Genomic DNA, 60,948 nt, shown 5'->3' on the forward strand with positions numbered 1-60,948 from the left:
AACTTACAGTTATGTAAGATTTGTACATGTACTTTAGTCAGAATGAATGGACCGTCATCAGAACTTACAGGTATGGAAGATTTGTACATGTACTTTAGTCAGAATGAATGGACCGTCATCAGAACTGACAGTTATGGAAGATTTGTACATGTACTTCAGTCAGAATGAATGGACCGTCATCAGAACTGACAGGTATGGAAGATTTGTACATGTACTTCAGTCAGAATGAATGGACCGTCATCAGAACTGACAGTTATGGAAGATTTGTACATGTACTTTAGTCAGAATGAATGGACCGTCATCAGAACTTACAGTTATGGAAGATCGTTTACTTGAGTCAGAATAAATGGACCGTCATCAGAACTTACAGTTATGGAAGATCGTTTACTTCAGTCAGAATGAATGGACCGTCATCAGAACTTACAGGTATGGAAGATCGTTTACTTTAGTCAGAATGAATGGACCGTCATCAGAACTTACAGTTATGGAAGATTTGTACTTTAGTCAGAGTGAATGGACCGTCATCAGAACTTACAGTTATGGAAGATTTGTACTTCAGTCAGAGTGAATGGACCGTCATCAGAACTTACAGGTATGGAAGATCGTTTACTTGAGTCAGAATGAATGGACCGTCATCAGAACTTACAGTTATGGAAGATTTGTACATGTACTTTAGTCAGAATGAATGGACCGTCATCAGAACTTACAGTTATGTAAGATTTGTACATGTACTTTAGTCAGAATGAATGGACCGTCATCAGAACTTACAGGTATGGAAGATTTGTACATGTACTTTAGTCAGAATGAATGGACCGTCATCAGAACTGACAGTTATGGAAGATCGTTTACTTCAGTCAGAATGAATGGACCGTCATCAGAACTTACAGGTATGGAAGATTTGTACATGTACTTCAGTCAGAATGAATGGACCGTCATCAGAACTGACAGTTATGGAAGATTTGTACATGTACTTTAGTCAGAATGAATGGACCGTCATCAGAACTTACAGGTATGGAAGATCGTTTACTTCAGTCAGAATGAATGGACCGTCATCAGAAGTTACAGTTATGGAAGATTTGTATTTTAGTAAGAATGAATGGACCTTCATCAGAACTTTCAGTTATGGAAGATTTTGTACTTTAGTCAGAATAATTGCTACAATAACTTTTCTGTTACTTTTTTGGCAATTTTCAGGTACATCATTTAAGAGTTCCTAGTTTAAAAATAAGTTAATAATGTGGTAAACCATCACATTCCTCGGAAGCATTCATCATAATTGAAGTCATATAACTGTTTTATTTAATGCTTACTTCCAATGTCCTTAAAAGTTTTGTTGGAAATCCATAACCAGACCTAAAAGCCGTCAAAATTAATGTTAAAATGTTGTTCAAAATAACTAACAATACGAGTATTAAATTTTATGGCTGTCTAAACAAATGATGAAATTGGTAAGATACTGACAAAGTGGTAGTTTCGTTTCTCCAGTGTATTTTTCTTTTTATGCAGCAATGGTGCCACCCAAACAAATTTTCAAACTTTTGGGGAAATTGAGGTTGAAATTATTTATTTAACAACTGAGTAATTGTGGGTTCAGCTAGCTTTATAAGTGTAGAAGATAAACTGTGGTTTTCTAAATGTTTAAATTATTAATTGATTTACAAACATAACATTCTGTAACTGGCTCAAAAAAGGTAATTTTGTTTGACATGTTTTATTTTCTAAAAATAGCAACAATACTAAGATGATCTTTATTAGGAACAATGGAATCATTACCGATGTCACTAGCCGCATCTACAAATAAAAATCATTAAAAGGCCGACATCACAGACTTCTTGTTGGTCATTGTCGCATACGAGAGGTTTACCATGTTTCCCTCGGATCGTCTCGGGATTTTTGACGATCCTCTACGGATGACAATGCTTGTTGATCAACACTTTTTCTAACAAAATTGTAGCTTTATACATAGTACATCTTAGAAAAAGTTTAACTGTTAGTGAACCAGACAGTGAGAATTTCTAGTATTGACTTATGGTAATCTTTCGTATGAAAAAGCTGATGGCCAGTTATCATGGGTAGAAAAAGATCCTAAAATAAGTATAATCTTGAATATCATTGTGCTAATATAATTATCTGTTTAAATATGACAGACTTTTAATGGTTAGGTTCTGTTTCAGCCACCATATCTGTGCGACTGGGAGATTCTAAAAAATAAGAAAGTGTAAAAGTTATACTGGCAGTGTGTATTTCGTTTCTATATCATAATACACTAGACACAGAGGATCTTGTGGTTCTTATAAACAGGAGGGATTGAGAAGCAAACAGCGAAGAACAGAACACGGCTTTATAGAGTTTGGTAGAGGGTCACCCAATTAACACATTTGTGAAATTATTTTGAAACTATAAGCCCCGGGTTTTATTTTTTTCCATTTGGTTGCCATGACAACCAGAATTCTGCATCGATGACCTAGTAGATCTAGATCTAAGCCGTGAATATGAAAGCGGATCAACATTCATGTGAAGTTTCGTTGAAATTGGGCTGCAGTAGATGTCCTTCAAATTTTTTTGGACGATGCACGGACGGAGTAAAGGCTCACCTGAACATTGCGTGCTTAGGTGAGCGTAAAAGTACGATGCTATCATCGGCGTATAAGCTTAAAAGATCTCAGATTGCTACACAGGCACGTGTCCAGGTGGGGGGCCAGGGGGCCCCCCCCCCCCCCCCCCCCCCCGCAGCTGGCTGCCTAGTTACGATTTTTATTACTATGGGCCCCTCAATTAACAAATTTATACACCAGCGCAACTGGCTTAATTTGACAGCTATGTCATAAAACCGTGTCCGGTAGTGGAAATTAGCCCCAGGCATGTCACAGGTAAAAGTTTATCTGTGCATGCTTCATTGATTGCTTGATCGGTACATGTACTTGATTGGGTAGTGGAGAAACTATTATGTTTTTTACTCTTTGGAAGTGTTATAAAATGATCAGAACATTGTTGGTTTTGTTAAGTAAATCTTAAAATGAATCTGAAAATTGAAACATTATGATGGTTGAATTTTGTTTCTACATTAAGGCACATTCCCCAAATTTATTAAATTGATAGATATTTATCCCATCTTTTTATTTTACAACAATTATGAATTTGAAACTACTGTATCAATTTTACTCTTTTGGGTCTAATAACCTTACTTAAAAACTCTCATAGTTTTAAAAGTAGTTTCTCAGTAAATCTCACAAAACGCATCTAAAACTCGTTACTTATGAGGGGTTTTATACATAAAAATATCATTTAATATGTGCTGTGATGTTATAGTTTGTACAGTCAAAGAAGTATAAAATACACATCTATTTATTTTTATAGATCTTTGGTACAGTTAAGAGTTCATTGTCATTTGAAATCTATGATGTAAATAGTAATTGTCATAATACTTCATTTGTTTTGTTGGAAATCTAAAAACATTTGGCCATTTTGCAAATAGGATACCCTTAATAATTAGACTAGCCACTAGTTTCTATGATTTTTTTCTCTTTTTTTATGTTCATAGAGACAAAAGCCAGTCTATTCTAGAGATTTTCTAAGAGGACTGATGTTAAAATTGTGATATTGGACATAGTATATAGACTGGCTCAGTTCACTACATGAAATCATAAAAATGTGGAAAAAATTTTATCATAGTCTAGGAGCTAGTCTTCTTAATAATCATCTTAAAACTTCAACATTTTTTTCAACTGGGTATCATACAGAAAAATAAGTCCATACACTGTGACTGTACAATCATACATATATTGAAAAAGGCTTGATGAAATGATTAAAAAGTAGACTTTTCCTTAAATATATGATACATTCATGCATCCTTAAAGGTGTTTCAGGTAGCAGGAAAATGCATCTATTCATGTGCCATATTAAAAAATTTTCGCAATCGGGAGGGGATACCCCTCCCAAACCCACCCCCCCCCCCCCCCCCCCCCCCCCCCCCCCCCCCCCCCAGCAAACAAATCCTGCACACGGGCCTGCTACATGTCAGATGTAGCCACACATATTTTATCAACGGAACTGCAAGTTCCGTCTAGGATTAATGTCTCTGTATATATATTACAGTATCTAAGGTATACGAAGTCCGCATGTAGGAAATAGACTATAGTCTGTTTCGAGAACGAGGCTGAAATGTCAAGTCAGCAGCCATATTGAAACGAAAACAATTAGGAAGCAGGGCGGTGTTGTAAAGTTTCCTTTGTCTGCAGTTATCCCAGCTACTAACAAAGCAAGGTAAACGGAAGGTAGACGGTTGTTTATCACAGTTCGTTTCTAACGAAAGTGCTTACAGTTCTGTTGGAAAGGCGGCGAAGTAGCTTGATTTTTTAACTTGTCATCTTTCAGTTTTTATTTGACATCAAAATTGAAGCCGTCTTATATAAACATTGCCAGTGATGCTTCAATTTGTGTACTGAAACTTGTTTGATTAATTTTGTACTGTCCAGTGGCATAATAGCTCATTTTGAAATTCAGTCATAAAGCAGTATCGCCATTTAGGCAGGTGAAAGTGTGCCAGTGCTCGGACAAAACAGATTTACAGATATCCTGTGCTCTGGTTCAAAATTTGAGTGCCAAACAATTGCAATAAGACAGATGACTTAATGATTGTAAGTGATGATTTATTAAATGAAATAATGAAGAATTGAATGAATGACAGCTGATCTTAATCAGTTCGAAGACTTCAACTGGATTGAGAGACATTCTCTTGATCTAAACATTGTTTCTCAGTCTCAATCGAAAGACGAAATGTCTTTAGATCAAAAGACTCAAATTAGCTTAAGCAATGAAAATCAATGAAAGAATAATTAAAACTCTTATTTTAGAATGCGCAAATTTATTTAATAGATAGTAAATTTTCTTTCTTTTATCAAATTTTCAAAAATTATTTGGAAACTTTGTTACGCATTATATATATAGCAAACTTCTATGAGAACGTGTTTCTTGCAAAGTTTACTTGAAACATCAAGTTGTTTAAATGAATAAATAACGCAGCTGTAATGAAATGGTTGTTTTAATAACGATTTCAGGTTTTTTCAACACTTAAGCTTCAATCGAAAGACATTTTGTCTTTCGAATGAGAGACAGCAGGGTTTCCGCTGCAATTCGCCAGATACGCCACTGGCGAAAAAAATAAAAAAGTGGCGAAAAAATATTTTGCCGTAAATGTATTTTTTATTAAATGTGTATTTCTTTGTCTAAAGTACTCTCTATCTAGCCTAAAAATTAATATTACCCGCGACAGTTTCCGTTCATAATACACAGCGTGTCACCAACCGAGGGATTAGCGATTCCACATCCATTACATAACGCTCTCGATCTCTGACTTTAATTTAAACATGCGATAAACCAATGACATTTATATTATTTAGCTCCGCCTCTACATGTCATCGTTGATTGAAGTAATTACTGATATCGTCAAAGAAATGAAAATCATGTTTCACAGACTGACGTAAAAGGCAATGACAGGTTTAAATTTCGCGGCAATGTTTTAATGAGCGGAATCGCAAAAGTAGTATCAAAGTAGCCATTTCAAAGTTATATTTTGTAGCTAAACTTCGGAATGAACGACTGACGGACATCAGCGATAATTTCCAATAATTTTTAAATCATGACTGTAGATTGATTTTGGCATATTCCAATGAAAAACTGCGATAAACAAGCAGAAATCAATGGTAAAAATTAACTCTGGTCATTGAAAATTTTCATTTTATAAATAATGCTGGTCTTGATTGCCTTTTTTCGTTTGTCACACATTTTTGCGACCCCTATTTCCGATTAATTTTGGTCATTCAGAGAAGACCTACCATAGATGCAGATGTATTTTAATTTTCGCTGAGAAGTACCCTACTATTTTGGCAAAGGAATAATAATAATATTTTCTCAAAATTTAGACCAAGAAACACACCAGAGGCCATCATTCCATACCTGTATTTTATAATTTTTCCAGGGGGACCCCCAACTCATAAAGAAGGTACTAACTCCTCCTTTACCTCAAAATTTTGGACCTTAAACTGCACCAGAGGCCACCATTTCATGCCTGTATTTCAAAATTTTCCAGGGGGAAGGCCCCCTGACCCCCCTCCACACTCTCAAAGGTTACTAACCTCTCCATTATTTCAAAAGTTTTGACTTAAAAATGCACCAGAGGCCACCATTTCATGCATGTATTTCAAAAATTTCCAAGGGGAGAGCCATACCCCCCCCCCCACCCACCCACAGTAATAGTTTTACAATCAAATAATGAAAATAAACTGTAAAAATGACAAATTGTTGCAACATGCACAGTGTGTTGGAAAATACACCCAATGGACGCCCCCTCCCCCTATGTGTCGTTGACTTCGATATTTTGTGGCAGAAAAATAATTAGGGCCAGTGGAAACCCTGAGACAGTGTTTAGATCAAGAGAATGTCTCTCAATCCAGGGGAAGACTCCGAACTGTTAATCATAATGGAGCCAAAGAAGTTAGTTCATCAATGATTTGGAGTACACTGAACATATTATTGTCATAAAATGTTTCCAGTCCACATTCTAATGTACTTGGTGTAGAAAATGGGTATGCTTGCAATAGGTCCTACTGTTACAGTGTTGTGGTAGTGTGTCTGCCTTACGTGTGAGAGGTCTTGGGTCTGTTACAGTTTATACATGTGCAGGGTATCAGACTGTTCCTTTGTTCTATATTTTTAGCAGTAAATTGGATCATTGTTTAGTAGTAATCAGCAATTTTTTTCCGTATTAAGCAGTGGTTGGGAAAAGAGGGTGCGATGTGCGATTTCGCACATTCAGTTTAAAAAAAGACCCGTTGAAATTCCTATAAAATGTGCGAAAATTCAGACAGAAAAAAGCTTATGATGTCGCGAAAATTAGTAAAAAATATAGCATTGAATTGAGACCGAGTCAATGACGCACCGTAGTGGTACTTTCCGGGGATACCTTTGCTAAATAAATCGCTTTCCGCGGAGTTTCCATTTACGATAGGATGCAGTAATCCAATCAAAATGTTCGTTAGAAAAATCTTTTTACGTCACAGGTCGGCCAGATTTTCTGCATTCCGTAGTTGCTGAGAAATTATAAAAATAAGAAATGAATTGACGATTTCAACCAGTAAAAATGTGAATTTTATTTTCGGCCGGGTATCGTTAGAAAGGTATATATCTATTAGTATTACAGAGCTCCAGATAAGCTGCGTATTTATGCAATTAAAATTGCAGAAAACCCAATTGAATTCATATAGTGTGCGTACTAAAAAGCAATTAAAATTCCTAATACGCAATTCAATAAAAATCGCTTGCGTATCGCATTTTCCTTATAACTAGAACGGGTACGAGACTTTAACGCTAGACAACTGACTGGTTATACGTTACCGCAAAACAGGTTGCAATTTATCGGAAAAATCGCAGGACCATTGAATCAGCTGATCGGTGTTATTTGTACGCTTTGTAAAAATTTTCTTTACGCTGATAAAATGTAAAAGAGGGCAGAAAAACATCGTTGCAGTACAAACAAACAAATTAGTCGGATATCTTTGCTGTTCAACACTGACAGTTATCTCTTTGTGACGATGTAGTGTCACCGATACTGGATGACATCTTATGGGAGAATGCATATTGCAGTGAACGAATTAATCTCCAACTACATTAAAAGTGAAAAAGAAAACAACAGTATGGAACAAAAGTATCTCAGAATACATTAAATGATTGGAGAAAAAAATGTCTTTGGTACTATGAATTAAAACACACATGTTTACATTGATCACAGGCATGTAAAAACAATTTAAAAAAGACAATACTGTAACAAGTGTTTAATTAATCACTTTTCATTACAATTTTAAATACATTCTTGTATTAAAAATTAAAGGGTGCTATTAAAGTACTTTTATGCAGTTAGTCAATCCAGGCTAATGATATATGTACCATGTATACTTTAATGCTTGTGCGAGATTGGTGAAATACCCAGTTGGTTTTAGCAAATACCCAATTACTTCTAAAAAGGCTGGGTAATGATATTATTTTTACCCAATTCAGATCTCCAATACCCAATTCAGACAAAAAGTGATGGGTAAATACCCAATTGCACCAAAAGCTTATCTGGAGCTCTGATATATATATAAAGCAAAATAAGCTAGTGAATTATGATTTAATTGATTGGCGATTTTTTTAGCTCACCTGTCACAAAGTGACAAGGTGAGCTTTTGTGATCGCGCGGCGTCCATCGTCCGTGCGTCCGTAAACTTTTGCTTGTGACCACTCTAGAGGTCACATTTTTCATGGGATCTTTATGAAAGTTGGTCAGAATGTTCATCTTGATGATATCTAGGTCAAGTTCGAAACTGGGTCACGTGCCGTCAAAAACTAGGTCAGTAGGTCTAAAAATAGAAAAACCTTGTGACCTCTCTAGAGGCCATATATTTCAAAAGATCTTCATGAAAATTGGTCAGAATGTTCACCTTGATGATATCTAGGTCAAGTTTGAAACTGGGTCACGTGCCTTCAAAAACTAGGTCAGTAGGTCTAAAAATAGAAAAACCTTTTGACCTCTCTAGAGGCCATATATTTCACAAGATCTTCATGAAAGTTGATCTGAATGTTCATCTTGATGATATCTAGGTCAAGTTCGAAACTGGGTCACGTGCCGTCAAAAACTAGGTCAGTAGGTCTAAAAATAGAAAAACCTTGTGACCTCTCTAGAGGCCATATATTTCACAAGATCTTCATGTTGGTCAGAACGTTCACCTTGATGATATCTAGGTCAAGTTCGAAACTGGGTCACGTGCCGTCAAAAACTAGGTCAGTAGGTCAAATAATAGAAAAACCTTTTGACCTCTCTAAAGGCCATATTTTTCATGGGATCTGTATGAAAGTTGGTCTGAATGTTCATCTTGATGATATCTAGGTCAAGTTCGAAACTGGGTCACGTGCGGTCAAAAACTAGGTCAGTAGGTCTAAAAATAGAAAAACTTTGTGACCTCTCTAGAGGCCATATATCTCATGAGATCTTCATGAAAATTGGTCAGAATGTTCATCTTGATGATATCTAGGTCATGTTCGAAAGTGGGTCACGTGCCGTCAAAAACTAGGTCAGTAGGTCAAATAATAGAAAAACCTTGTGACCTCTCTAGAGGCCATACTTTTCATGGGATCTGTATGAAAGTTGGTCTGAATGTTCATCTTGATGATATCTAGGTCAAGTTCGAAAGTGGGTCATGTGCCGTAAAAAACTAGGTCAGTAGGTCAAATAATAGAAAAACCTTGTGTCCTCTCTAAAGGCCATATTTTTCATTGAATCTGTATGAAAATTGGTCTGAACGTTCATCTTGATGATATCTAGGTCTAGTTCGAAACAAGGTCATGTGCGGTCAAAAACTAGGTCAGTAGGTCTAAAAATCGAAAAACCTTGTGACCTCTCTAGAGGCCATACTTGTGAATGGATCTCCATAAAAATTGGTCAGAATGTTCACCTTGATGATATCTAGTTCAAGTTTGAAACTGGGTCATGTGCTTTATAAAAAACTAGGTCAGTAGGTCAAATAATAAAAAACCTTGTGACCTCTCTAGAGGCCATACTTTTCATGGGATCTGTATGAAAGTTGGTCTGAATGTTCAGCTTGATGATAATGTTTCAGCTTGAAACTGGGTCAACTGCGGTAAAAAACTAGGTCAGTAGGTCTAAAATTGTTAAAATCTTTTGACCTCCGTAGAGGCCATATTTTTCAATGGATCTTCATGAAAATTGATCTGAATGTTCACCTTGATGATATCTAGATCAGTTTCGAAACTGGGTCACGTGTGGTCAAAAACTAGGCCAGTAGGTATAAAAATAGAAAAACTTTGTGACCTCTCTAGAGGCCATATTTTTCATGAGATCTTCATGAAAATTAGTAAGAATGTTCACCTTGATGATATCTAGGTAAAGTTCAAAACAGGGTCACGTACTTTTGAAAACTAGGTCAATAGGTCAAATAATAGAAAAAACGACGTCATACTCAAAACTGGTTCATGTGGGAAGAGGTGAGCGATTCAGGACCATCATGGTCCTCTTGTTTATTTTTGGAGGGGAATTTTACGCATCGGGAAGGGGAAAAAACATACTATTTTGAGGGGGAATGGGGCCGAATTTCGCCGAATAGTTTGGTGAAAAAAAACAGTTCTTACATGTATGGTGTTAAGCAACCTGTGATGACAACGACAGAGTACAAAAGTGGTCAGCGCTATAACAAAAGCGGAAATGATCCACACACACCCACACATTTATACCAAAATTTCAAATGCTCATAAGCAATTTTTGTTTAAAATATTATATATTAAGGAGGTAGGTTACCTTGTTACAAGGGTAAATTCAAATTAGTTGAACCGCAGCATGTTTTTGTATTTCGTGTTGTATGAAGTTTTAACTGCTACAATCTCAATTTCGTTTGTCTCTGCCCCTTCAAGTTCAATTTTTATCCAGGTTTGAAGAACATGACCCTCCAAAGGTATTTCATATTGAAAGAAGAAGGAAAATACGGATATTTAACACTTTTCAGTGTATTTTAGTTTCACTGATATCCGTAGAAGTCTGCATAATTGATAATTTTACTGGTATGCACGTTATCTTTCTAATATAAGCTTAAAATGTATATGTCGCGGGGCTCGTGTTTCCATGGTAACGCATTTTCTCTCATTTTTAAACAACTATGTATAAAAATAGGGGTTTTCGACGGCTTCAGTGCCATTCTGTTAATGACCAACATGAAGTGTTTGGGTAATATTATTAGCAAAATACCAAGCACTTTACATGGTACTCTATTTTTCTTAAATTTTAAAGTAACCATGGCAACAGAGATGTTTAAAATAGCTTATATCTTGCTGTTTGTCGTAATTTCTTTTAAAAAATATTGAATAAGATTATCTTTCTAGTTGATGTAGCTTTAAAACATATTATTTCTAACGTAAATTACATTTTCGTGTTTTTTGCATTTATTCAAACAAATTTCACAGCTTAGAATACGTACAGCAGTACCCCTCGTCTGCTATTTTTCATGGCAAAATCGTTCAGCGTGCTGCTATTATTCTCATGGCTATTGTTGAAATGAAAATAAAAAGCCGGAGCTGTGTTTCTTAAATAGACCAGTGTCAGCGCTTTTGAATTTTACATTTAGATACATAGGTCACGGGCTTCGTTTCCATGGTAACATCAATTCAATTCATGAAACCACAATTTTCTACTGACATTTGAACAATTTTAGATCTTAGTTTTAGTATATAAGTAACAAATTATCAACGGAACCTGAAAAATAGATATTACAAATCAAACGGCTAGACTTTTTATTTGAAAATGGCCGTAACAAGTAACCTTTCACCCAACTATATTCCAAATAACATCGGTTGCCATCATCCATTTTCTTACATTCCGCATAACATTTCAATATAACTACATAAAAGAAGCTAAATATTGATTATTATTCAAAGCAAAAGACTCATAAAAAATATTTCAGCAAATAATGGTTATTTGAAAATAGTTAAAATAAAGAAAATGTACAAAATTACGTACTTTCAAGATAAAAGCTATTAATTTTGCGCGGTAACTGACACGTAACGTCATGACGTCAATGACGTCATGTTAAGGCAACATTGTTTTGAAGCGTTTCTGCGGCAATTTATCCATTATTTCTGTATTATTAAACCATAAAGCATCAGATCGAAACAAGTTCATGATTTGTTTTCAGAAGAATGAATATACAAACACATTTAGTTTGTCGTAAACGTCATCGTAAATCGTCACGTTAGCTTCCGGTTGGACATGCGCACATACAAATATGAAGGTCACCTACCTCCTTAAACATATTTATGATAAATATGTGGACATTTGCATGTGTTTAAATGCTTTTTAACTTCATACCTATGTTTTGAAAAAATAATTTACATTCTCTTCAGTTAAGACTAGGGTGTGAGGGTGTGGCCATTGACTTAGTCAACATAGGAAAATAAGTATTGTCTGCTCACTTCACGAAGGATATCAATAATATGAATCCAAATAACTCAAAAATGTATATAAAAACTTTTTTTTACAGTTTTCCTTTATCATTTATGCTTATGAATTCTTGCTTTCAGTACTAAGTCTTTACATTGTATGTCTGCACCATGATAACCTTTGAGTAAAGTACGTGTTAGTTTAGAACCAGTTTCATGACTGGACTAGTTTCTGGATAAGGAATAAAACAGGTTTATTTCCACATTATTCAGGCAGTAGTTTGCAGATCATTTGGATATTCACAAATATAGCATGAACATTTTTTTTAAATTATATCTCACTTGTTCTTTCTTTTCCAAACAACCATCTGTTTCATTGTGAGATAAGTGTTACGATTAAAATTATCTATATATACCAGATCATTAGAATGAATGTTAGACAGTGTCACATGTATACATTGCAAATTATTGTATGTTAGCAGTCTTTACTTTTTGTTTCAGTTTAGCTGTGTCTCCACCAGCAGACATTTTTGACTGAAGTGTTGTTGAAACAAAGCCAGTATAAAGGTATATAATGGCACAGATTATGCTCTATTAACCATATAGAAATAGCCTCAGAGTGGCATTTATTCGTTGTGTGCCAAAAGACTTGAAATACTGAAAGATACATTTTTATGCTTCTTGAATGGGAAGTATATACTGCTGCTTTGTCCGTCTTTGTGTGCGTCCATACAATTCTTCTCTGGAATATTTCTAAGCAACCACTTGCTGGAATTGAGCAAAATTTCATAGGCAGCTTCTCTCCCAACAGGAGATATGCATATTATCTTCATGCTCTGGTCCAATTATTTTTCACTAAGTTATTATGTCTCCCCCAGGGCACATATTGTTTTTGCCCTGTCCGTCCGTCAGTCACACTTCATTTCCGAGCAATAACTGGAGAACCATTTGACCTAGAACCTTCAAGCTTCATAGGGTTGTAGGGCTGCTGGAGTAGACGACCCCTATTGTTTTTGGGGTCACTCCATCAAAGGTCAAGGTCACAGGGGCCTGAACATTGAAAACCATTTCCGATCAATAACTAGAGAACCACTTGACCCAGAATGTTGAAACTTCATAGGATGATTGGTCATGAAGTGTAGATGACCCTTATTGATTTTGGGGGTCAGTCCATCAAAGGTCAAGGTCACAGGGGCCTGAACATTGAAAACCATTTCCGATCAATAACTAGAGAACCACTTGACCCAGAATGTTGAAACTTCATAGGATGATTGGTCATGAAGAGTAGATGACCCCTATTGATTTTGGGGGTCAGTCCATCAAAGATCAAGGTCACGGGCTTGAACATTGAAAACCATTTCTGATCAATAACTAGAGAACCACTTGACCCAGAATGTTGAAACTTCATAGGATGATTGTACATGCAAAGTAGATGACCCCTATCGATTTTGGGGTCACTCCATTAAAGGTCAAGGTCACAGGGGCCTGAACATTGAAAACCATTTCCGGTCAGTAACTTGAGAACCACTTGACCCAGAATGTTGAAACTTAATAGGATGATTGGTCATAAAGAGTAGACGACCCCTAACAATTTTAGGGTCACTCTGTGAATGGTCAAGGTCACAGGGGCCCGAACATTGAAAACCATTTCCGGTCAGTAACTTGAGAACCACTTGACCCAGAATGATGAAACTTCGTAGGATGATTGGTCATGCAGAGTAGATGAACCCTAACGATTTTAGGGTCACTCTCTGTTAAAGGTCAAGGCCACAGGGGCCTGAAAATGGAAAACCATTTCCAATCAATAACTTGAGAACCTCTCGACCCAGAATGTTGAAACTTCATAGGATGATTGTTCATGCAGAGTAAATGACCCTTACTGTTTTTGGGGTCACTCCGTTAAAGGTCAAGGTCACAGGGGCCTGAACATTGATAACCAGTTCCAGTCAATAACTTGAGAACCACGTGACCCAGAATGTTGAAACTTCATAGGATGATTGAACATGCAGAGTAGATGACCCCTATTGATTTTTGGGTCAGTCTATTAAAGGTCAAGGTCACAGTGGCCTGTTCATGTAAAATCATTTTTTGGAAATAACTTGAGAACCACTTGACCTACAATGTTGAAACTTAATAGGATGATTGGACATGCAGAGTAGATGACCCCTATTTATTTTGAGATCACTTGATCAAAGGTCAAGGTCACAGGAGCCTGAACAGTGACTTGAGAACCACTAGGCCACGAGTGTTGAAATTTAGCGGGATGACTGGACATGCCAAGTAGATGATCCCTATTGCAGCCAACCATCAGTGTCTCTTTGACTTTCGCTCCTGACCCCTATTGACTTCTTGCCTATAGGACTTTGCATTGGGGGAGACATGCGCTTTTTTACAAAAAGATTTTCTAGTTACAGTTTGATTATTCAACATAGGTAAACTATAGCGCCATCCTTGACCAGAGTATTTCTCAGCATCCAATGACTGGAAATCAGCGAAAATTCATAGGAAGCTTCACTCTTGAGTTTAAAAGCAAGGTCACTAAATCAAATCTTATAACTTTTTTAACACTCTTAGAGGCCATATTTTCTACCTGATCTTCATGAAACATGGTAAGAATGTTAGTCAGTTTAAAATTATGACAAAGTTTGTAACTTGGTTACTTGGGTCAAAAACTAGGACACAAGGTTAAATCTTAGAAACATCTTTTTCACATTAACTACCAGATCTTCATGAAACTTGGTCAGAATATTTGTCTTTGATAAAATCTAGTGCAAGTTTGAAATTTAAACTGACTGTCAGAGGGCTTGGTCACTTTTCTCAGGACACTAGACAACTTTTAGGGACAGGTACCCATACCCTCAGAAAGAGGAATTATGTCTCCCACCACACAGTGGTGTGGGAGACATATTGATTTACTCCAGTGTGTGTGTGTGTCTGTCACAAAGCTTGTCTGCACTCTAAGTTGGACATTTCTCATCTGATCTTCACCAAACTTGAACAAAATGTGTTTGACCATGAGACCTCGGCCAAGTTTGATAACTAGCCAAATCCGCCCAGGCACTTTTGAATTATGGCCCTTGAATTACTGATTGGATCCATTCATCACAGCCATCGAGAGAAACTAGACATTTTTCAATGGGGTCCATTCATCACAGCCATTGAGAGAAACTAGACATTTTTCAGTGGGGTCCATTCATCAAAGCCATTGAGAGAAACTAGACATTTTTCAATGTTGCAGTTGTGGGAGACATGCGCTTTTCTCAAAAGCATCTCTAGTTTTTCATCGTGGGGAAGTTTTTAGCCATACATATGTTACTACTTTTTACACTTATTAATACAGTTTTCAATAATTTCTAACTAAATGTAACTATATTGCAGCAGTAACCTTCCTTATAGGCACTATAATATAACTTGAAAGAGAGTTTATATCTAGTTGTGTCAAACAACCTATTATCAGGGGAATTTTCTTCTGAGAAAGGGGAAAAAAACATATTATTTTATGAGGGGAATAGGGCCCATATTCGGCCCCAAAAATGGCCAAACGAGTGCCCTGTTTCTCGAAGCATATATAATGGAAACTTTGAAAAAATCTTATTTCCAGAAACTGTTAGCCGGAGCTCTAACAGTTAACATTGAATGGTTTCATCTTTATTTAATGAAAACATTATGACAGGTAATAATAGAAACACAAAAAAAAATGTTGTTGTTCTTGTTATCAAGTTAAATGTGATAAACTTGCTGTTTGATTTATGTATCTAAGCTGCTAGTTTGACATGGACTCTCCCAGACAATAATCCTCTAATCACTTTTTGACCATACAAATTTTCCCATCCTTCCACTTGAACCCCCTCCAGTTAGAATTTCAACAAATGATTATTTAATGACTATCTACAACAAATAGCTTATATAAAATTAATGTCTCAAAATGTAGACCTTGTTTCTTTACATATATTATTCACTTCAAAAACCTAATCCTCTGGCACCTATGATAACATTAAGAAGAATAGAATAGGAGCCATTATAAGGAGTCTTTCCAAAACACCCTCATTTTGCTCCAATTGTCTGTGTGTGTGTTTTTTTTTTGCACCCAACAAGCATATATAGTTTGTCATTTGTCACTCTAACTGAAGTAAACAACTTCTACCATTGCTGGAACCTTCAACACATTATGGTTTTCTTTAAGTTGCACTCTCTAACCTGTTAAAGCTCTGAAATGCAGGTGAGCAAGTTACAGCCTCATGGCCCGCTTGTTAAACTTTATATTATAACTTGTCTTTTTTAGCTCGACTATTCGAAGAATAGTCTAGCTATTCTACTCACCCTGGCGTCGGCGTCAGCGTCACACCTTGGTTAAGTTTTTGCATGCAAGTACATACAGCCATCAATTAAAGGCATATAGCTTTGAAACTTATTTTTTCTTTTTCTAGGTCAATTACCAACCTCTCTGGGACAAGTCCCATAACTCTCACATGTATTTTGAGCAAATTATGCCCCCTTTTGGACTTTGAAAATTTTGGTTAAAGTTTTACATGCAAGTTACTATCTCCAAAACTAATGCAGATATTGAATTGAAACTTCACATGTGCCTTAGGGGTTATAAAACTAGTTGATAGCAGCAAGTCCCATAACTCTGACTTTCATTTAGCCAAATTATGCCCCCTTTTGGACTTAGCAAATTCTGGTTAAAGTTTTGCGTGCAAGTACATACAGCTATTTCTAAAAGGCATATAGATTTGAAACTTATTTTTTCTTTTTCTAGATCAATTACCAACCTCACTGGGTCAAGACCCATAACTCTGACATGTATTTTTAGCAAATTATGCCCCCTTTTAGACTTAGAAAATTTTGGTTACAGTTTTACATGCAAGTTATTATCTCCAAAACTAATGCAGATATTGATTTGAAACTTCACATGTGTCTTCGGGGTTATAAAACTAGTTGATAGCAGCAAGTCCCATAACTCTGACCTTCATTTTGGCCAAATTATGCCCCATTTTGGACTTAGCAAATTCTGGTTATTTAAAGTTTTGCGTGCAAGTACATACAGCTATTACTAAAAGGCATATAGATTTGAAACTTATTTTTTCTTTTTCTAGATCAATTACTAACCTCACTGGATCAAGTTCCATAACTCTGGCATGTATTTTGGGCAAATTATGCCCCCTTTTGGACTTTGAAAATTCTGGTTAAAGTTTTACATGCGAGTTTCTATCTCCAAAACTAATGCAGATATTGAATTGAAACTTCACATGTGCCTTAGGGGTTATAAAACTAGTTGATAGCAGCAAGTCCCATAACTGATATGCATTTTGGTCAAATTATTCCCTCTTTTGAACTTAAAACTCTTTTGATATTTAACCTTTTTAGGTAATATTTTCCTGCCTCAGGGACAATATTTCGAATTGTCGAGCTTGGCTGTCTTACGGACAGCTCTTGTTTAAGTTGGCCACTAGTTAAATATCAAAGTGACAGAAATAACTTCCTTTAATATAATAATGTTGTAACATTAACAAACATGTGTTGCCAAGTATTATCATAACATTTGATAAAACTTAAAAGTTTATATACAGTTTATCACATTTCATCTTCTGTGTTGGGGATGCATGTTGCAATTTCATATTTGATTGAATTATATACTGGGAAATCATTCATGTTTATGAAGGACAAATTTTCTTGGTTGCAATTCACAATTACATTACATTATATCGTACAGATACAATTACGCATAAGAGTAGGAGCAGGGACTGTGGGGAAAGGGCCCCACCCAACATTGAGTCAGGGGCCAGCATATGCTTTGGAGCCCCTCCCCTAAATTTTGACCTAAAGAACTTATTTTTTTTACAGAAAAAACAGTAGATCAAGGGGGAAAACCACTTTGAGAGAGTGGTAAGGACTTGATGCATGCCAATAAGGGAAAGAACATTGTTTTTTTAGTTGCCTAAAACTTTTCAGGGGAAGTATAGGTAACTTTGAAAACATACCTTAGGGATTTTCTAGACCTCTAAAAAGGGCAGGGTGCTGCTAAAAAGGGGCAGGGTGCATTTTGCGCGTTGCGTACCTTTGTCTACGAAAATCATAAGGTAGATTTCCATGGTTTTGTTGTAATGTCTACATTGTAAGGTACTACAGAAAGATTTGCAATGAATCTGAATGTCAGAAAAACATTAATACCTGTTTGTCTGTATAACATGTTTATCATTTACAAATACATGCAGTTTGTTTTATGTTTGCATACATTATTTTTGTCTGGAAAGTTTTCTTGATTAGAAATATACCATTACTATCGAATAATTTAATAATTCTGGTGCAAATCTGTCATTATACATTCATTATATTACTAAACTAGTCTAAATAATGAGACCTCGGGTAGACCAATTTTACATTTTGATATTTTACGTTGTCTACCATCGACAAGTCAAAAAAATATAACGATATTCAACTCTCGAGTACAATTATTTGGACTAATTACTGAACACACCGTTGATACTCGTGTATAAATGCACAATTCCAACTACAAATTTAACAAAATAACTTTGTTTACGATTTTCGCCATTTTGGTAAAGGGAAACTACTCTACGCGTTGACTGTCTATGCTAAATTCTGAGATTGCCTTTACGTTCTGTAAAAGATCGAGTGGTTTATTTTCTTTTAAACAAAATTAATATCATAGAAATTTAATACCAAGTATTTTGATGAAATAGATATAACAAAATCATAGATATTCTGATAGGCGGTGATACTAATTAAAGATCGACTGTTATCTTCAACCAAGATCAACCGTGTCAGAACAACAAAATTGACACGAGGTGCCACGCTAATTGCCGATAATTACTGGCCATTAATCGGCATTTAATAAGCAGCAGACTTTGTTTTAAGATGTTTTTTCTCCTTTTTTGTACCCCCGACAACAAAGTTGTAAGGGGAGTATACTGGTTTCAGGTTGTCTGTCTGTCTGTCTGTCCGTCTGTCCGTAGAAGCGATCTTGTGCGCACCATCTCTCCTTATTCCCTTGACAGAATTTAATGAAACTTCACACAAGTGATCAGTACCAACAGTAGTTGCGCATGGGGCATGTTAGGTTCTTTTAGAAAAAGAATTTGCAGAGTTATGGGACTTTGTTTTTTTGTTACTATACTATATACATAGACACAATCTTGTGCGCACCATCTCTCCTCATCCCTGGACACAATTTAATGAAACTTCACACAAGTGATCAGTACCAACAGTAGTTGTGCATGGGGCATGTTAGGTTCTTTTAGAAAAAAAATTTGCAGAGTTATGGAACTTTGTTTTTTTGTTACTATAATATATACATAGACACAATCTTGTGCGCACCATCTCTCCTCATCCCCTTGACACAATTCAATGAAACTTCACACAAGTAATCAGTAACAACAGTAGTTGTGCATGGGGCATGTTAGGTTCTTTTAGAAAAAAAAATCCAGAGTTATGGAACTGTTTTTTTGTTACTATACTATAGACATAGACACAGTCTTGTGCGCACCATCTCTCCTCATCCCCTTGACACAATTTAATGAAACCTCACACAACTGATCAGTAACAACAGTAGTTGTGCATGGGGCATGTAAGGTTCTTTCAGCGACAAAATATTGCAGAGTTATGGGACTTTGTTTCTTGTTAACATACTATGTACATACAGTCTTCATATGCAATCTTGTGCGTGCCTAATCTACCAAACCCTTGCACACAATTTAATGAAACTTCACACAAGTGATCAGTACCAACCCTAGTTGTGCATGGGGCATGTTACATTCTTTTAGATAAATATTCTGCATAGTTATGGGACTTTGTTTTTTGTTACTATACTGTATACATACAGTCTATATACATACAGTCCACATAATTATGCAGTCTTGTGTGTGTCAAATTGCAATGTACTGTGTCAGTGCATGCGGGGGGTACATTCATCACCTTTGGTGATAGCTCTAGTTTAATCTGTTTTGCAGTTTGCTTTAATTGCTGACCTATCTAATTGTTGTTTGTTACGATTCGGTCGGTCGTCGTCTGCATACCGATACTGCATACATGCCTCGGGCAAATACACAGCACCTGTGTATAGTCGGTGGTGTCATAACTTTGTATCGATTGACAATTATCTGGGATGGTATTTTGACAGATGATTGATGGGCAGTTCGTTTAGAAATACTTAATTAATGGTCAAAGGGGCGGTGCTAAAAGGGCAAAGGGGCGCTGAAGAAAGGCAAAAGGGCGGCGATTTCGGGCAGAAGGGCAGCGCTAAAAATGGGCAGGGCGCTGCGCCCTGCTATTCCGCTCTAGAAAAATCCCTATACCTATGCCAATTATTGAATGTTCTGATTCATATTATCATTAATTCATATCCCCACAAAATAGTCCAAAACCAAGAAAATTAATGCTCTAGAAATTAAATGGTTTGACAGTCATGGAGATAATATTTCTAATTTTCTCTCTGTGTGTCAGTGTTGTATAATATTATATTATGTGTATGTGTAAAATATATATGTGCTGAAGTCATTGCTTTGTATTTGTAGTGTGCCACTACCACACAAGTGAACAGGACTTAAACAATCAGGAAGTTGTGTTTGTGTTTACATCTCTACACCAGGAAGTTATATCAAAACAGGTATTTTGGCAAAATGTGTAATTTGTGCATGTGATAAAGCAGCTTCTTGATATTGTTTGTGTGATGTACAGTGTCTTTTTTTATTTTGCCATAAAACCACCAGCATAACTTATCCGCTGATAACTTGCCCCTTTGGTTGAACATTTTGTTCAGACTGCCATCAAGCTGGAAATACATAGGCTATCTAAACTTCAAATGAACATTTTTGTAAATCACTACTGACTTAATTCAAAATGATTTGTGAATAGCAGTGTTCAGCTATTTTAATGGTAGATGGAGCTGATGTATTTCTGCTTTTCCAAAGCTGTATACTTCTGATACATTAAGTTAATGATGATTAAGGTGTCTATGAAACCGGTATGTCAGCAGGTTAAGTGTTTGATCACTGGACGAAGGAGGTTATAATACACCTGATATTACTAGTCCTCAGGCTCTGGCGTGAGCTGTCGTTTACTTGTAGAAAATTGCTAGAGGAAAACTAGGTCCTGAAGGGTTATCTAGGAACTTAGGTTCTGATGGTTGACCTGCCATAACATTTACAAAGTAGTTTTGAAGTTGAACCATGGCTGTTAAAATAACTCGTATTAAGATTTTTGTAGTAAACAAACTTACTGCATAGGTTTTAAGGGATTGCAATGAAACTTTATACACTCTGTCAGTGTGATGAGCATGTGTGTGCGTGCATGCATGCATGTGTGCGCACATGCGCAAGGTCAGTTCAAGCATTGTATGCACCCTTGGACTTAGGACAAAATATGTACACTGGCAGTATTTATTCATGAGAGTTTGCGGCAGACTTCTTCAGCAGTTTAAACGACATGCCAGAAAAACGCACTTGAAGTGTAGATGTGTGTCACACATTTTTTTGTCAGTTATGCATTTCAGACTTATAATAAATGCCCTTTGGTTTAACAAAATGTGTTTTACAGCATTATTAGCCATTCAGTGTGTGGCATGAACTACTATAACAGGTTTACATGATTTCCAGTGAGACTTTCCTTGAATGTTAGATGTGTCAGCTGAGGCACACCTTAATTAAGGCAAGATGGCTTATTTCTGATATGATACACTTTTAGATCTAGTTGTACCTGATTATAGTTGCATTACGGGGACTTCTGAGATTAAGCTTCAAAACAAAAGTTGAATGATAATGGGTGTTGAAAGAGATTTTCAGTGGACAGGTTATACTGCTTCTGGATGTAAGAGATGGAAAAAGTTAATAAAAAGTTTATTATAATGGAAACAGTTGTTTAGTTTTCACAACTTCTATTTCTCCCTTATTTGTACTTGGATTATTTGAATTTTTTCAAGTAGCAGAGCTTTTTTTATCACCTTTTCATCAGTGTTCATGTCCACAGATCTCCAGATAAGCTGCGTATTTGCGTATTTATGCAATTAAAGTTGCAGAAAACCCAATTGAATTCATACAGGGTGTGTACTGAAACGCAATTAGAATTCGTAATACCCAATTCATTAAAAATCACTTGCATATCTCATTTTCAGTATTATAGAATGGGTATGAGACTTTAACGCTAGACAACAGACTGGTTATACACTACGTCAAAACAGGTATCTATTTATCGGAAAATGCACAGGACCATTCAGTCTGATCAGTTATTTGGACGTTTTGTAAACAAACAAAAATACGCAGATAAACTGACCACATCGCAGAAAAATATTGTTGCAGCACAAACAAACAAAACAGGATATTTTGTTTTCAGCAAAGACAGTTTATCTGTTTGTGATAAATGTAATAAAGTGGCACCGATACTGGCCTTCATCTTACGGGAGAGCACATATTGCGGTGAATACATCGCTCGGGATATTCATAATATTGTGGATTAATTGATCTCCAACTGCATTTAAAGTGCCAAAAATACGATCAAAGTTTCCCAGAAAACATTAAGCGATTGGAGAAAAAAAACATCATTGGTTAAAATTACACATAATTAGAACATACATGTTTACCTTCCTTACAGGCATGTAGAAAAATAGTCAAACCTGGTTAATGATAAATGCATGTTTCATCCTGTACAATTTAGCCACACAAAAAAAAAAACTCAGTTGTTTGTGCGAGATAGGTGAAATACCAAATTGGTTTTAGCTACTTTTGAAAAGCCTTGGTAATAATATTATTTTTACCCAATTCAGAATTTCAATACACAATTCAGACAAAAAGTGATGGGTAAATACCCAATTCCACCAAAAGCTTATCTGGAGCTCTGTGTTCATGTCACCTAACTTAGAATTTGAGGTTAAAGTTTTGCATGTAAGCAGGTTTCTCAAAATCCAACAGGCCAAATGTTCTCAAACTTTACAAAATTTGTCTTCAGCATTACAAGGTGACCTCACATGGAAAATAGTTGCATAACTGTAGCTTTTATTTTGTCAAAATTATGCGCCTTTTTAACATAGAAATTTTATGACAGTTTTACATAATAAGCAATGTTTTAAGATTCTCCACACAAATGTGGCATCATGGGGTGACACCACTTGGCAAGTTTCATAACTCTGGCTTACATTTTGGCAAAATTATGCCCGTTTCATAAACTTACAAAATTCCGCTTAAGCTTTTGTATATAAGCAAGTATCAGCAAAAGCTTCTGTTTGTAAGCTAGTATTAAGTCAGATAATAGTGTGCTGTCATGAGACAGCTCTTGTTTATTTAATTTTTCACGTTTACTACATTGCACATGTAATGTTAATATGTCTTTAATAAACCGGTAGTACATTGACATTATCTGAGCCAATGTTTGCTCACAAGTATTGAATATCATACCTGAAAATGTGTTGGCAAGTTACAAAGGATGACATCATCCTATTCTATTGATTTATTGGTTCACAACAGCCATAATAGATGATGCTGGCAGGCTTTAGTACTTTACAAGATATATTTTGTCTGTTAGTCACAGTAATTGCCACTAATTGAGTATTAAACTGCTAGCACAGATTTACCTAATCACACAATAGAAATTTCATAAGTATAGAATGAAGTTGAAAACTTTAAAGTGACACATTTTATATGTCATGGTATTGAATTGTCAACTGAAAGAAAATCATATAGAACAGAAGATGATATGCTTAAATCTCTTTTGATAAACTCAAGTACAACCATTTCCTGGCTTTATTTGAACATATTCTCAACTTAAAACACAAGGGTGATAAAATTCTAGATTAAGCTGAAATTCCAGGTTTGAAGGTTTTAAGATCAATTTTGAGATTGATGCAGATCTGTTGAGTTTTTCAGTAGCCTGTAGGCAGGGGTTGGAGGTGGATAAAATCATATTTGATATATGGTAAATCAATGGCTTACAATTTAAAAGAACAGAACTGTACTTGAAAATCAATCATCATCATAATCAGCCATCAGAAAAAAACACCAGTTAGTATATTTATACACATACATTGACATAACTATCGGGGGAAAAAAGCCATATATCTCCTTGTGAAAGGCATCCCTTGGGGGTTGAGATTTGCACTGTAAGAGTCTTGGATGGAATTTTATACCAAAAAATTGAAGCATTAAGTCCGTAGCTGTGGAATTGATGTATATCAGTGGTTGTTCAGTTATTTTCTGGTGTAAAAATACACAATTCAGGTTGTCAGAATTTGAGAAATATGTTATTCTGGCATCTAAATTCATTTCTGCTGGAAATTATTCTCCGGAGATTTTACATGGATTTTAGTTTCACCGTGACATTTTCTACTAGGGAACTACTTCAATTAATTTATATTCATAATAAAATATTACTGCCAAACTAGGAATTAATACGAGCATTGCCGATGAGATAATATAATTGAATGTGATAAAATGAATTATTAAAACATATTCTAAACATGGAATGCTATTTATGATTAAATGCTAGCTTTTTTGAGGGAGATACTTTATCTCGGGTTAAAGAAGTTCAAAAACTTCTTTATATTTGAAATTATCTTTTGTTTACCTGTTTCTTATGTATACAGTTGTAGATTAGATTAGTGAGCAGTTTTTAGCTCCACTATTCGGAGAATAGGGGGGCTAGATTCTACTCGCGTCGGCGTGAGCTTTCTTGGTTAAAGTTTTTCAGCAACCTTTGTTTTTCTGTCATATCTTTGTTACTGTTGCTTATATCTTACTGTAAGTTCACATAAACATTGTCCAGCATACAAACAAAGTATGTGCAGGGGCTGGGCCCATTATACTAAAGGTCAAGGTCACCAAGCTGTTATACTTAGGTTATTTTTAAGGTTAAAGTTTTTCCGGCAACCTTTGTTTTTCTGTCATATCTTTGTTACTGTTGCTTATATCTTACTGTAAGTTCACATAAACATTGTCCATCACACAAACAAAGTATATGCAGGGGCTGGGCCCCTTATTACCAAGGTCAAGGTCACCAAGGTGTTATACTTAGGTTATTTTTAAGGTTAAAGTTTTTCGGCAACCTTTGTTTTTATGTCATATCTTTGTTACTATTGCTTATATCTTACTGTAACTTCACATAAACATTGTCCAGCATACAAATAAAGTATGTGCAGGGGCTTGTCCCATTATACACAAGGTCAAGGTCACCAATGTGTTATACTTAGGTTATTTTTAAGGTTAAAGTTTTTCGGCAACCTTTGTTTTTCTGTCATATCTTTATTACTATTGCTTATATCTTACTGTAACTTATCATAAACATTGTCCAGCATACAAAAAAGTATATGCAGGGGCTGGGCCTATTATACCAAAGGTCAAGGTCACCAAGGTGTTATACTTGGAATTATTTTCATGTTAATTTTTCGAAAACTTCGTTTATAGGCATATATCTTTGGTACTTTAAAAGGTAATGACTTAAAATAAAAACTGTTTTTTTATAATCATCATGTGCATGTGTGGTTACAATCCCCATAACTCTAATTGTATTTTTGACAGAATTATGCCCCTTTCAATTTCATGCTTAAAGTTCTTTGGCAATCTTGCTTTCTGGATATACTTTAGTACAATATAAGATAATGACTTGAAATTAAAAATATATCTTTATCATCATCATCTGGATGTATGGTAAAAATCCCCATAACTCTTGATTTGTATTTTTGACCAAATTATGCCCCTTTCATACCTAAGTTTTTTGACAAAACTTTGTTTTCTGGACATAACTTTGGTACTATATAAGATAATAACTTGAAACTCAAAGTATATTTTTGCCATCATCATCAGTACCCCTTCCATACTTGACCTTTAATGCTTCTGAATAGTAGGGTCTTTTTTATCCCCCCGCCAAAGGCGAAGGGGATATTAGAAATCCCTTCGTCCGTGCGTCCGCAACGATCTTTGTCCGGAGCATAACTCCAAAAGTACTGGAGGGATTTTCTTCAAACTTCATACACTGATAGAACACTTTGGGAGGAAGTGCAGTGTGCAAGAACAATAACTCTACCTTGCCTATTTTTTGAGTTATTCCCCTTTATCATATTTTCATATTTTCTTAAAAGATTTTGTCCGGAGCATAACTCCAAAAGTACTGGAGGGATTTTCTTCAAACTTCATACACTGATAGAACACATTGGGAGGAAGTGCAGTGTGCAAGAACAATAACTCTACCCTGCCTATTTTTTTGAGTTATTCCCCTTTATCATATTTTCTTTAAAAATTTTGTCCGGAGCATAACTCCAAAAGTACTGGAGGGATTTTCTTCAAACTTCATCCACTGATAGAACACATTGGGAGTAAGTGCATTGTGCAAGAACAATAACTCTACCTTGCCTACTTTTTGAGTTATTCCCCTTTATCATATTTTCTTTAAAGAAAATTGTCTGCAGCATATCTTTTTCATGCATGGAGGGATTTTGATATATCTTGGCACAAGTGTTCACCACCACGAGTTGGAGTGTCATGCGCAAGAACCAGGTCCCTAGGTCTAAGGTCAAGGTCACACTTAGAGGCCAAAGGTCAGATACAAGAATGACTTTGTCCGAAGCATTTCTTCTTCATGCATGGAGGGATTTTGATGTAACTTGGCACAATTATACACCATCATGAGACGAAGTGTCATGCACAGTTCCCTTCTTTAGAATTACTTCCCATTGTTGTTACTTTAAATAGCTTTTATTGTAACTTTTTCATTACTAGTCATTGGGAAAAATTTAGACCACTTTTCAGTAGTACAACATGCATGCAACATCCAATTTTGAGGTGTATTTTGACCAATCTCTACCTAGTAAAGATTTTTGTGTGGACTTACATTTTTTTTTTTATTTTTTATTTTTTTTTTATTTTTTTTTTTAAAGATTAACTTCCATTAGTTGTTACTATAAATAACTTATGTTGTAACATTTTCATAATTGACCACAGGGAAAAAACAAGACCACTTTTCTGTGGTACAACCTGGATGTTACTTTCCAATATTAGGTGTATTTTAAGACATCTCTACCTGGTAAGGAGTTTTTTTGTGGACTTAGAAAAACAAAAGACTTACAATGATTACTAAACAACCACAAAATTAAAATTCCATTTGCAAATACAGCTGCTAGAGTAAAGAAATTTGCTGTGACGGGCATATATTGTGACATTCCGGCACCCTGTTAGCTTTCCATTACTTCTTTTTAGCTCACCTGTCACAAAGTGACAAGGTGAGCTTTTGTGATCGCGCGGTGTCCGTCGTCCGTGCGTGTGTCCGTCCGTAAACTTTTGACCACCCTAGAGGTCACATTTTTCATGGGATCTTTATGAAAGTTGGTCAGAATGTTCATCTTGATGATATCTAGGTCAAGTTCGAAACTGGGTCACGTGCCTTCAAAAACTAGGTCAGTATGTTTAAAAATAGAAAAACCTTGTGACCTCTCTAGAGGCCATATATTTCACAAGATCTTCATGAAAATTGGTCAGAATGTTCACCTTGATGATATCTAGGTCAAGTTCGAAACTGGGTCACGTGCCGTCAAAAACTAGGTCAGTAGGTCTAAAAATAGAAAAACCTTGTGACCTCTCTAGAGGCCATATATTTCAAAAGATCTTCATGAAAATTGGTCAGAATGTTCACCTTGATGATATCTAGGTCAAGTTCGAAACTGGGTCACGTGCCTTTAAAAACCAGGTCAGTAGGTCTAAAAATAGAAAAACCTTGTCACCTCTCTAAAGGCTTTATATTTCATGAGATCTTCATGAAAATTGGTCAGAACGTTCACCTTGATGGTGTCTAGGTCAGGTTTGAAACTGGGTCACGTGCCGTCAAAAACTAGGCCAGTAGGTCAAATAATAGAAAAACCTTGTGACCTCTCTAAAGACCATATTTTTCATGATATCTTCATGAAATGGGTCTAAATGTACATCTTTATGATATCTAGATCAAGTTTGAAACTGGGTCAAGTGGGGTCAAAAACTAGGTCAGTAGGTCTAAAAATAGAAAAATCTTGTGACCACTCTAGAGGCCATATATTTCATGAGATCTTCATGAAAATTGGTCAGAATGTTCACCTTGATGATATCTAGGCCAAGTTCGAAAATGGGTCACGTGCCATCAAAAACTAGGTCAGTAGGTCAAATAATAGAAAAATCTTGTGACCTCTCTAGAGGCCATATTTTTCATGGGATCTGTATGAAAGTTGGTCTGAGTGTTCATCTTGATGATATCTAGGGTAAGTTCGAAACTGGGTCACGTGCCGACGAAAACTAGGTCAGTAGGTCAAATAATAGAAAAACCTTGTGACCTCTCTAAAGGCCATATTTTTCATGGGATCTGTATGAAAATTGGTCTGAATGTTCATCTTGATGATATCTAGGTCAAGTTCGAAACAGGGTCATGTGCGGTCAAAAACTAGGTCAGTAGGTCTAAAAATAGAAAAACCTTGTGACCTCTCTAGAGGCCATACTTGTGAATGGATCTCCATAAAAATTGGTCAGAATGTTCATCTTGATGATATCTAGGTCAAGTTTGAAACTGGGTCACGTGCCTTTAAAAACTAGGTCAGTAGGTCAAATAATAATAAAACCTTGTGACATCTCTAGAGGCCATATTTTTCATGGGATCTGTATGAAAGTTGGTCTGAATGTTCATCTTGATGATATCTAGGTCAAGTCTGAAACTGGGTCAACTGCGTCCAAAAACTAGGTCAGTAGGTCTAAAATTATAGAAAAACCTTGTGACCTCTCTAAAGGCCATATTTTTCAATGGATCTTCATGAAAATTGATCTGAATGTTCACCTTGATGATATCTAGGTCATTTTCGAAACTGGGTCACGTGCGGTCAAAAACTAGGCCAGTAGGTATAAAAATAGAAAAACCTTGTGACCTCTCTAGAGGCCATATTTTTCAAGAGATCTTCATGAAAATTAGTGAGAATGTTCACTTTGATGATATCTAGTTAAAGTTCAAAACAGGGTCACATACCTTCGAAAACTAGGTCAATAGGTCAAATAATAGAAAAACCTTGTGACCTCTCTAGAGACCATATTTTTCAATGGATCTTCATGAAAATTGGTCAGAATTTTTATCTTGATAATATCTAGGTCAAGTTCAAAACTGGGTCACATGAGCTCAAAAACTAGGTCACTATGTCAAATAATAGAAAAAACGACGTCATACTCAAAACTGGGTCATGTGGGAAGAGGTGAGCGATTCAGGACCATCATGGTCCTCTTGTTACAGTAGCCATATAGAAAAACATCATACAGCTATACTGTTCATGAAAATTAATAAAATTTAGCAGTAAACCACCTCACCACTGAATAATTCTTTCTTCCACATCTTTAAAACCCCTGATGTGGACCACAACTAAACGGTTTTTCAAAGCTTCTCCCAAAATGAATACTTTCAGACACTAACTTGCCAGGAACTTTAGCCTTCAATTATAATATGCCCGGCGGGGGGATTGGCCATGTCTAACATGGCTCTTGTTATATCTTGGTGTATCTTCCTTTTAAAGTAGAGGTCTCTTATTGAGACATAAATTCATTTACTGTCAAATTGCCGAATAGTGGAGCACGCTGTCTTACAGACAGTTCTTGTTCTGCTAGCATTGTCATGCACATAAAAAATATTCTTATAAGTTTTCATTGATGCCGTAATACATGTATACTGAGAGTAAAATTACAATCTTTTCTCCCAGTACATGTGACTGAATTTCTCTCTAGATTTTATGTTGTAGTACATTTATTATTTTCAGTTATTTTTGATTTTGCATGATTTGAATGTGTTGTTGTATGTGTATTCTTTAGTTTCCTATTTTTATTTCTTTCGTGTACCCCAGGTTGTGTTGTGTAGCACCTTCACCCATACAGCATGCCTTACCAGAACAAATCTGAACAGGTCATAAAAAAGAAAAATGAACGGGATGCTCTTGCACGTCATTTGCGCATGGATCGCATGAAGGTTTCTAGGGCAATTCATGAACTGACACAGTACTGCAATACACACCAGGGAGAGGACCCTCTTATCTACCCCGTCAGAGAAAATCCATTCAAGGATAAGAGAACCTGCCAAATTCTTTAAACATTATGTACTAATTTAAACTCTGTCTATATTATAATTAAGTGCTATTTTCCTGTTATGCATATGGAAAGGAAAATGTTTAAAGGAAAAGATCTGACAGAAAAAAGAACATACAACAGACTGGGATACTGGTGTCTTCCATATTAATGAAGATAGGACACTGAAACAGGAAAATAAACATTGAAATATTGATGAACTGATAGTCTTCAATATTATACAATTATAGTTAGTTAAATTGAAGTACTTAGCTAGATTTGGACAAAAGTTGAAAATATAAGCACCACCTGCCAATTTATTTAGTATCTATATCATCTCACTTACAAAATACACTTGGCAAACTTGAGACATTATTTTATTTTTGTGTTTATTTGGTTTGTTGTAGTATGCATGTACTTTGTGTATTGAATTTTCTTTTAATTAATAGCTCTAGTCTGTGAAATGTTACCCCATGTGAGTTTTTGTTTTTTCTTCGAAAGCATTGTTAACAATGTAACAGGGCTAAGAATATGCAAAGAGCCATTCCACTGATTTTTGCCATTATCCTTTTCATTGGATGTGCTGGTAATATGAAATAGCTGAAATGGAAAGTAGATACAAACTTACTGAAAAAGAAACAAAAGTAACTACAAGATAGTTCTCACATTTGCACCTATTTTTCTTTGAGGACATTCCCTTGTGCCTTTTTTGTATTTAAATTTCCCAAATGTTAATGATTTATATTTTTGTGAAACCTTGCCACAAGTAAAGTGTTATGCCAGATATTAAAGTTTTCAAAATCAGTATTTTTTTTTAAACATCTAGTTCTATTGGCAGCTTTAAGCTTTATTCACTATTTTGACTGTTTTTCTGTGAGAAAAGCTTTTTAAAGAATTAGATGTCATTCATTTTACACCTTGGTACCAAGTTCAAATTTTTATGCCCCAAAAGGGAGGCATATTAGTTTTCAACTGTCCGTCCGTTCGTTCGTTAGTTCGTTCGTTCGTCACAACGTTAACTTTTTGCATGAAGGCACTTTACTCGCGAACCACTGCACCCAGGACCTTCAAACTTCACATGCTGATAGTACTTATTGAGTGCACCACCCGTACTGACTTTGGGGTCACCAGGTCAAAGGTCAAGGTCACAGGGGCCAACGTTAACTTTTTGCATGAAGGCACTTTACTCGCGAACCACTGCACCCAGAACCTTTTAAACTTCACATGCTGATAGTACTTATTGAGTATACCACCACTCCTGACTTTGGGGTCACGAGGTCAAAGGTCAAGGTCACAGGGGCAAACGTTAACTTTTTGCATGAAGGCACTTTACATGCGAACCACTGCACCCAGGACCTTCAAACTTCACATGCTGATAGTACTTATTGAGTACACCACCCCTACTGACTTTGGGGTCACCAGGTCAAAGGTCAAGGTGCTGCGGGGGCATTTGTCACCATTAGTGACAGCTCTTGTTGTTAAAAGTTTTGAGAACTCTAACACAGTTGAATTTATGATGCTCCATTTGTCTCAAGGTAACATTTCATTGATGTTCTCTAAATCTGTGAAATGTCGCAACTTGTACTTTTAAATGTGACCTATTGTTGTACATAAAGTAATCATTTCTTGCATGTGAGAATGTGACATAGACCTAGTATCTTCAATTAATGCCTGAGTAGGTATTGTTTGCTTTCATTATCTTCCATTGCTTATATTAACCAAATAGTTAAAAAATTTCCTCTATAGATTGTAAAGTAAGTGCATGTAATTTTTTGTCATTTTTCTTTTTGATTGGACCTTGTTGAGGAAATAAGCCAGCTTTAGACAGTGACAATATTTTAAGCATCATGTTTGTTCCTCAATTTGGTGACTTCTGTCGGATGTACTTGTACAGAGAACATTGGTGCTTTATAGAAATTCAAATCAGTGGCTATTTTACTGCAGTTAGAAATTTTCAATTTCCTTTTTATTTCTTATTTCAGCAAAACTGTTGGTGCTTACACTTTTATTGCATAAGCTTAGAATCATATTTACATGTATTTTATTATAGAATTATTCTTCTATATATATATATATATATATATATATATATATAGACTGTGTTATCCCAGTTGAGCAAATACATTTTCTCTGTTTTATTGGTGTAAAATGACAGCCTTTTGGTATGGACACAAAATAATGTCCAAAATGAAACAGTAACTGTTGTGATAGTGATAGAAAGTCTTCATTCAAAATGGCATTACAAGTTTCAAGTTTTTGGGCAGTTACCCTGTTCCTATAAAATTGATCTATAACTTCCAAATTTGTTTAGAGATTTCTGAAGGCCCTCAATATTTTTCCTAAATTTTGAACAATTATCCTGTATTACTTTGATATCTATGAAGAGCAAATATTGTCACCTGTTCCTGGCTCACTCAACTAAGTAATGAGTGACTTATTTTGCTACCAGACATAGTTTCAAAATGACAGTAAAATAAAATTTGATATTGAATTTGAAAGCAACATACAGATTGTCAAAAAGGATAATCTGACATTCTTCACAGATTCAGGAAATTGAGGTATATTTTGCTAAGTTGCTAGTGTTAAAAAAAATGAACAATGTACATTTGGCTCTTGTATTGTGAGCATGGATATTGTCTTCCATTTGAAATGTGTTACTTCATCTTAGCGTTATTATTATACCTTTAGCTATGACATAAGTAAATGCAGCATAAGTTTAGCTGTAATGTATGTTACACTCGTAAATTATGTTATAACAATTGTTCTAAAAAATAAACTGTATGAAATTAAAAGAGTTTTGCTAGAATTTTCAAGAAACAACCTGTTTAGAGAGGGTTTTGGCTTGCATTTTAGGGTCTTAAAGATTATTAGTATGTGATCAGTACTGGTTTTTGCAAGGAAGCTATCTTAGGAGTTATATAAATGGTGCAAGCTTTCTGCACAGGCATGCTAAAATAATAGTGACCGATGCTTGTGATACTGTTAGATATTGAAACAACATTATGAAGGATCAATAAAGACATAAGGTGGTGAAAAAAGTTCAGTTTGTATAAATCCTAAGTAATGTCACATAGAACACTTACTGGTATCATTAAGCTAAATTTTATGAAGGTAGACTACATGAAGATGATTGCTGGGAATAAATAGTCGATAGACGGTGTTAAGTTCATTGTTACTAAATGATAAACAGTTTTTGGCCAACAATTTTAAGTAGGAATGAGATATTACGATTAAACTTTGTAGATTTCTTGCAAGGAGTGTATTTGATTTGAAGCCATTAAGAGTCTTCAATCATTGCCATTGCAGTGGCAAAACAAGGTTCTGACTAATAATAATCATAGGTTTGGAATGATGTATTCTGACAAAACTTCATGTATAGCAAGCTGATTTGGGAAGCAAGTTTGATCCACAGGGAACAAAACCTTGTTCCATAGAGCCCCATGTGGTTCTGGGACGATCTTGGTATGAAAAGAATTGGAACCACTGCCTTACCCTTGCATGATCGTAAGAAGTGACTAATAGGGTCTTAACACTTGGTTTTGCTGTAACTCTGTGATTCTAGCAGGTATGCTAATTTTGATTCCATACCTCATGTTTTTATTTCGATGTAAATGAGATGTGAAACCAAAATTTGTAGTCCTGTTTGGCGCCATATAACCTATACTGTGTTGGTGCACCGTGGAACCCAAATAAATAAATTGTTCCATAGCATTACCGTAATTTCTTTTACAATATATAAAAATGAAAGGTCAAATAAAAGACAAGTCTCAGGGTTTTAGAAAACTTATGTCAAGCGTGAAATTGAGGTGTTTAGATTGGTGAAGGACTTGTCAGCTTTGTAACTCTTCTAGAGAGCCTGTGATGTGTTGAGGGTCATTAAAGTGGGCAACAGTTTTGTTTTCTGGGCAGATGTGCACACTCAGCGGTACCCATTTGCAAATGCCATTGAATGTACTGTTTGCATGTAACGACAAGATGCACTTAGCTGGAAGTCGTTAATTGATAATTGACATGGTATGTTGGGGCCCTCTGTGGCCATGTGGTTAATGTCTCTGACTTCAGATCACTTGCCCCACATCGATGCGAGTTCAAGCCTTACTTGGGGGCATTGAATTCTTCTTGTGAGGAAGCAATCCAGCTGGCTTAGGGAAGGTTGGTGGTTCTACCCAGGTGCCCGTCCGTGATGAAATATTGTACGGAGGGGCACCTGGGGTCCTCCACCATCAAGGCTGGAAAGTCGCCATATGACCTATAATTGTGTCGGTGCGACATTAAACCAAACAAAACAAACAGATATGGCATGTCTGCTGTCGAGTTTAATACAGAGAAATTATTCAGTAGTTAATAATTACTTACAGTACTTAAAGTGGCCCTAAAATTCCCCAAAAATCCTAATATTTTTAGGCCTCCCTAAAATTCCAACAACAAAAAACACTCAGAAAGGGCCAGATTGCTAAAACAACAACCTTTTTTAAAAATTAGCCCTAATTTTTTGTAATTTCTGTCTGAACTTAAAAAAAAAACCTGCACAAAACCATGCACATAATGAACCAATTAACATATTGAAGTAAATATTCTTTAAGATTCTTTTACAGAGAAAGCTTCTATCGGTTCCCATGAGTTCCTAGGCAACAGCTTCATGAAACATAGTTATGCTCTAATTCGTTTCACTCAAACGAGCATAAATTATTTATAACCTCCAAGCATACACCTTTAAATAAACAACAAACAGCAGTATATATTTAGGCATGAGTTTGCCCGGAAGTCCTAATTTTTTTGCCAAATAGTGCTTGAAAGTCTGTTTCTATGCACATAGGTATCACACATGTGCTAGCAGTTACTGTTGTCAATGATACCAAACTTCATAGTTTTACTGTAAGATATTTTCATAAATTAAACACTATTATCGTAAAACTGGAGTTAAAACAGAAGTATGCTAACAATAGATGTGCATGTACAGACTGAATAAACTGTTGTTTGTCCTTAGATGATGTACAACATGGATGGTACAAGGTTCAATGAAATTGTTGGTTAAAATGTCTATTAGGCAGTTCGTATACTTTTTTTTGTTTTGGGTTTAACGCCGTTTTTCAACAGTATTTCAGTCATGTAACGGCGGGCAGTTAACCTAACCAGTGTTCCTGGATTCTGTACCAGTACAAACCTGTTCTCCGCAAGTAACTGCCAACTTCCCCACATGAATCAGAGGTGGAGGACTAATGATTTCAGACACAATGTCGTTTATCAAATAGTCACAGAGAACATACGCCCCGCCCGAGGATCGAACTCACGACCCCGCGATCCGTAGACCGACGCTCTACCTACTGAGCTAAGTTCGTATACTACTCTGTTCAAAACAACACTAGTCGATGCGTAAATGTGCTATTTTTATGCTGACAATTTTATTTAAAACCATTCTGCTAAGAAGCCAGTCAAAAATCTTAAGGTGGTTTAGAATTTCCAAAGGCTTTGTCTTGTTTTTTTAACATATCATTTTTATGCCCCTGAAGGGAGACATTAGTTTTCAACTGTCCGTCTGTTTGTTCGTTAGTTAGTTTGTTAGTCACAATGTTAACTTTTTGCATGAAGGCACTTTACTCGCGAACCACTGTACCCAGGACCTTCAAACTTCACATGCTGATAGTACTTATTGAGTATACCATACCTACTGACTTTGGGATCAACAAGTCAAAGGTCAAGGTCACAGGGGCCAACGTTAACGTTTTGCATGAAGGCGCTTTACTCGCGAACCATTGCACCCAGGACCTTCAAACTTCACATGCTGATAGTACTTATCGAGTACACCACTCCTACTGACTTTGGGGTCACCAGGTCAAAGGTCAAGGTCACGGGCCAACATTAGCTTTTGCATGAAGGCACTTTACTCGCGAACCACTTCACCCAGGACCTTCAAACTTCACATGCTGATAGTACTTTATGAGTACACCAACCCTACTGACTTTGGGGTCAAAGGTCAAGGTCACAGGGGCCAAATGTTAACTTTTTGCATGAAGCCACTTTACATGCGAACCACTTCTCCCAGGACCTTCAAACTTCATATGCTGATAGTACTTATTGAGTACACCACCCCTCCTGACTTTGGGGTCACCAGGTCAAAGGTCAAGGTGCTGTGGGGGCATTTGTCACCATTAGTGACAGCTCTTGTTTGAATGGTCTTATAAATTTGTAATGCTGGGTTGAAAATTAATCATGGGTTACGCAAAATATTCTCAAGCATTACGATTGCTTTTGTTTGAACTTTTTAGAGCTTTTAAAGACCTTTCAAAAATGTAAAGGTTTATTTACTTTCTACATGAAGTAAAAAAAAGATTCAAACCTGTGAAGATTTAAGGGAACAAATTTCCATAATATAATTAAACTACCTCAGTTGTTTAGACGGAGTGGAAACCTACTGCATCTCAGACGCGATAATACTGCTTATTTCTTCTGTTATTCTCAAAGTCGTAAAGGGCAAGACCTCCATATAATTAGGAAATATGGTCTGTCTTGTTTACTTTCAAAATTCTTACAAGATGCAACAGTTACAGTTGCGTTAAAACATGTAAAGGCAGTAAAACATGTAGTCTATGATCTTTGGTATATTGATCGTTGTTGTCTGCCTTATATAACTTTACTATGAATAAATATCATTCTAGTAATCAAAAAAAGGGTGTTAGAATCAGACACATGTTAAACGGTTACTTTTTTGTTGACTTGCTTGACAGACTTATGGTATTGGACCCCTATTAGTAATGTTTGAAAAATGGAATTTGCTTGGTATATTCTTAAAGTTGACTGTGTTGCAATTTTTAAACAACTTTTACTGTGCCGTTTTATAGAAATTTTGTATAATTTATGGTAAGTCCTCGAGGTCAAGTACAGACAAATTTCAAAGTGGTGGCCACTGTTCAAAATGTTTGCAGAGAATTCATTATGTCATTAATTTTGATAAAAGAAACATCAAACTATTGGTAAACAATTATAAAACACAAAATAAAACTGTCAATATCATTTTTAGCTCGACTATTCGAAGAATAGGGGAGCTATCCTACTCGCCCCGGCGTCGGCATGAGCGTGAGCGTCACACAAATGTTAAAGTTTGCGTACCACCCCAAATATTTTCAAAGTCTATTCAGATATTGCTTTGATATTTTGCCTACTTGTTTACCATCATGACCCCAGTCTGTAAAAAGGAGGAGGCAACTCTATCAAGCATTTTGACAGAATTATGGCCCCTTTTCGACATAGAATAAATGTTAAAGTTTGCATACCACCCCAAATATTTTCAAAGTCCATTGAGATATTGCTTTCTTATTTTGCATACTTGTTTACCATCATGACCCCAGTCTGCAAAAAGGAGAAGGCAACTCTATCAGGCATTTTGACTGAATTATGGCCCCTTTTTGACTTAGAATAAATGTTAAAGTTTGCATACCACCCCAAATATTTTCAAAGTCCATTGAGTTATTGCTTTTATAATTTGCATACTTGTTTACCATCATGACCACAGTCTGTAAAAAGGAGGAGGCAACTCTATCAAGCATTTTGACTGAATTATGGCCCCTTTTCGACTTAGAATATGCTTATTGTAATGTTAAAATTTTACTCATTGCTTATACTATCAAGCACTGAGAATAGCCGAGCATGCTGTCCACTGACAGCTCTTGTTTTTCTAGGGTGCCTCAAGTAAACGGATTTAATGAGACAGAATTCTAACTCCAATATTGAAAAATTACAGTCGAGTCCTTTGTGACTGTTTTAGATTTTGCTCACTTCATTCAAAAATAACCTTGGGGCAGAAGTAAAACCTACCTACATTTCTTCCGTAATATGTAATCTAAAGAGGAAAGGCAAAATAGAGAACTTTTACCACATGTAACTCAGTATTTAAAGATGTCTAACTCTGCCCCAGGTAAATTTACTTTGAACAGCAAGAAATCGCTTATCAAGTGAAAAATTTCCATTTTTAGCTCACCTGAGCACAAAGTGCTCAAGGTGAGCTTTTGTGATCGCCCTGTGTCCATCGTCCGTCCGTTGTCGTCACCAATTTGACCGTTAACACTCTAGAGGTCATAATTTTAGCCCAAACTTAATGAAACTTGGTCAGAATGTTACCCTCAATAAAATCTTGGACAAATTCGATATTGGGTCATCTGGGATCAAAAACTCGGTCACCAGGTCAAATCAAAGGAAAAGCTTGTTAACACTCTAGAGGTCACAATTTTGGCCCAATCTTAATGAAACTTGGTCAGAATGTTACCCTCAATAACATCTTGGACGAATTTTATATTGGGTTATCTAGGGTCAAAAACTAGGCCACCAGGTCAAATCAAAGGAAAAGCTTGTTAACAACTCTAGTGGTCACAATTTTGGCTGAATCTTAATGAAACTTGGTCAGAATGTTACCTTCAATAAAATCTTGGACAAGTTCGATATTGGGTCATCAGGGGTAAAAAACTAGGTCACCAGGTCAAACCAAAGGAAAAGCTTCTTAACACTTTAGAGGTCACAATTTTGGCCCAATCTTAATGAAACTTGGTCAGAATGTTACCCTCAATAAAATCTGGGATGAGTTCGATATTGGGTCACCTGGGTTCAAAATCTAGGTCATCAGGTCAAATCAAAGGAAAAGCTTGTTAACACTGTAGACCACATTTTTGATTGTATCTTCATGAATCTTGGTCAGAATGTTACTCATGATGATCTCAAAGTCCAGTTTGAATCTAGGTCATGTAGGGTCAAAAACTAGGTCACAAGGTCAAATCGAAGGAAAAGCTAGTTAACACTAGAGGCCACATTTATGACCATATCTTAATGAAACTTTGTCAGAATGTTAATCTTGATGATCTGTAGGTCAAGATTAAATCTGGGTCAGGTGGGGTCAAAAACTAGGTCACCGGGTCAAATCAAAGGAAAAGCTTGTTAACACTCTACAGGCCACATTTATGACTGTATCTTCATGAAACTTAGTCAGATTGTTAATCTTGATGATCTTTAGGTCAAGTTTGAATCTGGATCATGTGGGGTCAAAAACTAGGTCACTGGGTCAAATCAGAGGAAAAGCTAGTTAACACTTTAGAGGCCGCATTTATGACCATATCTTAATGAAACTATCTTGATGATCTTCAGGTCAATAGGTCAGGTGAGCGATACAGGGCCTTCATGGCCCGCTTGTTATACAATAAATCAATAATAAGTCTTGAAAAAAGACAAAACTTACTAGAAAAAAAGGAAAAAATTTGGTCCCAGTGGAGCTTGAACCTACGCCCCATGAAAAATTTCAGTCAAAGTAGGTTTATGGTAGGAACTGAATACTCTTCAAAAAGGAATTACTCAATTATGGGTCTTAAACCTTAACTTAACCCACAGTAGGAAAATCATTTTGCAAATGTTAAAACACCATGGGTTACTTAATTAAAGCAGTTGCTTCATTCTGTTACCAACATTGTGCGGAGATATCTTTAAGAAAACCTTGTACAACTCAATTTTAATCAGTATAATACATTGATCAGGCAGATGTTAATACGTTTTGCAAGTGGCTGTAAAAGAAAGCAATACCTGTTATTAGACTCGTTTCGCTGTGACGAGATCAATTAACGTAATTGTCCTACTTGAAAAACCTTATCCTGTTGGAGCATTTCCAACCTTTGACTGATTTAGGTTCAGGTAGGTTCTGTAACCTTATCTATCATCACAATAGCTGAATCAACTAGAAAGCAATTACAGGGTCAATATCAAATATTAATGCTTTCCAAATAGTCTAGTGCTGAGATATTTAGCTCAATATAATGAAGAAATTTCCGTCTTTAATTCGTTTTGACGTTTCTGCTATATTGACCTGGCCTCGAACAGTGAATTCCATTACGTGCAATAAATAATTCGTATGTTTACAAAAACTGTGACAGTGGCGGACATGCTCGTAAGTAATGAATCACGTCGCCAGACATGTCTGTTTTCTTTCTCAAAAGCAAAAACATTGGACAGTAATGCATTGATATAGCTTGATTTATGTTTACCACCGATGAGCAGTATCTGCAGAAAATTGTGTGCACAATTTTATTTTATATTTGTTTGAAAACATGACAACTCTGCATTGTCTTTTAGTGGGTGTTTTTTTTAGCTCACCAGAGCACGAAGTGTTTAAGGTGAGCTAATGTAACCGGTCATTGTCTAGCGTGCGACGTGCGTCGTCCGTCAACATTTGCCTTGAGGCTACAGTTGTGACCCAATATTTGTGAAACTTGGTCAGAATGTTTGTCTTGATGATCTCTAGATCAAGTTCGAAACTGGGTCAAGTGGGGTCAAAAACTAGGTCACTAGGCCAGATCAATGGAAAATCTTGTAAACATTCTAGAGACCACAATTTCAGTTTGAAACTCATGAGAATTAGTCCGGATGTTCGTCTTGATGATCTATAGTCTGGGTCATGTGGGGTCAAACACTAGGTCACCCGGTCAAATCTTGTGAACACTCTAGAGGCCACAGTTATGGCCCAGTCTTTATGACACTTGTTCGAAACTGGGTCATGTGGGGTCTAAAACTTAAGTCAGTAGGCCAGGTCAAAGGAAAAGGTGACTCAATCTTTATGAAACCTGGTCAGAATGTTTTTGTCTTGATCTCTAGGTCAAGCTTGAATCTGAGTCATGTTTGGTCAAAATTAGGTCAGTAGGCCAGATAAAAGGAAAAGCTTGTGAACACCGGAGAGGCCACAGTTGTGACCCGATATTTATGAAACTTGGTCAGAATGTTTGTCTTGATGATCTCTAGGTCAAGTTCGAAACTGGGATATGTGGGGTCAAAAACTAGGTCAGTAGGCCAGATCCAAGGAAAAGCTTGTGAACACAGTTTTGACTCAATCTTTATGAAACTTGGTTAGAATGTTTGTCGTTATGATCTCTAGGTCAAATCGAATCTGGGTCATGTGGGATCAAAAACTAGGTCACTAGGCCAGATCAAAGGAAAATCTTGTTAACGCTCTAGAGATCACAATTTAAGTTTGAAACTCAAGAGAATTAGTGAGAATGTTTGCCTTGATGATCTATAGCTCAAGTTCGAATCTGGGTCATGTGGGGTCAAAAACTAAGTCAACCGGTCAAATCAAAGGAAAAGCTTGTGAACACTCTAGAGGATACAGTTGTGACCCAATATTAATGAAACTTGGTCAGAATGTTTCTCTTGATGATCTCTAGGTCAAGTTCGAATCTGGGTCATGTGGGATCAAAAAATAGGTCAGCAGGCCAGATCAAAGGAAAAATTTGTGAACACACTAGAGGCCACAGTTGTGAGTCAGTCTTTATGAAACTTGGCCCGAATATTTGTCTTGTTGACTTCTAGGTGAAAATCGAATCTGAGTCATGTGGGATCAAAAACTAGGTCACCTGGTCAAATCAAAGGAAAAGCTTGTGAACACAGAGGCAACATTTGTGACTCAATCTTTATGAAACTTGATCAAAATGTTTGTCTTGATAATTTCTAGGTCAGCTTTGTACTTGTTCATGTGGGGTTAAAAACTAGGTCACTAGGCCACATCAAAGGAAAATCTTGTTAACATTCTAGAGACCATAATTTAAGTTTGAAACTCATGAGGATTGATCATAATGTTTGTCTTGATAATTTATCGGTCAATATCGAATCTGGGTCATGTGGGGTCAAAGACTAGGTCACCCGGTCAGATCAAAGGAAAAACTTGTTAACACTAGAGGCCACAGTTGTGACCCTATCTTCACGAAACTTGGTCAGAATATTTGTCTTTATGATCTCTAGGTCAAGTTTGAAACTGGGTCATGTGGGGTCAAAAACTAGGTCAGCAGGTCAAATCAGCTCTGATTAGCGATATAGGGACATCAAGGCCTTCTTGTTTGAAGATTTATACCCTTTAATATTTGAAAAATATCTGTGGTAAGTGGTTACAATCCTAGCACCCTTGTTGGTTAGCTTCAGTAAAGTAACGCTGATAAGTATTCACTTTCTCAGACATGTCAGTAGTGTGACGTTAACCAAAATGATACGAACTGCGCCGCCGTATTAGCTCAGAGCCTTGGCCGTCGTAGCCATCAAATTATAACAAGTTAATTGTCTGCTTTGTGCAGTTCACACGTTCATTGTTGTTCCATAGACACTTAATTAAGAATAAAAACACTTGTATAACCAATATCATTGCAAAAACAATGTTCATGAATATTGCAAATATCATTGCCACTCTTCAAATGAACGTTTATCTCGAGTGGAAAAGTATGCGGATTGCAATCTAACACGATGCATACCAATTTCAAAAAAACAGCTTGATATGTAACATCTGTTGTAAATACAAATATTGCTTCAAAGGTTAAATTTTATGCGAAGGCATGCACTTTTAAAAGAGTAGTTCTTACATTTGGAGTGCTTTGTATTTTAAACAATCAGATCATATATTCTGATTTTGACGCACATTTAGTTGGAAAAACGTGCAGTTTGATTATCAGTGTTTCTGATCTCAGAAAGACAAAGTTAGTCCTTATTCAAATGGCGTTTGTAAAAAAAAAAACGAATGTCTGAACGCTGATTTTGTAATACTTGCATACGGATCGATTCCATTTCGCCAATAATTTGCATTCTGCATAGTTTTGTATATCTTCAATTGACCTTTTTGGAAAATCTGGAAACGTATATATTACTTAATATTGGTTAAGCGTGTTAATGTACATTTTAGATCATATTGAAAAGTCATAGATTAATTTTTACATATTGCAGTTTCTATATTCACACATAGTCATAACGTCACGGCTGCTATGTTACTTCACAAATGAAATTCTAACCTTTGACCCTTGGATTCATGTCCTCTCTCCCAAAACCTATTGCAGGGTATTTATGGAACATTCAGCTCATCAAAACTTCTTGCAGAAAACATGTTTTTATTGCATTCCGCTTAAGCTTTGGATTTCTGTCCAGTACTTTGTGGAATGTTCGTCTTATCAAGACGCATTTTAGACGCCTTGTAAAACACTTTCTCTAGTGCGCCAGCCCAATGGTAAGGTCGCAACTCAAGGTCAAACGTTTTTCGCTTTGTATCTGTTAACCACCGGAAGAACACTTACGAAATTAGAATTGAATGTTCTCAACAAGAAGACGGACAGAACCCATGAAACAAAGTTAAGGTGACCCGTGAAGGTCAAGCAGTAGAGCATGCTTCATTCTTTCAACTTTTTCTACATAAAAGTGAACATAATAAATAGTATGTCATTGTCCAAAATATTATATAAACCCACTACGCAGTGCAACAACTGCACCTCCTTGATACCGAAATACTTCACTTCTATGAATCAGGAAATAATTCATTGATGACGTACATACCAGAAATGAACGAATTTGCTTGTTAATATACTGAATTTCAAAATATCACAAACGTTAAACTAAGAACGATGATAAGACCGTTATTACTTCTAATCAGATTTTAAATGTTGATATGAACACTACACGCCCAGCATTAATGTATATTAAAGTAGTTGTACAGAGCGAGATATAGAATTCAGTGTTTCTGATGTGTTAATGAATGAGCGTGCTGGTCAAATGATGTTCCCCTTCAGCAGTCCATTATTCGTGTTAAAAAGCAATGCACAAATTATAATGACTTGTATTTCCAGCTTAAAAATGGCCATTCTCAATATTTTAGCTTCATAAGTAAGTGTCCCTTGCACCATTTATTTTGACTATTTTTTTTCTAAAAACGTTATTAGCTTACCCTAGCAAGAAGTGCCCGAGGACGAAGTGCCCATGGTAAGCTTTTAGGATATTTCGATGTCCGTATTTCATCCTTCCGTCGTCTATCTTCCACAATTTCTTTAAAGATCATCTCCTCCGAAACCACTAAGCCAATTTCAACCGAACTTCACAGCTATGTTCCTCGGGTGGTACTTTTCTGATTCCTAAAAATCTAGATCATCCATTCAGAATTCATCTAAAATGATAAAGTAAAAACTTTAAAAATCCCTTATCATAAAGCCCTGTCCCGGTTTTGAAATAATTTCTCAGAAATGTTCCTTGTGTGACCACCTACCAATTTCCCTCAAATCAACATGGCCTTCAGGGGGCGGGTTAGTCTTCTCAATATGGCTATATACTGAAAACTTTGAAAATCTCTGAAACCGTTTGTTTGATCGATAACAACATAATTTGACATTTCTCTTTCGTATAAAAGTATGGCCCCCGTGGGACAAGGTTAGTCTTCTATACGTCTATAGGGAAAGCTTTAAAAATCTTTTTATTTGAAAATGCTTGCCCAAATTCAAAATAATTTCACACTGATGTTCTTTCAATCTTTTCGGAGAAGTGGGCGATAAATATATCCGATTTTAGGTAGCCTATACATAGCTCGGCTTGACTGTAGTGCTTTATAAATGTTTGTCTGCATACTCGATGTTAATTTTAATTTCTGACAAATCATTGTGGTAATTTTTTCACTGATGTTTATTCACCTTGGTCACCATATCCTTTCTCTCCCGTTCACGCACTTGCGCATGCTAAGTATCATATTAAAGCGAAACTCGCCAGTCAGCTTCAATAAATTGTCGTCTGTGGCTATATAGAACACCTTTTTTGTCTAGCGCATGTGATGTTCACGAATTTCTTTTGCATGCCATTGTCATATTTTGCCAGTGTTGTTTATAAACCGATAAAGTGTTTCCTGCTAACAACTTTGAGGTTGGTGTCAGACACTGTTTGCCCTATTTCGAAATTGATTCACACAAAAGTTTCTTATCAGTTTTGACTATTCTGTTTCGACAAAAAGGACCACCAGAATGCGTGGTCACTTCCCATTATGCATAAAGTGAAAAATTGAAAAAATCATTATCAGAAACGTATGGCATGGATTTTAACAATTTCCAACAAATGTTTCTTGAGCAAGTTTGTTCAAATTATTCTGATTCATCAAACCAATTGACCGCCAGACAAAAACGTAGGAAACAACATCTACACGCGCTTACCCGAATTTAAAATACTACACAGAAAAAATCGTAGGTGACCATCTGTTGAGTTAAAATAATTCCTAATGCAAAAAGACTTGGCCACCAGAGCTAAAAAACAGAAAATCTTCAATTTCCTTTCTTTAAGCATTTGTTTGATTTCGTAAAGATTTTGATCCCCAGGGGACCCTCTATCCATCTTAATTTATTGTCAAATCATGGCTTTTTAGGGCATGGGCTAGTTGTCCAAATAAAGTTATATGGAAAGCTTCGAAAATCATCTATGAATCTGTAAGTCAGTTTTCAAAGTTTTATAGCAGAACTGTCTGTAGGTTAATTCTCTATAAAACTATTATCTAACTGGGTGAGTGATCAAGCGCCATTTTGTCCCACTTATTTAGACACCTCGTATTCTTTGATGGATGAAAAACTGAAAAAAATAGGCGAATAATTGCCTAAATAACTTCATTTTCAATCGTAAAATTGTTATCAAAAGTAATTTTGCGAAATCTCTAGGATAGAATGATTGTAGTATCTAATGTAGATGGTAGATAAAAGTATGCTTCTTATACGCCTGAAGGGACGTATTATGTTATGACGCTGGTGTCCGTCTGTCTGTCCGTCCGTTAGCAATTTCATGTCCGTTCTGTAACTATTGAACCCCTTGAAGGATTTCGAAGAAACTTCACACAAATGTTCACCCCATCGAGACGACATGCATATTTCGGATGGCTTGCTTCAAGGTCAATGTCGCACTTAGGGGTCAAAGTTCATATGACTTTGTTTCGTGTCCGCTCTGTAACTCTTGAACTGCTTGAAGGATTTTAAAGAAACATGGCACAAATGTCAAATGTTCACCACATCGAGACGACGTGCAGAGCGCATTTTTCAGATGGCTCACTTCAAGGTCGAGGTCACACTTAGGGTCAAAGGTTATACCTTCGGGCGTATATTGCTCCGTATTGCGGTCCTCTTGTTACTAGTTTAAACTTATCAGCGATGTTGCATTAGATACATAATACTGAATAAAACTATGTACTACTGTGACGCGTTCACCTCGTTCCTCAGTTAACTGTGTTACCAACTTTAAAATATGTACAAATACATTAAATTTGTACCCACGCGTATGAAACAAAGCATCTCAACGCCATTAAAATGTACAAGCAATATGTTTCATGTAAGTCATTGATGAAATGAGTGAGTTGAGTAATTAGTTGTTGGTGAAATAAGTAAGTTAAAAAGATCTAAGAATAGGTTTTAGAAAAGACTTAAATAGACATACAAGTTACTAGTATACGAAAATGTCTCTGTTGGTTTTGATAAGCCGTATTTTGGCACACATGATTTATTAAGTGTTTTGAACAACTTGAGCAAATTTTCATGTATTATATATAAACGAATATGAAGTTTCCGTGATACAGTTTAAAAGAATAGCAGGATAAGTACATGTGTAGACAACAGACATTCTGGTTGTAGATACAAGTGTAGCTTCTAGTCCTACTGTTGTAATTTTGTTGTACTTTTCAGATCTTGTAGTTATTACCTCTCCTCCATTATACTATTTACACTTGTCTAGTGCTGCATCGGGACATGTCAATGGGTAAGTACTCAAAATCATTTTAAGCAAATGTCAGCAACTTAAGAAAATCATTTTTTACACATATGTCTTAAATTTTTATATAATCAAAAGTTTTTCCTGAAACATGGTTTTAAACAAAAAAAAAAACAACTATTCATCTCTTTTATTAATTTATTGATGCATTTCATAAATCCTTACCAACTTGAAATATCAACATGAATAGGAAGCTGCTAATCTAACGTATTTGGATAATTATGATTCCAGTTATTTAACGTGTTTTTTTTATTACGCCGTGGTCATGAGGATCTTAGAATTCCATTTTGAGTGCTAGATACCGTAGCCCCATCGTTTGACTCCGAATAAGAGTTGTAAGTAACACTATCATTGTCAGTAATTTCTTGTAACTTGAACTTCCATGACCGACAAGGACTGGAATTGACGATTCATTTGTATCAGGTGTGAATGTGTCTTATTTTTTTTCCATGTATCGCTCATACAGTCTTATAATGTCACAGGTGCTTGGAATTCAAATGTTAACTGGCACACAGAAGCACTAACCTAATTTGATATTGTAAGAAAAGCCACGTAGTTTATTTCCAGAAAAACTTCATCACGGTCGTTAGAAACAACAAGGTATCTGTGTTTCTTGCCTAAAATATATTTCTGACACAAGGTCCCTTAAGAACAATGAATAAGTTTCAGAACATATGCTGACTTTTCGATGTGCGTATGGTTACACTGGTGGAGATCACATTGTTGAATTATAGTATCCCTGTGGTCTATGAGCCGAGCCGAGCGTATGCTTGAGCATAACAGTTCTTTTGTTTACACGAACAACACGAAATGATGCGACAACACACCAATACTTCATAAATGAATGTGATAAAATGACACGTGCTATTTGTCGCAAAGTGGAACCAACATCAGACATGAGAGAGTTGTGTATTGCTTTATTACGTCCACTATCTGTGAATTAGAATACATACTAGTGCCCTGTCTTTCATTAGATTTTAGTCTGATACAACTGAGCCACATTCTAGATCAGAACAATGAAAGCTGTATCGAGCCAGTCTGGTGACAATGCTTCAAAGTATTCTTCAGGTACCCAACGGTAGATTTGGTCTTTTGCGTATGTTTGTTATGTTGTTCGACCAGGTTAAATCGTTATATGAGTAATTCAGGTTGATTAGGTTTCTGATGTTACAATGCAGTTTTGTTCAGTTGGTTGAAGTGAGTAGATTTGCATTTTATACTCAGTATTTTAAACGTCAAGCCCAATGCTTCAATAAGATGAGGCCTTGTTGGAGGTTAATACGGTCTAAGATGCATGCAATTATCACCTGTGGTTGACACAGTGAAAGGTCATTGCATTGATATAGGAAAGAATGTTTGAGGTCAAAGACTATCCACTGGGTGCTGTAGAGTCAACATTTATACTCTTTGTGTATTCGCTTTCAACGGCAACATTCATCGACATGCCCTTCAAGGACGTATGGACAACCAGTGCAGCACTCTTAACACCATACGTAATGTAAAGTATTTTTTGCAATAGTCGATCACTGGAACCAGGGCATTATGTTGACAGATATAAAATCCGCTGTTATTATTTATATATCATAACTGTAAGGAAAGGCAGCTGTAAGAAATTTATTTGACACATTGTCCCAGTTTCGGCTAGATATCTACCAGACAAATACGTAAGAGGGCGAAGATGTAAAACACTGCAGTTATTAGGTCATAATAGATCACATGTTCAGTCTGAAAAACGTTTTCTTCACATTTCTGAATAAGATTTCAATCTGTGAGATCCATGTTATATCTACTTTACGTTTCACAGGCATCAGTTATTAAATATTTGCTTTTTGGCGATAGTTCTTGTAGAATGTTGGAGTAAAGTGTTGTTAATTTGTCCGCCTTCATAGGGAAGCTATATTTCAGTAAAGTGCGCACACTTCATATGCGAGTCATCGCTTCAGTTGAAGCTATCAGAACGATTCAGTGAAACTGATACGTATTTTAACATGCTATTAACTTTTCCGCAGATGTCATAACAGATTCATCTTTCCTCAGCAGAGTTTCTTTCCGTTCCATTTGCCTTGAATAAACCATTGACATTTGGATAGAGTGAAGTACTGCAACCATACTATTATGTTGCTACATAGAAATTATTTTCTACGACGAAGATTTTCTGATTAATGTAATAGGTTTTTATCGATCTCATTGCAAACAGAATTATAGCAGTAACTTAGTATTTAGTAATAAGATTACAGACTTGATCACTATTGATGTACAGGTGTGTTGTATTAGTTTTGTTATAGTATCTGTTTACAGATTTGATATATTAATTTGATTCGGCTAGACTTTTGCATACACACTGTTCTGTGTTTGCTACTTGAACTTATACAGTTATTATATACTTATGTATTACTAAAACCACAAAAGTAACAAAACTTTACAACAGAAATCTTGAACAAGGAGTTTAAAAAATCATCCTGATTTATAATTACTTATTAAAGACAAATATATTACATTGTATTAACATTGTAAACAAAAGCAAAGTAACTCTTCAAATTACAAATATTTGGTCTAAACGTTTTCAGACTAATAGTGGCCTAACTTTTATCCATGTTCGTGCATGGGTTATCCGCTATAAATGTAATAGTATTGAAGCGTTAACTTCTGAGTTCATTGAATGTTTAAAGAGCTTTTTTCCTTAGGGAAATCATTGCTATAGAAACGTTCGAAATTGGAATCACTTTGATGTATACTAGCGATGGTTATGTACTTTTTTCGATGAAATTGATAGGGAATACTTGAAAATATCTGTGGACTATAGTCGTTTGTAAATATTATTTAAAATTATTGCTCAAAAGTGACTTTAATCATGAATGAAATGGAGGCGGCCAAAGGTAACCTTTAAACATGTTGTACTCTTTGTTGTTTTGTAAAACGTAAATGTCTTGAGGTTTTGTGTACACTTCAAAATTTAGAAACTGTAATATTACCAAAAGTAGCCTAGAGAGAAATGAGGATAAATGTTAAATTCTAATTATTATAACTGACTTTATATTTCACCAGTGGTTAAAGAAGACGTTTTGCGTTCGTCAACGATTTTATTCAAATGACTGCACATGATATGCTTTATAAACTTCTTTTTTGTCTGCTGCATTTTCAGTTTTAATTTTACATTTTGACATGCCTTTCTTTAGATAACTAGTATATTTTTCTTATTTTCTTTACATGTCAGCGAAGGTTGATACATTATATGCTACTGCGGTAATAGTTTTCAGATGTTTGCTGATTACATTTCTTGTATTATCAATTTAATGTTTGAAGTATTTTAATTAAATTATTTGTCTTATTTTTATTTTGTCAGATCTGTATTGCTTGAAAGGAAGGGAGAAAGTTTCTTCTTTCGTCTATCAAATTTAATACATTGCTAGTGCATGGATCCCTCTACAAGTCTAGTTCATCCATATATTTACGATGAGAAAGATGTGCTGAAATAAGGGTTTTGATTGTGTTCGTTTTTTTTTTCAGTTTAACCTGTTAATAGCATATTTCAAACGTTTTATATTCGACTGAGAAAAGCGTTTTGAATGTCAAATCATTAAAATAAGTGACATCTTTGATATGACATACAAGTGCTTATTGTTCGTGCTAATTACCTTTTCCTTTTAACTGCAAATGGTTTGGGACGTTACTTTAGACTTTTAATGACAGAGGCTTATCCAAATCATTCTCTAATCCTTTCTTATTCCTTTTACGTTTTGTTTTGTTTGTTTTCAGAGGCGAGAATGAACAAGTTCCAAGAAGGTCTCCAACAACAGAGGAAGTTGGTAGAACAGCTCCGGTTAGAGGCTGCAGTACCGCGAGTTCGAGTCTCCGAATGTATAGAAGACATCATGAAATACTGCGAGCAACACACTAGCGAAGATGTGCTCATAAATGGTTTTCTGAAACCAGGAGATAACCCGTACAAAGAGAAAGGCGGTTGCAATATTCTATGAATTTGGCCGTTTGTGTGTGCGTGTATCGTACTATCATGTTCAATTTTGTTTCATAATGCCAGTGAATTTTATGAATGAGACAAACAAAGGGAATTCAATGACTTGTCTGAGAAATAAATTACAGTTGGAGTATTCCATATGATATTGTATGCTATCTTCATTGAACATATACGTCCAGTTTAGACAATGCCACAGACAATTTTTATCTTTGCTGAAAAGCTACCTTTAAGAAAACCTTTTACACCTTTCAAAAAAAATCTTAAAACATAAATGTAAACACTAAATTTAAAACTTTAATATCTTATACCAATGTATATATTATATAAATTGCGATTTGCTGGTGGGATATAGCTCATGAAATAGGCATACACTGTGTGATTGTTTGAATATGTGTACTGGTAATTCTTGTGCTATGATGTGCAATTACTGGATCGTTACGAATCATTTCATATTATCATATACTCGTATCATATTTTGATACACTAAACATCAATTAAGCTTATATTTTAATGTAAATCTTTAACTGAACTATCATATTGTACTTCCAAAATTATGTTATCTTTTTTTAGTGAATCACAAGTACTCGTACACTAAACAATAATTAAGCTTATATTTAAATGTTTATCGTTGACTGAAATGTCATTATTTATTGTACCTATGGATTAGAGGTAAAGTCTGTTGCAACTTATATGTGCAATGATTTCTGCTTTGACAATAAAAGATCAAAATGACATTAAGAGCGCGCAAAAACTAATGACACCATATAATGCATTCATTAAACATGGATAATTGACTGTGTCATCTGATCTGCTGCCGTGCCCACAGCTAACAATAGTTAGATACATTAGCTATGAATGTATAAAAGTTTTTTTGTTTTTTTAAATTTTTGTATATTCTAAGTTAAGAGAGGGTTATCTGTGTTATTTGTGGCAGTCACAATACGGAATGGATGTTTAAATAGTTACATTGTTTTATTTCAAATGACGTTATTTACAATGTAACGTAAATGTATTCTTTAAATAATTTTTTTCAATATAAAACTCAACGTAAAAATTGCAATTTCTGATTTGTAATTGATCATTAACACTTTTGTTGCATTAAGTTTGTTAAACGCGAGATGCATCACGTCTTGATTTTTTTTATATATATCGTATCTCGTTTTTCATCCACCAAGTTATATTTATACTAACCAGTAGTAGCATTATCTGTGAAAACAACAAATATTCGTGCATGGCTGACAAAAAATGTCGACATGGAATTCGACTATTAATGCTCCAAAGCCAACAAGAAAATAAGTAATTCATTGCATCGATGACTACCTGGTACTGTGTTGGAATTAACTGGAAAAATACGAGTCCACAGGTCTACATTTGTTTTCGTGTAAGAAAGAAGTCTCTATGTAGAAGCGGTCACTGACATTTGCATCTGAGCGTGACAAATCATAAAGTACAAAAACTATGTTTCGAAAAGAGACGATTTTAAAAAATTGACATCCTTCTTATCTTTATAAACATCTGATCCTGTGAAATTACCTGCTCGAACCATCTAAGTATATGTTGCTATGGCTTTCAATAAAGTAGTTTAAGTTTACAAATATGTTCTTTATTATAACAAAATTTTGAAAAAAGATTAGATAGAAAAGTAAGTTCATTTTCACATTATGTATGTCAGTAAGTTGTGTGGTGAATGTGATACAAAGTGCAATTTTATCTATATTGTTTTGCTGGTTCTTTCATATTTTGCTATCTCTTTTTACGGAAGATAGATATTGCAGCCTTGCTATTCTGTTTAGGCGACCGAATTGATTTTTAAATGTGATTAATATGTTAATTACTCGTATAAGTACTACTTAGGCTTGCTAGATGCTTCAAATGTCCAAACTTTCAGTGACACTGAATGAAGTGTAAAAGTTACGGCACTTTATATATAAATTTTATAAGATTAAACTTTGAGCACGTTTAGAAATTTACATATATAACTCGGTTCCGATTTTGATTATTGTTAAAGGGGACATGCTTCCGGATGAACCTCACTCTTATTTTGTAAACAGAATGGTCATAACGTAATAGGCAAGTAAATCTAAAATGTCTGTACATTAAGCACGCACTGAATCTATCTGTTAATTGTAAGTCTTTATTTACCATCACTGACAACATTCATTCAGTAATGAGGAAATGATCTGAATCTATAGGCATGCCTGATAAACCAAAGATCAGACCTGCTAATAAGGTGAGGGAGGGAGGTATTGTTGGTAAAACCGCATTTAGCCTTAAGGGATGTTATTTCCTAACATCTCTTCTAGATTTAGTATTTTAAATTAATTATTTCTCAAAATATTCAGAATAAGGAGTAAACATTTTGAATGCCTCTTCTGCTGCCTTTTCTTTTTTAAATACATGCGCTCTTTGTCTAGATTCAGTTTTCTTTTTCGGTGCAGTAAGGTGAGCACATATGACATAAACTGTGTTTTTCTTTTATTTTCTATGACTGTTGTGCATCGTTTGTTTAATATTGCAGATCGACAATGAGATTTAAATTCAAGAATTACATTTTATCGGACGTAAAGAAAAAGTTATGTTAATGCTGTATCTTTTCCTTCGACATTTGTTAACAAATTTCGCTGCAACATTTTTGAAAATTGTGTTTCATTCAACATAGATATTGTTTGGTACGTAATTGTGTAACTTATTCACGCTTTGTGATCACTTATACAACTATTGAATAAAGTGTCTAAATAAAATTTCTTCTTTATTTGTTACTTTAATATTCGTAATAAGAACGTCCGGACGAGTGACAGACGGACAAACAGACTACAATAGCAGATCAAAACAATATCAAACAACTCTGTACAATATTTACAATTTCATTTACAAATGACAAACAAAGACAAAATATTTACATTGAATAAAGAGAAAATATCACTATAAATTTATCGAAATACTGTCCATCCTCGATGAAGCACTAAGAATAGTGACGTAAACACAAATGTAACACTTTATGACAGAACTGTCAAAAAGAAATGGTACTAAAAAGTAATGTTTCCATTTTGGCTCCTGGTTGTGTCGGTACCAACGAACATTTTCGGAATTCCCGATAATAGAGCTCTGAAAGTAAATAGCTGGAATTAGTAGATTCGAATGACCTCAAGGTTTATGGTCTTCTGGGGATAAAAGTAGTTGCTTCCCAGGTTTCTATGGTCTTCTAGGTATAAACGTCTGGGGTAAAAGCTTAAATATATAACTACGACATATAAAACATTAGGGCATATAACATCACCCTTGGGTACACTATACTATATGTAGGCTCCCAAATACAATGTGCAACAAAATAAAATCAAACGCTAGTCCCCTTTAAGAACACCAAACTATATATAGGTTCTCGAAAATAATGCGATAAAATAAGGACAAACAAGTTCCTTTAGCACGCCATACAGTCTGTAAGTTCTCGAAATGTCACGTGCTTCAAACGTAAAAGAAATGTCACTGAACGATTTTACAAAGGTCTTTGCAAATGTTACAGAGAAAAAGATTTTAATTTCTCTTTACGAAATAACGTTCTATATGAAATACTAGTAAGCAATTTGCGATGGTACCTATTGTAAAGCCAAGAAACAAACAAAATATATTGTATATAACAGTATATTTCACGTACCTTGCAAGCTTATCTAAAATATCCTTCTAAATCCAATGTACGTCAGTTTCATCGGACAAGGGAATTATTTCAAAAACCGCTAAACTTACCTTGTCAAAATCAGGCCCATCCCATGGTTTTATATATAGGTACAAAGAAAATCGAACGTAATTCCATCACCATTCGAGTCAGTAACTACAACCGCTATTAACGGGATTGGCCAGAATGCCAACGCCGATGAGACCGTTTCTTTATACATCTTGTCCACCATAGAAATGGCCTTTACTTTGTTTTCTTTTAAGACGTAAAATCTGTTTAATGCAGCAAGATACAATTTCAAATGATTGGTTGTTTTCTTGTTATAAAATTATTAGTAATTTTAGCCGGGACTCGTCATAGTTTTATGAAATAACATGTTAAGCAACGGTTAATGCTTCGATGGCGAACTCTTCATACCAGAAAGACATGAAATATCATTTAGGAATAGGAAATTTATTGCATATATCCATTAAGCGAGACAAAACCGTTAATCGAAACGGTAAATTAAAATTGATACTTGATGGCAAAGTAGCCGATTAATCATTCCCGCCATGGACAGAAAGTATATAGATTTTATTGAATGACAGACATTTTCTCCCACAGGCACTATTTTAGTGCTGTTTCACAGGAATAAGGCAGAAATTATCATTGTACTTTCGGAGTCTGTTTTAGCTCAGCTGAGCACACTGTGCTTAAGGTGAGCTGTTGCAATCGACCTGTGTCCGTCGTCGTGTGTCGTCAATAATTTGACCGTTAACACTCTAAAGGTAATAATTTTAGCCAATTCTTAATGAAACTTGATCAGAATGGTTCACTCAGTAAAATCTAGGACGATTTCTTACTGGGTCATCTTAGGTAAAAAACTAGGCCACTATTGTCTTGTTAACGCTCTAGAGGCAACACGTTTTTAACTCATCTTTATCAATCTTTATAAAAATGTTTGTCTTATGAAATCTAGGATAAGTTCAAAAGTGGGTTAAAAACTAGGTCACTAGGTCAAATCATACAAAAACCTTTTTAATACTTCAGGCCACATTTTCGGTTTGGTATTCTTAAAACAAATCTTAAAATGTTTGTCTCTATGAAATCTAAGTCAAGTTTAAAACTGGGTAAACAGAGGTCAAAACCTAGGACACTAGGTCTAATCATAGAAACAATGGTTCACATTTTCTATTTGGTCTTCTGATACTTTGTCAGAATGTTTTTCTCTGTTGAATATAAGTCAGATTTAAAAGTTTATTACATGAAGTTAAAAGCTAGGTCACTAGGTCAAATAATCGAATAACCTTGTTTACACTCTAGAGGCCACATTTTCTGTTTGATCTTCTTAAAACTTTGTCATAATGTTTGTCTCTATGAATGCTAGATTGACTTCAAAACTAGGTTATATGAGTTCGGAAATAAGGCCGCTAGGTCAAATCAAAGAAAGACATTGTTTACACTATTGAGGCCACATTTTCAACTTGAAATTTTTGTCGGAATGTTTGTCTCTATGAAATCTAGCTCAAGTTTATAACTTTGTTACCTGAAGTGTGAATCCAGGTCACTAGGTCAAATCATAGAAAAATATTGCTCACATTCTAGAGGCCATATTTATATTTGAACTTCATAAAACCCAGTCGGAATGTTTGTCTTTTTGAAATCTAAGTTGCTTTAAAAACTGGGTTACCTGAGGTCTTTAACTAGTTCACTACGTCGAATCATAGAAAAACTTTGTTAACACTCAATAGGCTACATTTTCTGCTTGATTTTCATAAAACTTTGCTTTGTAAGAACGTTTGTCTTTATGAAATTTAGGCCCAGTTAGACACTGGATTATCTGGGTCACGAGGTCAAATCATAGAAAGTCATTGTTAACACCCAAAAGGCCGCATTGTCTACCTGATCTTCTTGAGATCTTATAGGAGTGTTTGTCTGTTTTAAATCTAGGATAAGTTTGTAAATGGATCACTTGGGTAAAAGCTAGGTCATTAGCTCAAATCATAGAACTTTAGAGATCACTTTTTCAACTTCATAATCATAATTTTTATCAGAATTTTACTATTGTCTGAAATCAAGGTCTGTTCAAATATAGGGTACCTTATTTACATAAATGTGGTCAAAATGTTTGTCCCTATGAAATCTATGCCAAATTAGATACTAGGAAATCTGGGTTAAGAATTAGGCCAGGTGAGCGATACAGGGCCGACTTGGCCCTCCTTGTATTGATGGACCAAGTTTACAGTTTATAATTTTGCAGATTTACTTTGCTCGATCCATGTAGCATAGCCGCTCATTAAAGCCGCTGGATAAACAACTTAACATTAAAACACTGTTTTATTTCTATCTGGTTTATTTTACGTCACCAACAGTATAACTTCTGACTAACTGGGCTAACAAAATTCCATCTAGCACAAATAAGCCTTTAAGCATTTCATAATTTTCTGTCTCCGTCTTCGTTCCTTCTCAGCCTCTGCACAGCACAAGGCCTTAGCCCTGGCTGGCTTCTAAGCCACCACGTGGTTGCTTGTGAGCGTGCGTCCCTTGCCGTTTAGTCCGACAATACACAATTTGTCTCCATATTTATACTGACTGGTCAAATACATCATTTACATAAGCAAAAATAATTAATTCTGGTACAAACCACAAGTAATAAACAATAAAAATATTTCTCTTGAAATATAGATAAATTGTCACTCAAGTTACACGCTATGTCAATCTATTTACCGCAATATAACACTTATAGATATGACCTGACTAATTGTTTTAGGGGCATTTTATGTGCACTTCGTGAGAAAAACAGCATGTTTTCTATAGTGGCGCACTTATTGATTAACCTAGATTTTTATTAATCTGTTTCGTCTCGCCTTTTTGTAGGAAAAGTGTTTATTTACTTATGAAAAATGTAAGAAGAATGTGTTTTCTCTCTACAGAAAGAAATTATATCAATTTCTTTATATCCACCAATATTATGAAAAGTATTTACATTTTGGCAACCACCTCTTTCAGTAGACTGTGTGCGTCATTTCGTAGTGGCTGGACGTTTCCCTGGTATGCTAAATAAACGGACAAAGATTAAAATACTGAGGCGGGAAAGGAGGACACACACACCAAGAAAAATAACAACAAAGGTCACCCCGCCATGAAGCTTCCGATAAAGTTGAAGGTTGATTATTGACAAGAATTTATGACATTTTTTACCAGGTGTTCTTTTTTTTAATAGTGGGTCTGTTAATGTGCGATAACATTCTATGTTAATACTAAAAAAAACGTGTTGTAAGTATGCACAGGAGATGAGTTTTTCAGTTCTATCTATTGAAAGGCAATGAACAAACTAAGATAATATACAAAAAATAATAGGTACGGGTAGATTTATCGGAAGCACACAGCACCACAAACGCAGCCTCAGAGCCACATATTTGCAAAGTAGGTCCACAACAAAAGAAGCTGTAGCGGAAAATATTACAGACGGGTTGGGTTGCTTCAAAAATCCAACAAGTACATCTTAATTTTATGCAAAATATAGATAGAGGGAGAGGAAGGGGTAAGGGGTAGAAAGGGGGGAGGGGTTGAAGGGGAAAGTAGAACAAGGATGAATATACAAAGGGAATACTACGTTCCTTAATCACAGTTACACAACAACGTAAACCACATTAGCGCAAACATTCATGTACCAAAGACAAACAAACAACACACACACACACACACACACGCGCGCGCGCACGCACGCACGCACGCACGCACGCACACCCACACACAACTAACTAACACAGATAAACAGAGTAAGATATAACAACACTGTATTGCACACACACAAGCAGGAATAAACCATCGGGCACCGCCTTAGGATTCCGGCAGCCAAAATTAAGGTGGTCATGATAACTTACTCACAGCAAAGGCACCTCATTTTTTATAAAAGAAAGTATCTTGACTCAAGTTCTCAGTCATAGTATGAAACAATATCTGAACTATGAAGGTTTGCCGGTAATCAGTAATTTTATGTCAATGACATAACATTTCTCTAGAACACTATCAAAAACTACTTTACATAACGTACTGCCAATGGCAGGCTAGACTGGCATCAGTCGTTAGAGTCCTTCAAAACAAATGTCTCTACAATATGAGCCTAGAGAGAAAATGGTTTTCTGAGAAAATATCAGTGTCAGTATAAAAAAAGAAATTAACATTATTACAGATTATTTGATCTCAACAGACTTTGTAAGTCTAATGGCATGCACATAAGCTTAATATATCTATTTTTTGATATGGCAGAAAGTTAGTGTACCCAGTCAGTCGTATCCATACTTTACATGAACGCTGAACAATTCCCAAAAGAAATAATTAATGCGGCCCTTTTTATGTAACTCTCTGGGAAAACGTATAAAAAAGAATTGCAGAAAAAGATCTCGGATGTAATTGATTTGTCGATTACTTTTTGATAATACGGCTTTTACGCAAATTCCTTATTACTTGTTATGTTATCTTTTGGTGGTTGATTTGTGTCGGCAATGGGTCATCTGGAGTCAAAAGGTAGGTCACTAGGTCAAATTAAAGAAAAACCTTGTGTATGCGATAGAGGCTGTATTTTTCAAACGATCTTCATGAATTTTGGTCAGAATGATTGCTTTGATGAAATCTAGGTCAAGATGGAATATGGGTTATCTGGGATTAAAATATAGGTCACTAGGTCAAATAAAAGAAAAACATTGTGTATGCAATAGGGGCTGCATTTTACACCGGATCTTCATGAAGTTTGATCAGAATGTTTGTCTGGATGAAAAATCTAGGTGGAGTTTGAATATGGGTCATCTAGGGTCAAAAACTAGGTCACCCGGTCAAATTAAATAAAAACATTGTGTACGCAATAGGGGCTGCATTTTACACTGGATATTCATAAAATTTAGTCAGAATGATTGCCTTGATGAAATCGAGGTCAAGTTAGAATATGGGTCATCCGTGGTCATAAATTAGGTCACTAGGTCAAATCAATGAAAAATCTTGTGTATGCGATAGAGACTGTATTTTTCAATTGATCTTCATGAAATTTGGTCAGAATGATAGCCTTGATGAAATTAAGGTCAAGTTTGAATATGTATAATCTGGGGTAAAAAACTAGGTCACTAGGACAAATCAAAGAAGAACGTTTTTCATGTGATAGAGGCTGTATTTTTCTATTGAGGTTCATGAAATTTGGTCAGACTGATTGCCTAGGTCAAGTCTAGGTCAAGTTCGAATGTAGGTCATCTTGGCTCAAAAACTAGGTCACTAGGTCAAATTGAAGATAATACTTGTTTACACTTAAGAGACCACATTTTTGGTCCAATCTTAATGAAAATTGGTCAGAATATTTGTTTCCATGAAATCACTTGGCCAAACATGTTTACACTGTTATGGTGTTTTTCTCAGGTGAGCGACCGAGGGCCATCTTGGCCCTCTTGTTTTTTTCTACCATTAAGATTTTTTGCATACTCTGTGAGCTTGAAGAACATTAGTTTCTAAGACAAATAAGAGCAGAAAAAACACAGGTCACCGAAATCATTTTTATTTTATATGACATTTTCTTCACCATCTGTTTAAGCATTTCTGAAATTATGTAAAATTGAAAAAAAATAGGGGTACTTTATAAAACATATAATATCCCACTTACTGTGATAGGGATTTCAGGCCTTACAGGTCACTATGCATACAAAGTGATATCAGTATTATATAAGCATAAATATCACTCTTCCATCTTTACATGCTGACATAAATACCCCACCCACTTTATTTTCAATGGAAAAAAGTATTTAAATCTACAAAAAAAAAATCTGTCGTTAATGACGCATACAAATGCTTCAAAATGGAAAGAAAAAAGGTTGGGGTCACCGTGCATCTAAGAGATTTATTTAGAAAACAAAATGTTTAAAAACTGGTGAATTTCGAGTCCTTTTTTTTTGACTTTATTCTTCCTAGATAATATAAAGTGCTATGTTGAAAACTTTTATTTCAGTTTTTAGCTAGCTTATCGCTATATATATGAATCAGAAAAATATCAGAACCATACCTGATCTACTTTAAAAGACATTTGAAATTACCGACCCCTACCCCATTGTACATCTTACAACAATTTAGGGCAAATGCCAACCAAAAAAAAAAAAGGATGAAAAATTTTTTTCGCAACAAGTGGAACATGTTTGGTCAAATGGTACAATATAAGCCATATTTTCATTATTTACCATTAATATTTGGCATAGATTTTGTTAGAAACAAATATTTGAAGAAATATTTTTCAAAATGGCGGATATCCTGAAAACAAAACACTCGTACACCCTTAAGTAGATCCAGTCACTGTTGGAGATGGGGTCTTTACATAGTCAAACTTACCTTTCAGCAATAAGCTACATACTAATGGTAAAACTAAGGACTAGTTGCTAATCGGTTATTAAGAGGTTAAAAGAGTTAATTAAAAAGAAACCATTACATCACCGAGTTAGACAAAATAGACACTAGCGCGTATTAAAATCAAAGCACTGAGAGGACTGATGTGGGCAGCGATTGACAGCTTCTGGTAATGGGCATGAACAGTTAGCTTAAGTTTGGTGATTCTAGTTAAACTACTTTTGATTAATAAGCATGTTCAACCTTTCTTTTACCAAATCAAAGGATAAAACTCTGCTTTTACCCTGTAAAAGGGGATAAAATAATATATGAGCAAAGCTCCTGTGCTTATTGAAAATTTTGTGAGTACTGGTTAATTTTGTTCAAAACCT

At 35.5% G+C, this 60,948-nt stretch overlaps 1 long non-coding RNA gene across 1 annotated transcript; it reads left to right on the forward strand.

Annotated features, from left to right (window-relative positions):
* The first annotated feature begins 4,107 nt into the window (after positions 1-4,107).
* LOC123525236 (uncharacterized) lies at positions 4,108-46,562 on the forward strand. The gene is made up of 4 exons (XR_006681419.2): positions 4,108-4,263; positions 12,478-12,543; positions 20,508-20,599; positions 46,490-46,562. It is a non-coding gene; the product is annotated as an uncharacterized LOC123525236 (long non-coding RNA).
* The last annotated feature ends 14,386 nt before the right edge of the window (positions 46,563-60,948 follow it).

Source organism: Mercenaria mercenaria, chromosome 3 (genome assembly GCF_021730395.1).
Source record: "Mercenaria mercenaria strain notata chromosome 3, MADL_Memer_1, whole genome shotgun sequence".
Classification (NCBI taxonomy): domain Eukaryota; kingdom Metazoa; phylum Mollusca; class Bivalvia; order Venerida; family Veneridae; genus Mercenaria; species Mercenaria mercenaria.